This window comes from Aphidius gifuensis, linkage group LG5, assembly GCF_014905175.1.
Source record: "Aphidius gifuensis isolate YNYX2018 linkage group LG5, ASM1490517v1, whole genome shotgun sequence".
Lineage (NCBI taxonomy): Eukaryota > Metazoa > Arthropoda > Insecta > Hymenoptera > Braconidae > Aphidius > Aphidius gifuensis.
In genome coordinates, this window is record NC_057792.1 from 686,077 (window position 1) to 756,880 (window position 70,804).

The following is a 70,804-nucleotide window of genomic DNA, read 5'->3' on the forward strand; positions in this document are numbered from 1 at the left end:
ACAGCAAGCCGAGTTGTTGGTCCATAAGCCAAAACCAAATTTTTTTTTTTTCCATTTTTTTTTCTTCTCTCTTTTATATATCTTTTTTTTTTTTTCAAGTCAAATATTTTTTCTTAACCAATAGCTGTATTTAAATATAGTCTTTTGAGAGTTAAAAAATAAATACTTCCTATGTATATACATATATATTTGACAAGTTTTATCATGAATTGACCTATTTAATGAAAAAAATAAAAGCCATTCAATTTCATTAAATGTAAATTCTTTTGTTCAACTGATAACACAAAATTAAATTAAATTAAATATAAATAATATATTATATAGTTTAACAAAGATATATAAATGTGAAAAAAAAATAAATTAAATAAATATAAAGGTCGTATATATTGTTTTTGAACTCTATAAAATTGTCATGCTTTGTTAGCCACAAAAATTCCCTCCTTGATCCAAATTCCAGGCCCCCCTTAGGGGTTGAAAGTTGAGCTTTAATCTGATTTTTTTTTTTTTTTTAAATTTTAATAATACATTACATACATTATTAATATATCGTTTTAAAATTATTATTTTTATTGTTGGTCTATGAGAGCTGTGCGTGTTGTTGATATACCTTATCCGTAAAATATAATTTTTTTTTTTTTGTTTCACTTTTTGTTTGCACGGATTGCCTTCTTCAAACTGAGTCAAATATGATTTTTTTTTTTTTAGCTATAATCGCATATGTACTGTTGCAGGGGACCATAGATTTCCGATAACGCCTTTTTTTTTTTTTTTTTATTTGCAAAAGAAGAAAAAAAACTTGACACCATTTATGTGTAATTTTTTTTTCAATTTTATCTAGCAATAATAAAGTGCACAGTCGATTCATTGTTTTGTAAATTTTTAAAATAAACTCCATAAAAATTATAATAATTATTAAAATTCAATAGGCTTTTTAAATATTATTTTTTGATAAGTGTGTGTGAGTGTGTTAAAGGTCTTTGTTTCACTTGAAACTCGACCGCAGGCAAAAAAAGAAAAAAAAAAAAAAAAGATTGATGCGAAGGGAAAGTGCCGGGTAAATTATACACTTGGTAATATATATATATAGTTTTTTTTTTTTTTTTATTACATATTGTATATTTTTTAAAATAACCCGTTGTAATAACGACATTAAATTTCGGAGAAATTAAATTAAAAAATATTTAAGGAGAGTATCATTTGAAACTATAGTTTATTTTTTTTTTTTAATTTTTTCCTGAAGAAGTGAACAAAGAGGAACAAGGGTGCTCAAGTGAAACACTTTCTTAATATTTAACACGTTAATTTGCTCAAAATTATCATTATGTTTGCCATGTATTTAATAAAATAAAAAAAAAAATAGACAACAAGATGATTAGTTTGTTTTTAAAAAATTTACATTTAATTTTTTGTAATTAAAATATTATAACAATAGAAAATTTAAATTGATAAATAATTAATTAACATTTAATTATCAAAAATTATAAAAATAAATTCAAATTTATTTCTGGATAAAAATTAATTATAAATTCTAAATTTAAAAATTTTTGTTTTAATCAAATTTCTGATTACATCTATTTTTTTTAAATTTACTATTTATACAACTTTTTATAAATTTAAAATTAATTTATTTAAAAATTCATCAAATAGTCATTGTATTATAATGACTTGAAATTAATATTCCCAAAAATATTTAATCAATCAGTAGAAATTAGAAAAATAAATATTTTTCATGAAATTATTGTAAACAATAAATGAAAATAAAGAAATGAAAAATTTATATTATTTAATTAAAATTACAAATCGTAAATAAAATAATATTTTCTCTGATGAAAATAAAAAATGATAAAAAACAATGATTTATATACATTCAACAAATAATTAAGAAATTAGAACGAAACAATTTGGAGTAATACTGTCAACATTAATACTGAAAATAATTCATTTTTTTTTTTTATTCAATTTTTTTAATTTACCCACGCATTTGCGTTATTTACTGTCCATCCGAGACGCCCAAAGGCTACCTGTTATTCCATCATCGTCATCCTATTTTTATCGGCCTAGATTCCACATTAACATTGTGTCCATGTGCATGTGTGTATGGACGATGTTGCGTTGACTTGAACTACTGCATTTCAGGTGTACACTTACATCTTGAATCTCTTAAATACATAAACATTTAAACTATCTATAAGTACATATATATACAAAAAGAAAAAAAAAAAAATTAAAATAAAATAACTTTGTGGTTTGAAAACACCGCAAATTCTCACGATATAAAATTGAATTAAATTTATACATATGATGGTATTACTCTTTTTTCATATTAATATATTTTTTTTAATTTATAAAAATGTGTGGTGGTAATTTTCAAGTCAAAAGATTCATCAAAGAGATCAAAATATTTTTCGGCACAAAAGAAAACAAATATGAAAATATTAATACAGGGAGGAAAAATAAATGAAAAATGAAAATAAATATTAAAGAAGATAAAAAATATAGTTGTGTATATATATTTTTTAATTTTTTTCTTTTTTTTTTTTGCGAATGAGTCTTGGGACAGTCCAACCAAGTGCAGCAACATTCAGCCAGGCGTGCGGTAGAGGCTTTCGTGCGTGGAATAGGCTCAAGGCTACAGACTGCCAAGCAACACTACGTTGCTTACTTGCTTTTTAATATCAATTTATATACAACTGTATTTTATATATATATATTTGCAAAATAATATTATATACATATATTAAAGTAACGCATTCTCTCAATAACTCATTGTATCACACACATTCTTATGTTTTATGTATTAAAAATAAATATATCTCATGTTCCATCTCAATTCTCAACACATTAATACTTGTAGATATACTTGTATTATGTTGCTTTCAATTATTCCAATCACCGTGATATTTTTAATTATATTTATATTCAAAATATTTGATTAATTTAATGAACATTATTAAATTTCCATTTTTTTTTTTTTTTAAATTAAAATTCAATAAAAGCTGAGCTATTTAAAGCTACTTTTAATTTAATTATTACAATTTTTTTTTTCTGAATTAATTGATTTAATTATTTAATTTTAAATATATTGAATGCATAATTGTATTTATATATAATTATTTATAATGAATTTTGTTTGAAAATTATTTTTAAAATTAAAAAAAAAAAGTATTGTTATTATATAAAGAATTTTTAAATTCCATGACTGTTTATTATTATTATTAAACATACACAATTTGACAATTGAAAAATAAAATTTAAAAGCAGCTAAAAATATATTTAAATGTGCATACAGTTGCAGTTTTTTACGGGGCCGGAACTGCAGTCTAGTAACTGTAGGATCATCAGGGGTCTACATGTACCCACAAATTCACCAACAAAAATATACAAAATAAAATATCAAAAATATCAAAAATATAAATACAATAATATTACGAAATTAAATTGTCAAATTTTGTTATATTAAATAAAGCAAAAATAAAAAATAAAATAAACAAAGTGGCTCGTGTCAAGATGCATTAGTGTATACAGTTTCGGTCAAGGGTAGTTGTATACATACAAACTAGGTTAGTCGGTCAAAAATGTCGTAAAACCATAAAATCAAAATTTAGCAGTACATTCAAAAAAAAAATAAAAAACAAAATTTTAAGTATAACAAAATATCTGCAATGACAAACAAAAAATAAAATAAAAAAAGAATTCTCTTTTTTTTAAATTACAAGTCTATAGTTAATGTGTGTATTATTTTTTAAGGGTTGATATATAGTGTGTAAAGTGTACTTTTATGTTTAACTGAAGGGATGAAATTATTATCGTCATCGTAGTTGTTGAGGTGCGGTATAAACGGTCAAGTGTAGCGGGTAACTAGGTCAATGAGAATTGTCTGACTAGTCTCGCGCAAGCGTAGACTCACCCCTTGAAATATACCACATGCACTTTTGCCTCTTTAAATTTTAATTTTTTATTTTTGTGTACATGTATTTATTATATATACACATATATATACCGACAATTGCAAAAAAAAATTGCTCTTTAAATTATTTATTTACAACAAAGTAGATAAAAAAAAAATTTGTTTTTTAAATATTTCCTATAACTGTTATTAAAAATATATACTATTCAAATATTTTTTCAAATATTTAATAATTTTAATAATTTTGTGAAATAGCAGCAATTATGATACAATTTTTTATTCATTTTTTGACATGTTAATAATTATAATACTTTTTTAGCCATAATAATTACAAAAAGCTTCAATTTTTTATTTGATTAAATTTTTAATTGATTTTAAGCTAAATGGTATTATAAAAATAATTAATAATAAATATATTATATTCAATTCAATTTTTAAAATAAAAAAATTCATCAAAATTATATTATTGAATCGTTTTGTGTCCCATCAACAAACCGGAAGTGCCACTGTAAATTCAAATTGCATTTATAAATAAATAAAAAATAATCAAGCACAGTAACAATTGCTCCAGGAAATTATTATTATTTTAATTTCAAGTTAGGGTGAGGCGCATTGATAGAATATAATATACATAGTTGCACAGTTAAAGGCTCGATTAAATCGATGCAAATGTGATGCAATTGCATCGATCAAATCGCGACACCTTTTATAAAGACCAGCTTGACCTTTTCATCAATATAATTTTATTTTTTTTTCTATATTTCTTTGTAAAAATCTACTCAATTTATTTCATTTATATAAATTTTTTTTTCTCTCTTCTATTTCGTGTGATCTATATCTCAAGATGACGAAAAAAAAAATGAAATAAAAAGGCTCGAATAACCAATCACTATATGTGTTCCCAAGATGAAACCATTTATTTAACCCCACGCTTTCTCTCCTCTCTCTCTCTCTCTCTTGAACACTTAAAATTTATTTCGTTATATAAATAGGTCACCCTTTTCTCATCTCTATATATTCACAGCCCTTTTTTTTTACTTATTTTATTTTCTCTTTTTATTATTTTTTTTATATATATACCTACCTGGTATTTTTATTCTCCTTTGTCTTTCGTTAAAATTTGATCCTACATAATAATATATATAACATATGCATATTTATTTTTTTTTTTTTTCATTTAACCAAACGTATTATATATATGATTGACAGGTATACATATATAAACTTTTATTTATTTTTATATATATTTATTGTTATATATTTAATTTGCAAATAAAAAGAAAAATAAACATCTCGTCTAAATAATCAGGTCACTTGTATCAAACTGACCCACATAACTTATCACTCAACACGTTATCATTATTGATAATACATTTATTTATATATACATAATTATTATTATTATTAATTATTTATTATTAATCGTAATATAATTTTTACAAAATTTTTATTTTCCAACAAAACGTACAACAATTATTATAATTAAAAAAAGTATAATGCTTTTTAACATTCGATCAAGATGACGATGATGATGATGATGATGATGGGGCTCGCATATCTTTTTTTTTTTTTTATATATATGTCTTTCTAAAAATATAAATAGAGTGCACACATGGCACATGAATCGTGTAAATCGCGTCATTGTCAAGCCCTCCTCGTGTGGCCTCGTCACTCTCTCTCTCTCTTTATAACTCTACTATATATATTTTTTTTTTTTTAATGTTTATATTTATATATAGTCTGCAACTATTGCAATGTTGTCATTATAATTTTATACATATATATAAAAATAATAATAATAATAGTTGTGAGGGTATCCCTCTCTTATAAAAAATCCTGTCCTTCATTGGCTCTCTTTTATTTATTTATTTATTTATTTATTTTTTAATCGTATGTACATGACGATCTCTTCAACTTGACCTGAATATTTAAACTATACGTTGCTATGCACAAAAATCTATTTATTACCATCAGGAACTCAACACACACACACATCCACAATTTATATATTTATATACTGATTTTATTTTCATTAATTATAAAGAATTAAATTAACTAAAATATTTATAAATTATGAATGAAAAATTATATAATTTGGATTATTATTTTTTTAAAAGTTTCTAAAAATTAATTAGACTTGTGTTATTTAATTTAAATAATTTTCTAAATATATATATCTACCTGATGAAAAAAAAAAAAATATATGATATTTATTTTTATTTAACAACTTTCAAACTACTGTACAAATATAAATTAAAAATTCAGCAATATTGACCAAGAGACGTATGACAAAATCACTTAATATTTCGTGATATTTTATTGATTACATATTCAATATTGTGTTGCTAGACGATTTCTAATAGTCAAATAAATATACAAGTAGTATTTGTGTATAGGTGCAGAGTGTGAGTGTGGCATTGCCAATGAAAGTAGTCATCAAACATAATTTGTTACAGCAGCTAGTAGTTATATTACTTTTCTCACCAAAGAAAGTCACTTTTTTTTATATATATTTTTTTTGCATCGCGATGATAAACCTGCTTCTGCTACACAACACCAATTACTTTCACCGATTCTCTTTCATTCAGGAATCTCGTCGTGTTTCTTATCTAATTTCCCTTTTTTTTTTTCCTTTCATTTGATTCTCTAACGGCTTACATAACTGCCCACACTTAATTTATATTTAAAATATAAATTAGTTTTTTTTCAAATATTTATTTTAACATGGAAATGTAAATTGAGTTATTGGGAAAATTTAAAATGTTTTTTTTTTTCTTTTTTTTAAGTTGTATGGCTATTACGAGAGCAAGATGATAATTGTGTAATATATATTTTTATGTCACGTGTTTTTTTTTTATTTAAAATTTAAAGCTCAAATTTTTTTTTACAAATATATAATCACAAGAGAAAAGAGGAATTGTTGTATCACGATGCTCCGGATTGCAAATTATTATTTCAGTGTGAAATTATACGGGTCATTATAGAATCTAGCCTTGAGACGAGTAAATATATCATACATCCGTCAAAAATATTAACAAAATTATTATGATTTTTTTGTTAACCATCGTCTTTCATCAGTGATGACCTGAAATTTATATTTTTTATTTATTTCTTATATTCTTGTGAAGCGAATTCCCCTTATTTTCCTTTATATATATTTTTATATTGTTGAAATTTTATTTATTTATTTTCAAATAAAACGTGTCGAATTTTTGTTGGTCCCAAATTAAATAGCATATCATCAAAAAGTAGCGAAAGTTGGGTAAATTCAAAAATCAAATAAAACCGTGTCAATTTTTTTTATATATTTATCTTGATTTTTTTTTCTTTTCTTTGACGATGTAATACGGATGAAAATTTTGTTAAAATGTGTATCTACGGGGCAGTGGGTCAGTGGGAAAATTTGTATTGTAATATATATATATTTTTTTTTTTTTTGAACGAGAATTGCATGGAATAATTTGTTGAATCCCTTTTACCTGGGAGTTGTTTTTTGCCTTTCTTGTACATTTTTTTTTTTTCTCTTCTTTTCATACGATGGGTGGTCTTGACAAAATTAAACGATGACTTACTCAAAATATTTACCCTTAGTAAATGAAATTATATGAGAAAAAAAAAAGCGTGACGATTGGACCGCCTGGACCGACAACAGAACCAGGTAGCTGGACAATTTTCACAGCTTAATTTTCGTACCCCAATAATTTCTCTTATTCTTGGAATGGAAAATTCAACAAGAACAATTTCTTGAAATTTTTATTTATATTTTTTCATAGAAAAAAAATTGAAATTAAAAGTGTAATTATATATTATATTTGAAAATGCGTGTTAAATTAATAATTGTAGCCTAGTTCGCACGTCCTTGGCATGCTTACCTACATGGGGCACCCAAGACTCGTGTTGTCATCATCATCATCATCAACAACATCAACATTATATACAAATTTTTAAAAATATCTTAAACACACACCTACACTTGTTGTATAAACTGTAACACTTTTATTTACATATGCCTAATGTGTGTGTGTGTTGTACAATAACATGTCACCTGAAATAAAAAAAAAAATAATAATTTTGATGATACAATTATGTTTCACAACCCAAGTAAATATTAAATAACAAATAATAATAGTAATGCAATATATAAAAAGCATTTATAGCATAAATTCTAATAAAATATAATCAATTTTAATTTGATTACGATATTGTCATTACCATATATATTCATAAATAAATAAAAATATATATTTATATTTAAATCTGATGAGTGTTTGTGACAGATTTTACTTTTAGTTTCGAAAATGGGGAACGTTTAATTGTAGTGGGGCACGATACAGGCCTTGGCACACTTCTCACACAAACATAAAACTCACGAGACACGATCAAATAAATAAATAATAAATAAAATTATTATATTATTTAAATAATTATTGTGATAATTATTATAGCTAGAAACTGTTTGTTTTATTCGAAAAAAAAAAAACTTAACTGTTTTAAAATTTCGAATTTAATTATTTCGAATTCGAAATATTTCGAAATTTTTAAAAATATATTTCTATGATAAATAAACAATTTAAAAATGAAAAAAAAATAGCTTTAATTAAAGACCATTCAACAGAACAATATGAAAATTATTAAATTTGAAAAAAAAAAATTTATAAATAAATATATTGGCCCAGAAAAAAAAAAAAAAAAAATTAGTCTGATAATTCAAAATGAATATATACGGGTAAAGGACTTGCCAGCCTTGCAATTGTCGTAAGGGTGGGAGGAAAATGTTTATCAGTGACCCTGAATGAGAAAATAAATTAAATAAAAAATATAAATAAATACTGTATATATATTTTTTTGAAATTTATTTTTATATAAATTACAAAAAAAAAAAACTATATTTACGAGATAAGAATAAAAATAAATAAACCCTCGTGTCAGTCATGAACGAATATATATTTAATCTAAAAAAAGAAAATTTTACCATAAATATTATTACACACACACAAACATTCGTTATATATATTTTTTGATTTAGAAAATTGGGTTAGGGTAAGTGGAGTACACATGCAATATATATTAACAAAAAGGAAATGCACATTATGTAAAAATACCAAGTATAATATTGTTTAAAAAATAATAATAATAATAATAAAAGATGATGATGATGATGGTGATGATGATGAAGGTGCTTGGTGAGTTTTTGTTAATATTTATTTCGGCAGGTTCGGGTTTCTAGGTCACTGCTTTCACTCTTATTTGTGCCACATCCTATGGAGTTGTTCTCTCGCGTTTCTCGTTGAGAACAAGTTTCCCTTTCGTTCAAATTTACCAGTACAAATATTCAAAAATTATATTTTTAAATAAATAAATGAAACACAAATACATATGTTAAAAAATATACATATATATATTTCAAAATCAATGTGTATACATCTATATAGATATACTTTCACTTTTTCATTCTTTCCTTTTTTTCAATTTTTAATTATTATCATCATTATTGTTGGTGTATCCGGTTCCTTTTGTTGGTATTCATCAACAATTTTTGATTATATTGACAATACCATTCAATTGACAAAATAATAGTAATAATATAATTTCAAAGATTTCAATGTAAAAATTTAAATAAGGATCTTTACAAGTGCAGGGGTTAAAATTTTAAGATTAATATGCATAAAAGTTTATAATACAGACAATAAAACAGGTACAAAAAATTTATTCAGGTGGATATATATTATTTTTATTATTTTTTTTTTCATTTATAAATATACAAGTCTTCAGGGCGTAAAACAGGATTTCCTTCGCGTCGATATATTTCATCGATATGCATGCATGACTATCAAACTTGATGTACAATTTTTTTCTTTTTTAAATATATTTTTATATACGCCCATTTTTTTAAGGGTTGTAAAGTCGATGAATAAAATTCAATGATAAAAAATTAATTGTAAATTTTCATATACAACTATGATAAAATAATTTTTAATTTTTAAATATTATTAATTATAGGTAAATATAAATAATTAAAATAAATTTTTAAATATATATTTAAAAAAAAAACACAAGTTGTAAAATAAATATATATAATATAAAAAAAATGTGCGCCTGAACGAGTTGCGGGACTGCGTCATGTTTTCATAAAACTGGGTCAGTGGGTCCCCCCACTTGGTATGAAATCGCGAGTGTACATAGAATGACGCCAAGAGTACAACAGAGAAAAATTATTAAATAAAGACAGTATGATAAAATTGTCTGGAGTGTAGTGATAAGAGGGGCAAGGGGTATAAGAAGAACAACGTAAAAGAGGAGGAGGTAGTATTGGAGGAGGAGGAGACCAAGAAATAAAATAAAATTATAAAAAAAAAAAAAAAAGGCAATGAGTGTGTTGGGGAGTGCCAACAGCGTTGCTGTTGACCCAGCCACAGCCCGTGCAAGCCCCTTGTACATATACAATAATACTCTTAATAATAATTCCACACAGTATTATAAAAATGATTAAAAAAAAAAATACATAAAGAAAAAATAGACACACATACACTGTACAGTTTGTTGATCACATCATACTATTACCCATCATCATCATCATCATCGTCATCTTGACAGTACGACCCCCTTGCAATTCTAGATTAGTCTCTTATTTATTTATTTATTTGTATAAATAATATTACTAGATTTTTTTTTCAATTACCGTCATCATTTTTTTAAATGCTAGGAGATATTTTAATTGTTACGATTTTTTAAAATTAATTTCGATTTGTAATTTGGAATAATTATTATATTCTTAATAAATATCGATGGGTTACGTAATCTTGTGTAATACACACACAATTTAATAATGTTAAAATTTTTTTGGAGAAATGATGCTTGTGGGCGTGTATAATATACCTTCCTAAACTCATTCAAATTCACTTTCACCTGATGATGATAATCATGATAATGATGATTAAGTTTCTTATACTTTTTTTTTTTTTTTTTATTCAAGTTTCATATATATACTAATTTAATTTGCAAAAATATACAGAAAATACTTGTGATTATTTATAGATTAAATTATAAACAAATAAATAAATATATTATTATTATTATTATCACGTTTAGCACGTGTGTTGAGTTAAATAAATTCAGACCAAAAATAATGAACGAAATAGAGAGAGGTAGATAATATACAATGTGTGTGAGTTTAGTAGTGAATTTTTAGAGTAAGAGAGAGAGAGAGAGAGGGATAATATGACTTTCGTCTTTTTATCGTAATATCGTATAAAAACACGAAAGCCTCGAACGTCGCGCAAACGCGGACAATATTTATCCGGCCGACATAGACCTGGTTCTGTAAGTAGGTCATCCCCTCTTGATATTTAACAATCCCGCACAGCCTCACTGTATTAAGTTTTTTTTTCTCCTCTTTTTTTTGCTTCACCATAAATACTCTCCTCTTTCACCTCTCTTCATCTACTCCTTCTTAACAATTTTTTTTTTTTTTTTTTTACCTCTTTACCTCTTTTTTTTTTTTAAATTTCATCACCCCACCAAAAGCCGCAACCACCATAGAGGCACCTGGCCGCGCGCGTTCTGGCATGCGCTGCTGGATCACTTTCACTTATTCCTCATCGTCTTTTCTTCATCGAGAATTCGCTAAAATATACATTTTTTATTATAAATTACATCGACAAAAGTGTTTGATTATATTTTGAAAAAGTTATTTTTCCTTTTTTCATTTTGGAGTAAAAAATTTGTTTTTTTTTGTCGAATTTTCAGAGTAAAATTAAATTTACGCGGGTAAAATTTGAATATTAAGGCCCATAGTGAAAACTATGAGACTTCACAAGAAGGCAAGGGTCATCATAGGACTGTCGTAGGGTTGAAAGTGGGTGGTAATATTAAAAAAAAAGAAGGGGTCGATTGTAAGAACTTGCGAGGGGGGTTTATTGAAAATAATAGTAATAATAAAAAGACTTGAGTGTATGTATGTATTACGCGTTTTGTGTGTGATGTGATAGAGTAGTGTGAGACCGGCAATAATGAGAGGAGAGGGAGGCCAACACATAGAGGGCGGGCCCTTCAGGAGAGCAACGAGGCGAGAAGACAACTAGTCGCACGAAGATAGTCGAGCTGTCAGGTCGTACAACGTCCGGGCTCGTCAATAATTTATATATTCATTTTCATATAAATTATTAATAATTTTTTGTTATTTATAAAATTATTATTATCGTGTGTTTATAATTGTGAATTGATTTTTTTTTTTTTTTTTTTCTTCTTTTCATTTTTGACATTTGTTTTTTACTCCAAAATTTGAAAAATAAATTGAAAAAAAAATAAATATATACCAGTTAATTAACAAGTTTGACCTAGTTGTTGAAAAAAAATAAATAAATAAATAATTTGTGATAAATACATTGGCATATTAATAAACAAAAAAAAAGAAAAAAAAATTTCAAGTGATTGTACTCAAAGGTGTTCTCGGATTACAGTGAGGAAAAATAAATAAATAAATTGGATTATAATAATTATAATAAAAATAATAATTAAAAGGATAATTAATAATGATTCGGACGAAAAAATTGATTAATGTGAAAATGACAAGGTCTATTTTGTGCTATGGTTGATTTTCATTGTAAACATTTATTGCCCTCAAGTGAGAGTGTTTCATAAGTAATTGAAAAAAAACAAAAAAAAAAACAAAACAAAGAACATATAATAATAATAATAATAATAATAACCGAATAGAACTATCAATAAATAAAAACTTGATGATAATTATTTGTAATCAAAGAGCGTGTGTGTGTTTTGTGTTGAATATCATAAAAAAATAAAAATAAATAAATTGTCGCAAATTTTAAGTATATGTGCCGGGTTAATAAAACTTGGCCCAAGGTGATATGTTATTGGACATGGAGCAACATTCGGGTCTAATGTCCCTAAACATGTCACCATTTCATTTGAGCCCACAGGGTAGTCCCCATGGGCCAAGTGGTGCCCAACAAAATCAACAACAAAATCCTCAACAATCACAATACAATACAAATTATGTTAGTTGTGCACAAAGTCCCCCAACGACAATGTGCCAACAACAACAACAACAACAACAACAACAACAATCCCAACAACAACAACAACAACATCAACAAATACAATCAAATCACAGTCAAAGTTCTCAATCAAGTCATTCAAATTCAGTTGGTGCTAGTGGTAATGGTGTAGGTAGTGGTGTTGTTAGTCAAGGTTCAAATGTACTTGGTTTTGAATCAGCATTTTTTGATTCAATTGCACTTGAAGAACGTTGTCCAATGTGTGGTGATAAAATGTCTGGTTATCAATATGGTTTATTAACTTGTGAATCATGTAAAGGATTTTTTAAACGTAATAATTCACCGTGTAGTAATAAAAAAGTATACACGTGTTTATTTTCACCAACAGGCAGTGGTGGTTGTGGTACATCATCGTCTAGTGGTGGCGGTGGTAGCAATAGTAATAATAATAATAATAATAATAATAACAGTGGTGTTGTTGTTAATAGTGGTGGTCATGATGCAAGTGTAAATTATTCTGGTGGTAATAATAATAATCATAATCATAATAGTAATAATAATAGTAATAGTAATAATAATAGTAATATCATCAACAACAACAATACAACTGGTACAACTGGTACAGCAACAACAACAACAACAAATGGTAGTAGTGTTATTGGTGGTAGTAATAATAGTAATAGTAGTAGTGGTGGTGTTGTTGTTGTTACTGGTGGTGTTGGTGGTGGTGTTGGTAATAGTAATAATAGTATAATAAATAGTAATAATATAAATAATAATAGTGGTAATACTAATGGCGCTGGCGTCAATAGTAATCCAAATCAAAATGTCGGTAGTTCTGGACAATTATCAGGAAATATGTGTCATCCAGGAATTGGACAAATTGGTGTTGTAACTGGATCTATATCTGGACCATCTGATTTTCCAGATACCAAGGATGTCATTGAGGAATTATGTCCAGTATGTGGTGATAAAGTATCTGGCTATCATTATGGACTACTAACATGTGAATCATGCAAGGGTTTCTTCAAACGTACTGTACAAAATAAAAAAGTTTATACATGTGTTGCTGAAAGATCTTGTCATATTGATAAAACACAAAGAAAAAGATGTCCATTCTGCAGATTCCAAAAATGTCTTGAGGTCGGCATGAAACTTGAAGGTAAGAAATTATTCAAAATTATTTTTGTTGATTATAATTATTCATTATATCTGTATTATATCTTGTTTCTTATATTTTTCATTTTTCAAAAATTTTTTTTTCCATTTTTTTCTTGTTGCTTAAACACGACGCAAATTAAAATCAACATTACCATTGTTAAATTCATGATGATCATTTTGATGATGATATAAACGTGTCTTGAATATCAACGCATTTTTATTTTTTTTTTTTATAGTTTTTATATATTCATATATATATATATTATCACGTGGTCCTAGGTTACCAAGTTGATCATACAAGTCTGACGTCATTCAGTACTTCCGCTCCTTTTTTTTTTTTTATTTTTTTTTTTTTATCATAACTGATCTGCTGTTGTTGTCCAATCTCATTATGTTTAATTTTTATTCCAAAAATTTAATTATTTTAATTTGTTTGCTTATAAAGACTGATTTGTTTAAATTATATTTTAAATATATATATATTTAATCATTATATTACTTTCTATTTCAACATCACACTACTCAAAGTTTAAAAAATAAAAAAAATACTTTGACGAAATATCAAATGAGGAATGTGTCATAGAGATTTATTTATTTTTTTTTCGTTTCGTTTTCGAAACACTAGTTTAAGTAGAGAGAGATTTTAGGATAAAAAAAAAAAGCAGCATATAGTTTTTTTTCATTTAAATGTTTTTTGTTTTAAAATGGGTCTTGTGAGAATATATTATAAAGGCCGCATTTGTTGAATTGTATATGAGGGGATTGCGTTGTCACAATTATATTTTAGAGCGCGCAGAATATAAAAAAAAAAAAAAATATATAAATATATATATATATAAAGTCGTGTATATAGCAAATACATATGCCGCAAACGACAGGGTGATTGTGAAATACTCTGTTTGTGATCGTGTATATACGCTAACTTTCCAAAGTACACTGTTAACAAAGAAGACAACAAGGAGAACGAGCAAGAGAAACTGAAAAAATAACGTATTATTTTTTACCAAAATTTAAATTATTTTCCCGAACGAGTTACAAGTAATTTTGGTTAATTTAATGGATCAATTATCGATGAAAATATTTAAAAAATAAAGCGCGAAAATTGCATCAATAATTATCGAAAGTGAAACGATGACGTGCTCGCACGAGGCACGCCTCAATCGTCACACAAGTATATTTTTTTATCCATGTATATTACAAGCTACCTATTTTTTTTTTTATTCTATTTTTTCTTCTAGCTTATAGCTTACACGTGGGCTCGATCACGCAGTTGTATATCATAACTAGTCTTCTCAGCTTAAAATTACAAACAAGTTAAAAAAAAATCCCTGGAAAACATTTAAGATTTACAATGGTAATTTTATTTTTTCATTTTATTTTTATTTTTATTTTTTTTTTTCATTATTACCACATTTATATATACGAATGGAAAAAGAAAAAACATAAAATAATGACAAATTCATTAACAAATATATTATGACTACAAAAACACAACGAAAAAAAAAAATAAAAATTAAATAAAATAATAAGCCCAAGAGGGAGTTGAATTTGGGTCAAGGTGGAAAATACTGACTAATGAAAAAACGTGTTAAAAAAAAAAAATAGGGATATTATTTTTCATTGTGAGTTGTTTTTATAAATTTTTATTTTTTATTTTATATACTTGTATTTCTTTTTTGTATGAGAAAAGTGTGTCGAGGATCGATGCACATCGATCGTTGTAAAAAAAAAAAAAGAAAAAAAAAAAAATTATTGCATAATTAGGGTTAACAGATACGGTTTTATAACATGTGTAATTAAACCGGTGTAACTGGTCAACCAACAACTCCAACTTGTTGCCAAAAAAAAAGTAAAAAATTATTAATTAAAAATTCATTTTCATTGGTTGCGAATATGATTATTTAAAATGTCATGTTGCTTGTGTTTATTGTTGTTGTTTTTCTTATAAATAATTTTAATTTGAGTTGATTTTAAAAGACAAGGGCGAGTCTTGAATGTATCCCTGTGTGACATTGACTTACTGACCATCGTATGTGCATACGTGTTGAACGATAGTGTGTATAAACGTTTGGCGATTAATCAGTCTTAGCTGACACTGTGTGATGCCACCCACCTGGCCTTGACATAGACCAACAAATGCATGCAAAGCTCCTTAGGACCTTTGTCAAACTTTCTCTACCCCTTTTCTTTTTTTTTTTTTTTTTCATTTAATTTTAAAACAAACTGACAATTGCATGATCCATCACAGAATAATACAAAAACCAAAAAAAAATGCTACAATATTATCGCAACTGGGTTGCTAGATAAATTTCCAATGAAAAAAAAAAAAGAACCATTATATTTAAAATGCATACATATCAAGATGTCACCACGTGTGGTGGTTCAGTGTTTAACAAGTCAAAGGTACATTCTTCACAACAATAGATCAATATAACGGTTCTTGACATCTTTCAGTTAATAAGCGTGTCGAGATTCAAATGAACAATTGACATTTAAAAAAGAAAATTCAAACAAAAAAAAAAAAAAAAAGAATATACTCTAGGGGTAGTTTAACATTGTCGAAATAGACTAAAGAAAAAAAAGAAAAAAGAAAAATACAACATGAAGCCAGGGTGATTTCGCCAAAGTCATCAATTTCATTATACATTTTTCAAAAAGAAATACAAGCTGTATATATTTAAAGAAAAAAATTAGAGAGACCAGTATAATATAATTGAGAACAAAAAAGAAAAAAAAAAAAAAAAGAATCTAATGTTTTAGAAACTTAACAAATTTCATAATTATTGTATAATGTCGCAAGATCCCTTGTATGCCTGTGGCCTGTTGGACCTGTGTTTTTTATTTATTTATTTATTTTTTTTAAACTGACGAGAATTGGGTCGTTGTAGAAAAAAAAAAAAATAGAAAAAGAGATAGAAATATTACACGGTCTTCTGCACCTATGTATAGTAAACTTGTGTTGAGTGATTTGAATTAAGGTGCTAGATGTGCGCGTGTGTATATAGATTCAATGTGAATAACAAAAAAAAAGGTGGTGGAAAATTAATATTAAAAAAGTCGCAAAGAGAGAATGATGCTGACTTTAAACTGATGGGCTCGACTGTTAATAAATAGCAGTCGAAGAGGGGAAAAAGGTTAGCTCGAGGCGGACAAATATTGTGTAACACCCACGCCGTTCCAACGTCCGAACATATCTTCATTTTTTATTACTATCCGAAAGTAACAACTATTAAAAAAATATATTTTAATTTTTTTTTTATCATTAATTATTAATTGGAAAATTTAAATCTACAGAGTAACACACAATCACCCATCAATTCAACGAAAATGTAACTTTTCCGGTAGGCGGTTGCGCTTGTTAACAATGTTGCATAATAATTCTACACCAACGGTTGAATCTTCATACAATATATTATTTGCCTTTTACATATTGAAAAAAATTATTTTTAAACAAATACTTAATTTATTATAAATAAAATATATTATTATTTCGATGACGATTTTTTATATTTGTAAACACAGCTTTTTTTTTTTTTCATTTTTCTTTATTATAAAATAACATGATAGGAATCGTGAATGAATACTATACATTTATTCAGGCGTTTAAAATAACTCGGTCAGATTCTATAAGTATCAGGCAATAATATTAACTTTTACCTCGATAAATAAATAAGACTTTTACGCAAACTCGAGTGGACCCATACACCAGCCAGTCAGCCCACTTGAATAAAAAAAATAATAAATATCAAGTCCCACGATCACTTGAAATTCAATCCAACATACAGGTACCAGATTCAATTGATGATTAGTTGATTAATTTTAAATTATTTATAAATTTGTTGTTAATTGTCTTGGTATTTATTTTAATATTTTTTTTTGGGGGGAAAGAACAATTCAATATTATAAAAAATGAAAATATTTGACTCGTTTGTTGATGATGATGATGATGATGATGACGACAACGACAGCATCAAAAAGCCAACGAGAATAAATAAAATATTGTATATTTAACTGACAAAAGAGTGAATACGAAGGAATGAAACGATTCAACCTCCTTTCACTTTCAACAAACGCGACTGAATATATATAAAGAAAAAAAAAAAAAATCAACCAACTTTTTTGCCTTTAACCATCGTTGAAAAATAATACTAAACGCCTTTAACATATTAAAATAGACAACACTATTTAAATTATTATGACATATATAATTTATGTTGTATTAAAAAAACCAAAAAAAAAAAAAATTATCATCAAATTACATTATTACATTTTGATTTATATTTATTTCCCAATAATTATATTATTTGTAAATCCAATTGAATGATATTTAAAAATTTTTGTTTTAATATAATTAATTGTATTTTTAAAAAATTGTACAAGGTCGGTTGTTTTAAATAATAATAGTTTATATATACACAATTGTATAGAGAAGTCAGAGTGTGATTATACTTGTTGTAAGACCTCGATGGGAAACAGGAAGAGTCTATGGCGTGGCCTCGACATACTTACATTTTATGGAGGCCCCTCTAGGGATACATATACATATATATATTTATCGACTTTATAAACATTATTATTTTTATTATTATTATAAAACAAGATACATAAACCAAGGGCATTATATTATTAAATATACAACACACACATGCAAATGCCACCAAAATAGAAAAATAATTTACTCAATTGTTTCTTTTTTTAAACAATCAAAAAATTAAATTAAATTAACTTCCTTATGATGATGATAATTATATTTTCTAATTTATAATTTAAAATTATGATTACAGCTGTACGAGCAGATAGGATGCGTGGTGGTAGAAATAAATTTGGTCCAATGTATAAAAGAGATAGAGCGAGAAAATTACAAATGTTACGACAACGACAATTGGCATTACAAACAATACGTGGTAATTTGGGTGATCCAATAAATTATACATCAACAGTACCATCATTTTTACATATTAAACAAGAAATACAAATACCTCAAGTATCAAGTTTAACATCATCACCAGATTCAAGTCCATCACCAGCAGCTGTTGCTGCTGGTCTTGTTACAACACAATCTGGTACAAATAATAATAATAATAATAACAATAACAATAATAATAATAGTAGTAGTAATAATAATAACAACAACACCAACAACAACAACAATAATAATAATAATAATGGAAGTGGTAATGCTGGACAACATCAATTAATAGCACCATCATCGCAACCAGCGTTAATTGGTGGTAATCATCTTTATAATCAAAATCAAAATTTAGATGTTAAATTATGGGCAGCAAATTCAACAACATCAAGTCCAAAACCATTTAATTTTGGTGAACAATCAAATCAATCACATCAAAATAATCCAGGACCAACATCATCAACTGGTACAATACTTAAAACTAGTCCAATGATACGTGATTTTGTACAAAGTGTTGATGATCGTGAATGGCAATCATCATTATTTGGTTTATTACAAAGTCAAACTTATAATCAATGTGAAGTTGATTTATTTGAGCTAATGTGTAAAGTACTTGATCAAAATTTATTTTCACAAGTTGATTGGGCGAGAAATTCTGTATTTTTCAAAGATCTCAAGGTTTGTATTTTAAATTATTTTCATTATTAATTAAATTATATTAGATTTAAATATAATTTGAAACAGTGAGTTTATTATTCACACTGTGAGTTTTTTATTTTTTTTTTTTTTTATATTTTTTTATTATAAAATTGAAGAGAGAGAGAGAGGGAGAGATAGAAAGAGAAAGATAGATAGATAGTTACTCTAGCTTGAATGTGAGGTAACCAACTAGCTCGTTGCACAATCGCTGAATGATTTCAAGCATCGCCTCATATCTGGGTCACAACAAGAAACGTTTCTAGGTTATTCTAGCCTAAAGCTTTGATTACTCACGTTGTATAGACTAGAACAATTACCCATTATTTCACATTATAATTTATAATAAATTTGTTTACTTAATTTATTTTTATTTTGATGATTATTTATTCTAGTTAACACACATCATGTTGTAGTATTATTATTTTATTTTTTTTATACATTATTATCATTGCATGATTGCGTTATCATTCCACGGTCAATTCATTTTATCATAATTATTCTATAACATGTAAATTTTTTAAAATAGGTATACGATGATAAAAGAAAGTAAAGAGAAAAAAAAAATACAATAAAATAAAATAAAAGGAAAGGGAAATAAATAAAAGCGAAAGTTTTTAAATATACTAATGATGGATGTGTGTATGTGTTTGGTTTTTTTTTTCGCTCTTAGGTTGATGACCAAATGAAATTACTTCAACACTCTTGGTCGGACATGCTGGTGCTTGATCATCTACATCAAAGGTTACACAACAATTTGCCAGACGAGACAACACTTCATAATGGCCAAAAATTTGATCTTCTATGTCTTGGTTTACTTGGTGTACCTTCTCTAGCTGATTTATTTAATGATTTATCATTAAAACTACAAGAACTTAAATTTGATCTGTCTGATTATATTTGTGTTAAATTTTTGATGCTACTAAATCACGGTAAATTCTATTGTTTATTAATTCATAAGAACAGATTGTATAAGGTTTTTTTTAAAAAAAATTGTGGAACTTTTTTTTTTTTTTTTTCATTTGATCATCTAGATGTACGTGGATTGGTCAATAAAAAACATGTACAAGAAGGACATGAACAAGTACAACAGGCGCTTCTTGATTATTGCATCACGTGTTATCCATCAATACCAGTAAATATTATTGTTTTTTTTATTGTTAATAATGGATGTTGTTTGTTGATTGTTTATTTATTTGTTGAATGATTTTTATTCTAGGATAAATTCAACAAATTGCTGGCAGTATTACCGGAAATTCATGTTGTTGCAAGCAGGGGTGAGGATCATCTCTATCAAAAGCATTGCAATGGTGGTGCACCAACTCAAACGTTACTCATGGAAATGCTTCATGCTAAAAGAAAATGAAAATTTAATTTAATCTATCTCGTAAGTCCCGGTTATAAACCTCACACTAATTACAAGATGTACCTAAAGGGAATAACAACAAGAGCACCAATAATTTATATATTTAATTTTTTTTTTTTTTCTCTCCAGTCAATGGACCAAGTTTACAAACAAAACACAAAAAAATTAAATTAATTAAATTGACTCTTAAATTCCCTGAATTTTTTCTCTACAAAAATAATTGAAATAATTTTAAAGCTAAAATTACGACAATTTTTTTTAGAGAAAAATCTAAACGAAAACGACAAAAAAAAAGATTAATCTATTATTGTAAAAACAAACAAATGTTTTGATAATTTGAATTTTACTTTAAATAAAAGTGAAAAAAAAATGTAACGAATTCTTTTCAAATAAGAAGCAAGATTGTTCTCGCTTTTAAGAGAAAAAAAAAAGGAAAAAAATTATATATAAAAATCAAGTTTAGTTTGTATGTAACATAGAAAAGAAAAGAAAGAAAAAAAAATTATTATTAAAAAAAAAAAAAAAGATAATTACATCTATTTAAATATATAAGATATATTTTCTATATTTGATGTTCAAGTTTTAGAGGTGTAACTGCAAGGTGTAATAAAGCAAAAATACAAAATAACATAATTTAAATAATAAATTTAAATTGTAAAAGAAAAAATAGCAAGTTGGGGTTGTCCCTCCTTCATCGAGCATGACGTCTCACGAGGTTGGTGGGCACGGGGGGTTTGATGATAAACAAAAAAAATAAAGAATAAACAACAACAACAACAACAACAGGGAGATAAATGTTAGAAAAATATAATTAAAAAAAAATAAAATATAAAAACAGTAAGCGAGATGCCTTGGAAACAGTACAAAGGGTGGTTAGATGAATGTAAAATGTTTTTAAAAAAATTGAATTGAATAATATTTAATAATTGGTCAAAGGGGGCAGGCAACTTTTGTCTAGATAAGTAAATTGATATTTTTCTAATAATCTAGAGACGATTATTTTTTAAGAATATACCACTGAAGCCTTGCTCTCAATAAAAATTTAAAATGAAAAAATCAAGCATCAAATATATATATATTTAAATAAATAAAAAATCAAACATATTTTTTGAATTGTTATTAATTAATTAATGGAAAAAATTATAAATAATTATTTAGTATTCAAAATTTGCAGATTGTATTGTTCTTTTTACACATAAATATTCATATACATATAAATTTTTTTTTTTTTTGACTTGGAAATAAAATCAACCAGAATTAACTTTATCGAAATAAATATTTTCGAAATAAATGATTTCGAAATAAATTCATTAAAAATAGATAAATAGTATAACGACAATTGTGATGCGTTTTATAAAACGCCCGGCAATATTTATAATAATTAATTGATTTTAATTAAAAAAATTAATCCCATGCAAAATTAAATATTTTTTTAAAATCTGCATTTTTTAGTTTTTTTTTTTTTTTTTGTTTGCACAAAAAGCAGGGCTACTATAATGTTGTAAATATTAGTTAACACATTCCAACTCTGTTGTACAGAATTAAAAAAAAAAAAAGATAAAACAAGAAAAACTAAATAAAACGAAAGAAAAAAATAAAAATAAAAATTAATCATGAAGAAAATTTTAAATTTAAAAACTCTGTTACAAACGTAATTAACATATTATATTTTGTGTATAGTTTAATGACATAAATAAATTTTAAAAACAACACACACACACAAACACACACAAACACAAAAATGTTGCTTACGAAGGAGAAAATAATGAGATAAATAAAAAGAGGGATATAAATTTTTAAAAAATAATTAAATTAGCTACTTAATGTCTTCACTAATTTTAGAAAATTTGATTTAAAAAAAAATGCTAAACTTCCGTTACTTTATTATTATCATTATTATTATTATTATTATTATATTATTAAATATATATATAATATTGTTTGTTTGTTTTTTAATAATTTTTTTTTGTTTATTTTAATTATTTTTTTTTCTTTGTACTTCTCAACACACTGGTGGTGGAATACGAGAATATTAATCCTTTTATTTTAAAATAAAAAAACATTAACACTTACACATTCAACACAAAATTAATACTAAATAAATAAATAAATAAAAAAAACAACAATAAAATATATATAAATAAATATCGCGACTATTTTAATACTTGTATATTGTAAAATAAATAAAGAGTTTTATGTTTTAAGTAATAATGAATATATTATATATATTTAGTAGAGAGAGAATGTGAATTAATAATAATAATAAAAATAGTTATCAACAATGAATCATTGGAGCAAGGTTTATGTGGTCTCAATATTATTATTATTATTATTATTATTATTATAAATATTATAAAGAAAAAAAAAGCAAAAAAAAAAAAAAAAATTATACATAGTTTAATTAAATATATTAAGTAATTTTAGATTAATAAGTGATTAATATTATGATGCAGTTGTTAATTAAAAATAATAATGCAAAAATTAAAAATTTTAATGTTTTTAAAAAAAGAAAATTTAATAGCTGAGATGATGGTTTAAAAAAAATATATATATTAAATGAAGAAAACTTTAAAATTTTATTTTTCATTTTAAATAGTTTTGTCAGTTGAATAACAATTAATATATTATCTCAGTGCTGTGAGTTTTTTTTTAATTAAAATAATGTTTAAAGAAAAGAAAAAAATAAAATCATTTTTTTTTTTTTTTGCTCCAACGAATTATTTTAAATTTAAAAATCACGATGTTTTTTTAAATGCGCGCAACGGGGATGTACCTGAGAGTATTCTGCAATTTGATAATATGAAAATTAAAATTTTTTTAAAATCAAAAATTAAATTTCCAATCAAGAAGAGTATCTTGTATCCTAGTTAATAAAATTGGGCTTATCAAAATTAAAAATATAAAAAAAGAGAAGATATATATTTTTTTGGCAATGTTTTATCAAGTTTAACTGGAAGATTATTCACATTTACCAGGCTGGACCTAACACATTAAAAATTAGCTTAAAAAAAAATTAAGGGAGCAAGGATTTCAACAAAAAAAAAAAACAAAAAGACGTATTATCAATATTTTGGCTTTATTTTTATAAACAAAAAAAGATAATTTATAATTTGATTTATGATGCTGACTACCTCCTTAAGTTTTATACTTTTACAGCTATAAAACCACATACCTCAGTGAAGAAAAAAATAATAATTAAAATGCCCCCTTGTAGATGCAATAATAATATTATTTAAACAAAAAAAAAAAAGCAACTTACAAAACTAGCTTTTATTTTTTTATTTAATTTGAATTATAAATTGTGTTTCTTTATTTTTCAATTAATAAATATTCTTTGTCTTATCTTTGTTGTCCAAGAGTCTCTCTCTCTCTCTGTCTCTCTGTGCTGATTTATTAATAATAATAAATAATTGTTAATTATTGTAAAAGTGAATTTTTAAAAGAGCCTCGTGTGTCGCATCATTTTATTTAAATTGTGCTTGTTATTATCTTGGAGAAATTATTAAAAAACTTGAAGTCTTATTATTGTTTAAAAGGCCAATGCATTGAATCTTAATAATTATATATTAATATATATATTTTTGAATGCAGCTTTACTAGGCATTAACATCAAGCTTAATAATTAAAAATAAACGTCCATTTCAAATTAATCGTTTGTTCGATTTAATTATAATCGAAATTCATTGTAAATTTTAATAATTAAATTAAAAATATAATTATCGTGTTGTATGAAATAATAAATGTACAGTTTTTAACACAATTAAATTCATGGATTTAAAATTATAACTATTGTAAAAAAAAAAATGAAAATTATTTTAAAAATTGCTTAATTGATGGATTAATTATAATAAATATATTTTAAAAATAAAAACAGCAAGTGGAGAAATTAATTTACAATGTAATTTTGTTTTTTTTTTCAACAACAGTTTTACTAGCAAATTTGTAAATTATGTAGAAAAAAAAATAATACAATTAGCAAAAAAAAATGCAGAAATTATTTCTTGTAAATATATATATTATATTTCTTTGATAATAAAAAAAAAAAAAACAAGTGTATTAGTTTAATGATTAAACATTCAAAATAAAAAAAAAAAAAAAAAACGAAATAGATGAATAATTATCTTGTTTAATGATAATTTAATTCACAAGTATCTCGCAATAGTTGAGGTCATAAATTGAGTTGAGTTTCATCATCATCATCATCACAATTAATCTCTGAAAATATTGTGACATGTTTTATCTCTAAATGACCACAAAAAGAAAGAATAAATTCACAAATAAATATCGTTTATTTGAATTAATTAAAACTAATAATATTTTATAAAATCAATGATCAGTTTTTAGATATTCTTGGTATGTTTTTTCATCCATTAAATTGCTAACTTCATCATGACTTGATAGTTCAACTTTATAAAGCCATCCTTGATCATAACAAGATGTATTGACGAGTCCTGGTTTATTTTCAACATCACTATTCTTTTCAATTACTTTACCACTTACTGGACTTATTAGTTCAGATGCTGCTTTAACTGATTCCAATGCTCCAACTTCATCTGCAATTGAATCATCAATATTAAGCTCAAAAATTATTTAAACATCTTTTCCTTAAAAACATTTACCTTCTTTTTTTATTATTTTTCCAACATCTGGTAATTCAACATAAACAACATCACCAAGTGCCTCTTGTGCATAGCTTGAAATACCAACAGTACCAATATTTTCTTTAACTAAAATCCATTCATGTTTATCAGAATATAACCTGTCTAAAAAATATAAATTAAATTTCCAATTATCTATTTAATTTAAATAAATTAATAAGTAAAATATAATTATTTTATTATTTACCATTTTTAATTAATGTCGTTGATATATTTCTAACATTATAAAAATTGTTTGCTGACAATTTTACAAAAGAATTAACAATGTTTAATGAATTTGTTGATGATGATGATAATGATTTTAGACTGAGCCTTGTTAAACAATTGACAAATTGAGTCATCATGTCATTAACAATTTACCTGTTTTATTTATTTAACAATAATGATAATTTATATTTATTTATATTGATAAATCCTTGGATGTGTTATTGTATCCTTGGACAAGTGTGTTGTTAAATTATTAAAATCCCAAGAGATTTATGTAGTTCTCTGGATCAACGTCACGTTACTTTACAACTAACAGTCATTCAAATGAATGATGATTGATGATGTGTCTATAGTTATTATTTTTTTAATTGTAATCTTTTTTAATAATCACCACGACCTTTACTATCAATGTTAACACAAATGAATTACATATTATATTTATTGGCCAATTTGTTGTTGTTGTTGTTCTTCAGCAAGTGGTGCCCTCTTCGACAATTTAATATTCATTTAAAAAAAATAAAATAAAAACTAGCAGTCAGGTCAATGCTAGACTCTTATCAAGGAAATAATATGACCTATTTTTAAATGAAAAATAAAACACAACAAATCAACTAAAATTTGTATGAAAAAAAATGATGTGTATACTTTTATATATTTTTTTTCCTTTCTTAGACAACAATGTAATATAAATGACATTTGATTAATTTATTAATTTGCTGTAGAAAAAAAATATATATTGAACTATTTGTAGATTTAAAAAAAAAAAAAAAAAAATCATGTTAATTGAATTAATTAAAGGCCCATAGTGTATGAACGACCATTTGGATTGTGAATGGTAAGTGGTCTTGGTTTTGAAATTGACCATTCATACCAAACATTTTTTGGACTGCATCGACGCCAAAAATGTACTTCAATAGTATCACCCTGATTGACATGTACTGGTTCCTGTTAAATTATAAATATCATAAATTAATTACCAAAAATAATCAAGCAAATAAATGAAGAAATTAATATTATTACCTTGAGAGGAAAAAATATTGGGAACCAACTAAACATTCCATTGCTATGAGTTTGTGGTACAATACTGATAGTAACATCTTCAAATAATACAACATCAAAGTAGCCAGAAAAACCATGTAAAACAGCTTTTTGTTGAACGTTAAATGTTTTTTGTCCATATCTTGAATTATCAATGACTTCATCTAAACAAAAACATGATAAATTATTAATTATTGACAAAAATATAAATAAATAAATATTATTATTACCTCTATTTGGATGTTGGAATGTAAACAATGCTTGTGGTGAACCAATGTCATATTTATTTTGTAAATAAACAACATATGGAGTTTCAAAATGTGAAATTGGTGATTTATCTTTATCTTGACATGAACGTAATTCATTATAAAGTTTTGATGATTGTACTGGAGCAATATATGATGTATAAGATTGTGGTATACTAATACCATTTGGTTTTAAATAATTTTGTGCACCATCAAGACACTCTGGTGATAATTCATTATCACCAAATGAACCAAGTAATTCAGATACTAATATATCAGCATTTTCTGGTGCTTTCCAATCTCTCATATCACATGATACAATTGTAACACGTTCATCAAATACATCATTTTTTAATGCACGTAATGTTAATACAGCATTTGGATTTTTTTCAACAGCAAATACTTTAACTTTACAAGCAGCAATATCAGCAGCATTTAATGCTGCACGTACAAGTGGTCCTCTACCAGCACCAACAACTGTTATTACAATTGGATTTGTTGAAAATACACTATTAAATTCTTCACGTTTTTTAATAAGTGCTTTTAATATTGCTGTTTGATATTGTGTATATTTAACTGGATCTTTTTCAAATACTTCATATGTACCAGATTCAAGATTATCCATCAATGGTTGAAGTGGAAATTGTAAATAATCCTCATAGCCACGACCAAAACGTTCACGTGGTCCAAATTCTGATAATCCACGTTTCCATAATTGATCAAGATATGTATAATAATGTGCAATATGTTCAGAACCATCAACACCAGTTACAACCATTTGTATATTCATTGATAAAAATTTATTAACTAATTCTTGATGTGCCTTACTTAGCACTGGATAACCTTTTTTATTTGATAAAAATACGCTTGCTGGAAATACAAGTGTTTTAATTGGTTCACCAAGCCATCTCATTATTTCTTGATCATCTGGTATGTCTTTACTGACAACAAGTGATACACCAAGTTTTTTATCAAAATCACAAAAACTACGAAATTCATTCCACCATTCCCATGGACATTGAATTGATTGTTCATCAATGTCATTTGTACGATATGACATTGCTTGTTTTTTAGGATTTGTCATGTCTATTTGTATCCAAAATTGTAATGATGTTGGTGTTACAAGTTTATTAAATACAATACGTGCAAGATTACTTTTTTCACTTAAACCAGATGTCAATTTAAATGTCACTGCTGGAATATTAAGATGTGATGCCAATGATATTTCTTGTAACAATGCTTTTTCACTATTTGTTCTGACATATGGAATTTTTGAATCAACTTCTTCATAGTAAGAAAAACTACCAACAATCATTGTTGACCATTCTGAATTCATTAGTATCATATCAGGTCTTGTAAATGCTTCTGATTCACTTCTTGCTAATGCAGCACCAGATATAAATTCTTGTTTATAACTTGGATGAACCAATGGTACAATAATAAATCCATATCTATAATTATATTGATAAAAAAATTAATTAATTATTTATATTAAATACTAAACAAAGGAATTTTATTTTACAAACCTAGCTCTTCTAGCATTTTTCAAACATTCAGATAAATCCCATGCTGCAGAGGTGTACTCAAGACCACATGATAATGGTGCATCACTCGCCATTATATTTATTAATAATTTTTTAATTTTAATTAACAAAAAATTTAATAATATCTATTTGAAAAATATATAAATAATTTGTTTTCATTTGCCGGGTTTAAGGTTACAACACATTGTCCAACAGTACAAAAGACAAATGTATTTTTTTTTTTTTTCCACTTTTTTCCCCCCAAAGCTTTATAATAATAATAACAACGACAAAAGAAAAAAAAAAAAAATGGTGCAAATGAAAATCATGTATATTAGCCTTAAGGTTTTTTGAAAAAAGGGATTTTTTAATTAAAGTAAATAAATATAAATACAATTTTACATATTATTTTATTATTTAAATTTTACTGAGGCAACAGCTTAAAATACTTAAATTTATTTAAAAAAAAAAATTTTGTACGATGAAATTTATGGCTGAATACCATTATTATCACCAATGCTATCGTCGCTATCATCAACATCATCATCATCGTCGTCGTCTTCATCACCATCATCATCATCATCATCATCATCATAATCATCAGTATCATCTTCATCATTATTTTCTGAACCGAATACTTGCATAAAATTACTTAAATCAGATCCACTATCCCACTCATCCATATCATCATCATCATCATCATCGTCGTCGTCGTCATCATCATCATTATCTTCATCTTCATCATCATCATCATCACCTTCAGCATTATCTAACCCATCTTGATCTGTAACATCAAAATCTATGACCTCAACTCCACCACCTAAATTCATATTATCTTCATCTGTAAAAAATAAAAAAAAAAATAAGCAATTAATCAACTGAATAAATTGAATGATTTAGTGTATTATTTACCTTCAACAATATTATCATCTGATCCAGAGTTTGATCCATCATCATCACTAGCATCTAAATCATCCTCATCATCTTCATCAACTTCTTCATCATCATCATCACGTTTTCTTCCAACATCATATATTCTAACATGTGAATCCACTGGACCATCATGTGTACCATAATTTTCAACAATGGCAATTTGTGTATCAAATTTATTAATAGCCAATGATGGAATAACTCTTTTAACGTCATACGTTGCAATGCTACTGTAATCATTGGCATCTAATGTTTTAAATGATGTTAAATATGATGTTTCATCATCACCATCTTCATCACATGATATTGCATAGAGTATATTATTTATTGGTGAAAATAATACATTCATTTTTTCTAATGTTGGTACTGTGTTTAGTAAATGAAATGTACGTAAATCCCATACTTCGGTATTTGATACAACTTCAATACCATTTGGATGAAAAACACCATTTAATGTTTGATTTAATTTATCAAATTTATGTATTTCTTTGCCAGAATTAACATCCCATAATATACCATCACTCAATACAAGCTCATCATTCATACTAAATGTTGCTCTATTTTCAATATATTGATTTGATATTGATGGTATTAATTCTTTAATTAAGGCACCAGTTGTAACATCATATATTGTTGATTTATCTTGTTGTGTACCAATAATTTTATCTTGATGTTTACTAAATTCAACATGACTTTCATTTTCAAATGATACTCTCATTTCAAAAAATGAACCACATGACCATAATGCTGATAATGGTGCACGCCATTCAGTATTTGTTAATAATAATTCACCAGTTTGATTCATTTCCATATATTTAATATATGATTCATGACATTGATATGTTACTTCTTCAACACCAGAATGTATATTAAACATTTTAACATCACCTGGTTGTGTACCAAGCATTAAAAATTGTTGACAAGGTGTAAATATACAATATGTAAAACCTCCTTCAGCTTCAGTTGGTTTAAATGTTTTAACTGGACAAAAACGACTATAAATATGTTTTCTATCTAATCTTCTACTATCCATACCAAATTGTCGTCTACCAAGTCTAACAGACATATTTATTGGTGTTGAATTTTTAGTTCTTGGATCTGGACATTTATGTGGTTCAAGTAAATTAAATTGTGGACATGTTACCATTGGATTTTTACATAATGCATGTTGATTTGTTAAATATTCTTTAATTATTGAATTTAATGATATTGTTGTATTGTAATTTGTTGATGATAATGTTGTTAAATTACTACTAACACAACCACCACCACCACCAACAACACCACTAATAGCTGCTATTTCACGTGCTGTTGGTTTTTCTAATCTACTTGTTGGTGTTGATGATATCAACGAATTTAATGTACTATTATTATTATCAATATTTGATAATGGCGTTGTTGTTGATTTTTTTTCATTAATTATAATTTTTTTAGGATTTGTTGTTTGTAATTTAATTGATGATGATGATGACGATAATAATGATGTATTATTATTATTTATAATTGATGTTGATGCTTGTGGTGCAAGTGGTGGTGGTGTTTGACAACAACTATCTGATAATTTACTAATTCTCATGGGTGTTGATGTTGTTCCTGCTGCTGTTGTTCCTATTGCTGCTGCTGCTGTTGCTGTTGTTGGATTATTAATATATCTTGATGGTGTTGATAAAGGAGATTGTAATAAATTTGTACGTGATGATGATGATGCTGCTGAACAATCACCACGTGATACTTTTGGTGTATTATAATGCGATGATGATAATGATGATGACACTTGTGATGAATTAGCTCTAATATTTGGCACTAAACTTTTATATGGAATTGGCTGATACGGTAATAGTTTTTGTGGTACAAGTGTTGATTCAAGACAGGCTTCTTTTTGTAATGTCATTGCTGTATCAATTAAACCTTTTGACACTAAATGTTGATGTATTAATAAATTTAAATCATGATCATTATATTGTATACGTGTTTGTGCAACAACATTTGCACGATGTAGTGATGCAAGTGTCATTTCATATTCAGCACCAGATGGTTTAGCTTTACCAGAAACACGTTCCATTAATTCAAGTGCATATTTTTGAAATGTAACATGTTCTTGTCGTTTTTCTTGTAATATTGGATCTTTCATTAATGATTGTATATGTCCAGTAGTAAACATTGGTAATTTTGATATTATTTGACGTACTTTTTCACTTCTAGCTAAACCAGCTAATGCACGACATGCAAGTGCACGTATACTATCAGCATCTGTTATTGGTACTTTAACTGACATTAAACCAAGTAACATCATAATACCATTATTTGATCTAACACTTTCCCATATTTTTTGTATTAATTCTTCACTATTATGAATTGTTTTTTTTTTAGCTGAACCACTTATTGAATATCTACCAACATTACCACCAACACGATTTATTGGTGAACATACACAGTTGATTAATGCACGTAGAGCTGCTCTTTGTACATCTGGATCTTGTATTATTTCACCTTCAGCAGCAGCAAGTAATAAATTAATAGCAATTGTCATTGACATATCTGGTATATCAATACGATCACACAATAATAATAATACTTTTGGTACAACTGAACATATTGCAATAACATCAAAACAACATTTAACTGTTTCAGCACTAAATGTTGCACGTCCACTAAAATTCCATTCACGTGATATTGCTATTATACGTAACAATAAATTGATACCTTGTAAATTATATAATTGTTGTACTGGTTGCCATGGTGTTCTGACATTCATTAATTCTTGTAATAATTCAACTTTACTTTGTACTTCATCACTACGTAGCTTACATGGTTTATATGGTGGTATTAAATATTGATGACGATTATCCTGATCATTACGTGCATTTTCAAGACGTTGTAGCTGTTCTGATTTCCAGTATAAATGTGCTTCCATATATCTTTTTAATGCTGTTACAACATGACGAACAATTTGACGTGCAGCATTGTCTTCATCATCATTTATTGATTGTATATCTTGTTCTTCAAAATTTAATATTTTTAATGTTGATATGACATTTAATAATATACGTAAACCACCTTGTGAATCAAATTCATCAAGTATAACTTTAAATGGAAATGAAAAACCAAAAAACATTGTACCATGACATCTACCAGAATCATGACTTGTTTCTAATAACCATAATACATATGTCACTAATTCTTTGACAATTTGTTCTGGTAATAAACAAACACGTTCCATAGCATCTTCACAATATGTTAAATAATAAAGACATATACTAACACCAGTTGCAGCAACACTTGGTCTTGGTACATCTAATAATTTTTGTAAACCTGACATATTTAAAAATTCAAGTGAAAATTTTTTATGTACAAGTAATGATGCTAAATATTTTAATGCTTCAAATGCTAGCCTACTATCTTTTGTTTTTCTAACATTTATATATTTTAATATTAATTCTAATGCATTATGCTCAAAAACTGGACCAAGAAATTCTTGATATTCACCCATTGGTGCTAAATAACGTAATATTAACATTTGTCGTGTTGCTAATGTTGGTGGATATATTTGTACACTACCAATAACATAAGTTTCTAATTCAGCCCATGAAGAATTTGAATTACCTTCAAGTAACATTGACGGTGTTGATGATCTTTGTAATTGTCGATTTACAATTGTTGTTGTAGCTGATGGTGTTGTTGTTGTTGTTGTTGTTGGTGTTGATGTATTATTTAAATTTAATTTTGTTGGTGTTGGTGTTTGCCTTGGTGGTGTTGAACGTGTATTTTTTGTTGGTGTATTATTATCATGATGATTATTTAATAAATTATTATTGTTACTATTGTGATTATTACTATTTTGTATTTTTGGTATTGATAATGGTGGTGACATCATGTCTGATGATTCTGTATTATTTTTAACATTATTATCATTTGTTTTTTTAGTTTTTTTACTTGGTGGTGTATCATCAATATTATTAACAGCATTATCATCATGATTATCAATAATATTTACACTAGCACCATTACTACCACCACCACCACCACCACCATCTGTATCATCAATTGGAAATAATTCATTTGGATGTTTTTTAACATTATTATCAATTTTAACATCTGATATTTTACGTTTTATTGGTGTTGATAATTTATGTTCATTTGTATCATGATGAATTTGTGATGAACATGTACCATTACGATTTGATCCAACATGAGCAAATGGACGTGGATTTATTGAACATTGACGTTCTTCTTCAGCAGTTGATTGTAATACATGTAATCTTTGTAACATAAGTGGTATTAAATGTGCATTTTGTTCACGAAAACTTGTTGCAATATCTTGTACTTCCATTGCTGCTGCTAACAAACCAGTTGCATAACTTTGTAATGGTTCATGGGAATTTTCAGCCCAACTATATAAACGTAATATTAAACTTTCCATATCTGGTTGAAATACTGCTGATGTTTCAAGTCCAGGTAATATATCCAACACAAGACGACATGCTGCAATATTTAATAAACGTACATCACGATCAATTCCACTTCCTCTGTAAAATGTATCTCGAAGATAATCGTTGATCAACTAGTTAAATAAAAAATAAATTGTCAAACATTAACAACAACAACAACAACAAGAGGATTTAATTAAAAACTGTTTCAAAAATATTTTACCTTTGTTATAAAACTATCTTTACGAAATAGTACTTTTAATATATGACCAAAATTACAATCAGGATATGCACGTGATGGATGCCTTTCATCAAATGGATCTGGATCCATTTTATAATAATTTTCTTTTTCCAATTCAATTATTTCAGCAAGTCTTTCCAGTGTTGGAATTGGATCATATGTTGTTATACCATGTTCCTCTTCCCATTGTTTTAATATTTGAACAACATCAGTCACTTCAGACAATGACTCGGCTGTTGCCATTTTTATTATTTATAACTATAAACAACAACAAAAATTATATTACAACAAAATTTAAATAAAAAAATGATGTAATCATAAAAATAAACAAACACATTTACTCCAAAAAAAAAAATAAATAAATATATTATTCAAAATTATTCAACAAATAAATTATTTAAACAAATAATAGTTAATAATAATTGTGGCTAAATGATTATTATAATTTTAGTAAACAATTGAAAATAAGCAAATTAATCAACAAAATCATAACCTCGAAATAATAAATTAATACACTTTTTTATGGAAACAAAAAAAATGAATGTAAACATTTATTAATTAAATAATAATTAACAATACTGGACAAAGATTTAAAAAACCCAGACATGTCAATTATGTGCTAATAAATAATAAAAAAATTAGAAATTATAGTTAAAATATAACCAAATTAAAAAAGGAGAGAGAATTGTAAATTATGACAGATTATTATTAATTGGATGAAAAAAAAAAAAAGGACTTACCTATAAAATTAATTAAATTTTACAATGTATATTACAATTAATATAAACAAATTGTTTATCTAACACTTGGCTATTGTAAAAAAAAAATATATATTTAAAGTTTGTTAATGATTTATTAAATTCAGCACGAGGAAAATAAATCATGCACTAACATGAGACAACTTGCACAACTTGGCTACAAAATTTTTACTCAATTTTACTGGCCTTTTTCATTATAAATATATATACAATCAAATACATCTCTCAACGATGCCGGCAAGACCAGCTCTCTAAACTTATTTGTACGCACCTGTTCAATAACAAAAAAAAAATAAAAAATAATTTTTAACGTAAAAAAAAAAAAAGAGACATGTTTTGTTAATTTATTTAAAAATATAAATAATTTGATTATTTATTAATAATTGAGTGTAATAATTAGAAGAATATTTGAGGATATTATTGGGATTTAAAAACAATCAATTTATTAATTATAAATATTTTTATTTTAATAACAAATTGAGACAAAATTCAAATTTGCAATTTTTTTTTTTTATTTTTTTTTCTCGCGGTTAAATTTAAATTTGGTTCTTGTTTTTTTTTTTTTATAATTAAATTGAGTAAATGAAAAATAAAAATTATAAATACATAAATTATTGTTTTTATAATTAAAAAATTTAATTTTTAATTTTGCAAATAAAGTCAGCTGATGAGAGAGCAAGAAGACTAGAGGTGTAAGATGGAGCCACAGGTCTCAAGCCTTGGTTCAGTTGAGCTTTGACATTTTGACAACATTGGACAACATTGGACAACATAAACAAATAGATTTAAACAAATTAATTTAAATAAATAAAATATCTAAATAATGATAAAATGATTGAGGTAAATGATGAACCAGTTGCCACTCAGGAAGAATCTAAAAAAATAAATGTCATCAATAAAGAGACTGTCCACAAAATTTGTTCAGGCCAAGTAAGATTAATGATTCATCAATGTATTTATCACAAACGAGTATAACATTAACAATTAATAAAAATATAAATTATTCAGGTTGTTTTGGATCTTGCTGTTGCTATAAAAGAACTAGTTGAAAATAGTTTGGACAGTGGAGCAACATCTGTTGATGTCAAATTAATTGATCATGGAAAATCTTGTATAACTGTATCAGACAATGGAAGTGGTGTACTTGAATCAGACTTTGAGGGTCTAGGTAATTACAAATAAACAATAATAAACAATATAAAAATTAATAATAATAATAATTTTAATTTAATTACAGGTCTTAGACATCATACATCAAAATTACGTGATTTTTCTGATATATTTGAAGTATCAACATTTGGCTTTCGTGGTGAAGCATTGAGTTCATTATGCTCATTATCAGATGTAACAATAATAACAAATAATAGCAATAATAAACATGCATATAAATTAAAATTTGATAAAAATGGTAATCTTGAAAAAAAAGATATTTGTGCACGTGAAATTGGTACAACAGTTATTGTTAAAAATATATTTAAAAATTTACCAGTTAGAGCTAAAGAATTTCATAGAAATATTAAAAAAGAATTTTCACGTGCTGTACAAATATTATATGGTTATTGTTTAGTATCAACTGGTATTAAAATAACATGTACAAATACAATTGATGGTAAAACGACAAATAAAATTGTTGGAACAAATAGATCAAATAGTGTATTGGATATGCAATATCAATATTTGGTAGTAAAACATTAGTTGGCATTGATAATGTTGATATTTGTCAGCCAGATGATGATATTATTGAAGAATTTAATTTACCAAATGATATTGTTATTGATTTTAAATGGAATTTTTTAACAAGTAGCTGTGAACATGGAATGGGACGTGCATCACCTGATCGTCAATTTTTTTTTGTCAATGGTAGACCATGTAATATATTAAAAATTGCCAAATTAATTAATAATATTTATCATAAATTTAATAATAAACAATATCCATTTGTTTTTATTAATTTATTGCTGAATCAGTTGAATACTGATGTTAATGTTACACCAGATAAACGTACCATTTTTTTAACACAAGAAAAATTAATTTTAGCTGTTATTAAAATGAGTTTACTTAAAAAATGGCAAAAAATGCAAGGCAATTTTAAAAGTCAAACACTTGAACAGCTACAGTATACATTGAAAAGAAATTTAACATCACCATCTAGAGAAAATACTCCACCACAAAAAAAAAAGATGATTCAATTAAAACAACATGTTAATGATGCTGATAATGTTGATGATTCTGGCAATGCTGATGCTACTGATGTTGATAATAAAAATAAAATAGATGAAATTTATTATGAAAAATTACCTGATTCAGAAATGAAAATAAACATTGATATAATAAAATTATCAATGAAAAAAAAATGCGAATTAAATAACATTGATAATAATTGTAATAATAATATAAAATTTAGAGCAAAAATTGATCCAAGTAAAAGTTCAGATGCTGAAAAAGAATTAATGAAAGAATTATCAACAGAATCATTTATAAAAATGAAAATAATTGGACAATTTAATTTAGGTTTTATTATAGCTGAATTAGATGATGATTTATTTATAATTGATCAACATGCAACTGATGAAAAATATAGATTCGAAAAATTAAATAACGAAACAATATTAAAAACTCAAAAATTAATAATACCAAAATCATTAAATTTATCATCATTAAATGAAACAATATTAATTGATAATCGAAAATTTTTTGATGCAAATGGTTTTACATTTAATATTAATACAAATGATGATTATGGAAAAAGAGTTATGTTAACTGGTATTCCAGTAAGTGGAAATTGGCAGTTTGATCAACAAGATATTGAAGAATTAATATTTTTAATAAAAGAAGGTGGTACTGTTGATGATGTCATGATGAATCAAGATAATGGTAAAATATTAAGACCAAGTAGAGTACGCCAAATGTTAGCATCAAGAGCATGTCGTGGTGCTGTTATGATTGGAACCAACTTGAATCATTCAGAAATGAAACGTTTAATTAATCAAATGGGAGTCATGAAAAATCCATGGAATTGTCCACATGGAAGACCAACAATTAGACATTTAATATCATTAAAATTATTATAATGTCTAATTAATTAATTAAAATTGATTTAAAACTTGCTTTGTTGACAAAGGTATCTACTTTATCATCTGCAATTACAAATAACCTCAAATATATATAAATTTTGATTCAATTTTTAACAGAATTCAGTACAAAGATTACAATTATTACAATTATTACTTAAATGATAATTAGTTAATTTAAATAATCCTGACATTAGTTATAATTTATTTTTTTATGAAATCGTATTGGTGTAGTTTGTTAGATAAATAAATAATCAGCTGTGAACAATAATAATGGCTCTAAATTAATTGTACATTTGTGTGTGTATTTTTTATGTGATATATAAATTTCATTGATGACTTAAAAAATCAGTTGTGTCATCAAAGATAAGTCAATAACTGATAATTGCTTTTTAAATATATATCGTTTACTCGTTTGTAAATGTTTGTTTGTTTATTTAAATTAAAAAATATATCAAATTTTAAAATTACTTTCTATTTTTCTACTCACACAATTTTTTTATAAAATTGATATTATTATAAACAAAAAAACCATGTTGTCATTGATGAATATTGTTAAAGTTTCTTGTTGTTAAAAATATAATATGTGTATAGTAATTAGAAATACCTGTATTGAAATGATGACAAATGAATTATTAATGTCAAAATGTCAAAAAGATATGGTAATCGTTTTAATGGAGAAAAATCATCACCAGCTAAAAGACCAAAATTGGATATTACAAAAACAAGTGATCATGTTGCACCTCAAAGACAACAAACAAATAAACCAGATACTGTGATAGATCAAGATTTATGGGGTGATGATGATGATTTTTGTGATGATGCATTTGAAGTCATTGACAATATTGCATCACAAGCTTTTTCACAAGCAGTCAATACATCCCTTGAAGATATTAATAATCATGGATCACAAACAGATAATAATGATGATAGATCAAATGATGATGGTAATTCAAAAACATTGAAAAACAATGGGTCATCATCAACAAGTAAACCATCAACACCCAATAAACTTGTTGTACCATTTGTTAAACCAGTTTCACCAGTTAAAACAAATGGATTTACATCAAAACCATCGACAAGCTATGAATCAAGAACAAATGGATTTGCACCTAGACGTCAGAGTATTTATTCACAAAGATTAGCATCGTCTGTTGAACAACGTAATTTTCATGATGAAACAACAACATTATCACAATTCAATGCACATCTTATTGCTGGTAATCATTTAAATTCAACTGTTGTCTCAATTGATGATGATGATGATCCATCAATTAAAACAATCAAATTACAAAAAAAAAATGAAAAATTAATGAGAGATAATAGCTCAAGTGAAGGTGAAAAAATATATTTAAGACAGAAAATAGCTAAAGTCATGTCGGAAATGGATAAAATAAAAACTAACATGGAAAAGTATGTATAGAATTTTTATTCAAATGATATTTTAATTTGTAATTGTTGTTTATTTTCTTGCAGACAAAATCAAGCTATATTAACTCAACTAGAGGCTAAAATAAAAAATCTTTTAAATGAAAATGATTCATTAAAAAAAGAAAATAGTTTAAAAGATTATGATTTAAAAAATTCAATTGATCGTTTAAAATTAATTGAAAAATCATCAATTAAATTGACAAATCCACAAACAAATATGCCACCAAGTCCATTTAAACGTCCACCTGATGTGTCAATTAAAAAAATTGATTTTACAATGCAAACAGATATTATTAAAAAATTAAATCATCGTCATAAATTACCAGGATGTTATTATCCACTTAAAAATATACCACAACAAATATTTGAAACACCATTACCAGAAAAATCAGTTGTTGATATTCAAATAACAGATAAAATTGGTCAAAAAAGTATACCAATACTTCATGATATATTTTCATCAAGAATATTTGAAAATCCATTATTAGTCAAGCCAATTGTAACAGTTGTAAATTCAAAAAATCTAAATGTCGAATTTTATTTACCAGAATTATCATCGTTAATTAAAAAAACATCTGATGAAATAAATTCATCAGAATCAATATCAATGATAAACAAAATAATATTAACATCAATGGAATTATTATTAAACACAACAGTTGTATTAAAAACAATTGAAAGTGAAATGCAAAATGATGATCTCAAAGACATGGATGATTTGTATTTTTCAAATTTTTATAAACTCAAAATTGATCATAATAAATCATTGTGTGATGCTAAAGCTTGGTATGACAAAGAACGTGGTATTGAATCAAGAAGAACATTCTCAATACTATCACATATTGCAAGATCATCAAAATATTTAAGTGATTTTATAGCTGGTAAGATTAATCTTGCATTAAAAAATGATGAGCTATATAAAACTTATTCATCACAATTGTTACGTTACAATGACTGGCAATCAAAAGTTAAAAATCATCAAGTATTAAAATTGATTAATGAATTTATTATTGTAGTTAGTAAAATAAGAAGAAGTCATCAATTTACTGGTTTAATATGTTCACTTCTAGAGACACTGTACAGTGTTGATAAGCTGACTGGTTTTAATAGTGTCATAAGTATTCAATATGTTTGTGATATATTTAAAGAAATAATATTTTCAAGACCACTTATGTCATGCTTCCCAACAATAACTAGAATATTATCACACTTTAGTAGATCATATATCTTTGTTGATAATTTATGTGAAAATTTAAAAAAGACCAAGCTAATATATCACAATAATGAAAGAAAATTTCATTATGATTCGTGTTTACTACGTGTGTTCATGTTGCAGCTAGAAAAATTTGATTTTGATATATTAACAAATATTGATATTGCAAGTTCGATATTGACATTTGTTGATAATGTGTTTACACTGGAAAAAACGAAATGGCCATTTGGTGATGATCAACATGATGAGTGTGAATGTCGTGAGCATGTGTTGACACATGCTTTATTGATGATTTATGATATGCACATGTTGGACATTGAATCACTTGAAAGGGATTTTTATAATCAATGTAATGATGATGATATGAAAAATGAAAAGTGGAATAAATTTAAGGATAAACATCGTTCAATCATTAAAACATCAACAAGATTTTTGTGTTCATTGGCATGGCTTGATCATCGTTTTGTTTTACATGCACAGCAACCAGTTCTTGAACACAAAGTTCAACTGTCATGGGATAAACTTAGAACAGTTAATGATGATGCTGATGTTATTGATAGTAATTATTTACATATATCTTCCTCTTCATGCTCTTCTTTAATTGGTGATTATTAATTTTCTCATTTACTTTTTTGTGTTGTAGAATATGTTGCAGAATCTGTTGAATCAAAACTCATTCTTGATAGAGAAGATATTCAATTAAAAAATGTTTCTTTATCAGAAAAAATTTACAGCAAAAAACATGAATTTATTAATAAATTGACTGATGAATCATTGAAGAAAAAAAAATGGTCAAATGCTGAAGAATTATATCAAAAACTTTTTTAATAAAATTATTAACATTATCAATTTTTTTTTTTTTGTTTTTATCATTGAATGTTGGTAAATTTAATTAAGATGAATTAATTTATTATTTTTTTTTTTTTTTCTCTGTTACCAAGACATTTTGAACATAATGAAATAGACATGACATTTTTAATTATTAATTAACTATTTTTTTTTTAATATTAAATATTTTTATACAAATAAAAATAAAAAGTGTTTTTTGTAATTTAATAGTTTAATTTATTTTTTTTTTATATTTAAGTTTATAACAAAAATTATATTAATCACTCAATTCAACATCTTCATCACTTAAATAATTACTAACTTTTAGTCTTTTGCGATTTTGTAAATTAATTTTTTGACTATTTAAATCATCATATTGTCCATTAGCAACTTTATTTCTATACTCTTCTAGTTCATATTGCTCTTGTTCTAGTCTAATTGCAGCACTCAATGTTTCAGTGTCTTCTTCTTCATACTCTTCAGTATCATCTTGTTCAATAGCTGGTATTTTTCTTGGTTTTTTTAATCCATCATCACTGTCACTGTCATAATATTCAGTTGGACCATTTGCTGATGTTTGATTTTTTGATTTTTTACGTATTCTTATTTTTTTTGGTGGTGGTGTTCTTGGTCCAAGTGTATTTTGGCTACACTGATATGATAAATGTCCTTCTTGTCCACATTCCCAACACTGTGATTTATCTGGATATTCACGACGTCTTATAAAATCAGCACTACGTCCATTATCAACAGCAATTGAACTTTTAACTGTTCTACCACCAATTTCAGTATTATTTATATTTTTAGCACACTCTGATGCTTCTTCTTGTTTTAAAAATAATACAAAAGCAACACCTTTACTTTTTCGTGATTTTCTATCTTTTACAACAGTTACTCTGTAATATTACAAATTATTATTTATTAATATGACAATTATATAGCTTTATTTAATCAATACATACTTGACAATTTTTCCATGATGCTCCAGGAGTTTATGTATATCATTATTTGTCAATGAAAATGGCAAGTTTGAAATGTAAACTGTTGATTTACTTGGAGCAAGTCCACTGCTCATTTTTTTATGTTTGACACTTTGACAGTGATACAATAATAAATAATAATATTATCAAAACACGAGAGAAAGAAAGAGAGAGAGTAAAAAGAGAGAATAAATATTTAATAACATGTGTCGACGACAGACTGCGCTGCACAACGACAGTATGTATTTTTTTTTTATTTTTAAATTTAAATAATCAGTAATATTTTAAGTGTATATTTTTTTATTATAAATTTATTTATGAAATATTATTTCAATTATAAAAATAACTTGAGTAAAATAAACTTTACATTTATATTTTTTTTTTTCGATTAATTCAAAATTATATTATTAATTTTTTAAAATTTATTTTTAAATTTGATTTAAAAAAGATAACACAAAACTAATAACAAAACAAAAAAAATAAAACAACAAATAATATACGAACACAATTTAAAAAAAAAAAATAATTTGATTAATTGATAATTACAAAATAATTCGATTTCCTTTAAACACGATCATTTAAACAAAATAAAATTAGTTAGTCATATTGTTTTTTTTTTTTTTTAAATTAAAAATTAGAAATTAAGAATAACGATTGACTTACAAATAATACAGTAATGTTTCAAGCTGTGAATTTGGTGTAGCATGAATAGATTGTGAAACTAAAAATGCAAGTTTTTGTGCAAACTGTACTGGTGCAGGAACTTTGACAGTGCCAGACCAATTAAAATACATATGCATAAGTCTGTATGTTAAAATTTGCATTTTATCTGGATCAAGTCCAACATTATCATGAACAACACTAAATGAAGTTGGAGCAACTGATCCTTGTCTGATTGATTGTGAAACAACATAAAAATCATATTTTGTTGGATTGGTAATGACATCATCAACAATTGTACCAGGTTCTGGATTACAAATATGCCCACGATTATCAGCAAATAAACGTGTATTTAAACATTTTGTTACAATGACATATGCCATTGGTACAGCATCAGGTGAACATTCATAAATTTCAGCAAGACTATTTTTAATATCAACAACTTCATGCTGAAAAATATGTGCAACTTGTCCATCACCAACTCCATCTCTGTAAATAATTATTTTTTCTGGTAATGCACGATTTATTTCTTGATATTTTTGTATTGCCTTTTTGATATTTATTATTAGTTCCCTTGTTAATTGATCAGATGATTGATGAGATGATACAGCTGAATAATAACGACCCAAACGTTTATCCAATGATGCAACCATTGCACCAAAATCTTTACCACGTTGATTTGTATCATGACAAACATCATAGCCAATAACCATTAATCCATCTAATGGTATCAAACAACTCCATGGAAAACCACCAATTTTACAATTCATTTGTATTGCAACTTTTGTTGCAATTGAAATTTTATTTGAATTATAAAAACATTTTGATGTTACTATTTGACATGGTACTGGTCTATCAATACAACATTTTTTTTTAATTGCTGAATAAATATCACCACGTTGTTTAAATAATACACATAATATTAGTTGAGGATTTTTATGGCTCAATATATTTTCAAGCTCACTTGTAAATGATTGAGCAGAATCATTACGTATTTTAACATAATTTGGATCACGTATTTGTAAATTTTTCAATGAACGTTGCATTATACGAATAAAATTTCTGCATTGATCCATTAATTTATCAGGTACAATAACAACCCAATCAGTTAATGATACAGGCTCAATTAATCCATTATTTCTAAATGCATTTGTCCAATCAGCATTTTGACCAGCTCCAATAGAAATTTTATTAGCAAAAAATACTTGGGTTTCACGTAAAACACGAGCTGGAATACTGACCAATTGTTTTTCAAGCTCAAGCTGCCATTCACGAAAATCAGTAACAACTTTTGGTTCACCATGAAGACGTTGATTAAAAACATTTAATTTTTTAACTCTAGTCTCAGCTGATATACGTGTATGTTTTGCCATTGCATCCATAATCTTGTAGTCATTTCTCATTGCATCAGTAATACCTGTTGCTCGACAAAGTTCAGGAACTAAATATAACATTGTATCAGTAGAATCTTGACGATTTTTATCAGATGATCTTGTAATCAGCATTGGCTGTGTAACGTGTTTAATTTTTATGTTATATTTATTTCTATAATAATCAGCATATGATACATCACGATTTTCTTTTTTTAAATTAAACGTTGATAATGGAGTTGCTTGAAAATCAATATCTTCAACTCTGTATGTCTTGTTATTGTAATCAGTTAATACTGTAATTCCAATAACTTCAGCTTTACAAGCAGCCTGAAAATTAGCACCATGATCACTTCTAATTCGAGTCATGATGTTAAGTAATTTTTCTTGTCTCATAACTTTGTGTGTTATTTCACAGCACATCATAAGATCACGTTCATGCTGACGAATTGAAGTTATATAACCAGGCCATAATTCAAAATTATGTTCATATATTGCAACCTAATTTAAAATTTAAATAAAATAAATTTAAAAACAAAAAAATTAAATTAAATAAACAGCTGATATTAATTAAAATACTTACTTTAGCAATTGGATCAAAATAATTTCTTCCAACAAGTTGTAATTTCAAGTGTGCCAAGCATTTTTTCATTAAAATATTATAAAATTGAAGATATTGTTCATCACCTCGTTCCAAAGTACCAGCCAATTTGATAATTATACGAATATGTACTCCATCAGATTGACGTAGACTTGATAGCTGAGTGATGTCTTTTGGTAAACGTGATGCTAAGATGAGTGATTTACCATTAAACATGTAGCCACCCAATACTGTTTTATGAAGATTTAATAATCCTTTTCGTACAAATATACGATCTTCTTCTGGTTGAAAATCAACATGATACTGATAAAGACACCAGGTTGGAGCTGCTGCTATTTTAAAATAATTTGCTCTGAGTGTTACTTGTTTGCCACTTGTGCCTTTTTTTGATTCAATCCATTGAGCTGGACGAGTATTTATTTCAGGAGCTTTGTTATCACGTCTTGCACTACGTACTGGTTTTGTAGCTGCAACATCAGATGATGGTCTTGGAGCAACTCTATCAGATACTGCAGCTGAAGACAATTCTCGTGGTACACTTGTTGTTGCAAGTGTTGCAAAATATGGCTCTCTACACTCAACTAAAAATAAAACAGCAAAAAATAATATAAAAAATTTTATTAATAAATAAATATATATACTGCAAAAATTAAATTATTTATTCAATTATTTTACCATTTGTTGCTGGTCTTGGAACACCTCTACTGCCTTGTCTTTGAGGCAATTCTTGTAGCAAATTTGTTGTGACTACAGATGGAACTCCAACAGGTGGTGCAGTTGTCTATAAAAATATTAATTTTAAATTAATAAATAATTTTATCAAGCAAAATATATAAATATATATTTTTTTGTCATTAAAAAAATTATACATAATATAATATACAACTTACTGCAATTTGTGAAGACACTGCTTGTCCAGTTGATTCAGCTGGTGGTCCTGGTCGTCGAGCATATGGAGCTGCCCATAATCTTGGAAGTGATGAAGTTGAACCATGAATTGGACCAAGTGATGATTGCTGTTGTTGCTCTGGTGGACCAGGTGTTACAAGTATTTGTTGGAGACGAATGCCACGAGCACGTCCTCTGCTTCGTCCTCTTCCAGATTCCATTTTTTATTATTATCCTAAATAATTAAATTAGGTTAGTATTCAAATCTTTAATATCAGATAATAAAATTATCACAAAAAAAAAAAAAAACTAACAATTAAAATTATCACAAAAAAATTGAGTACTCCAAAATGAAAAACAAAAAAAATTGTCCTTGATTTTATTAAACAAAAGATTGTAGAATATTCTTTTAAACAAGATGGCCGATAGCAATAAAATTTTTTTTTTTAATAATTTTTTTTTTTATCACCTGGATATTTTAATTTTAGGCTAGTAAAATTTTTTCGCGGATTATAAATTGATATATAAAATTAGTTTGATTAACTTACTTTTTAATTTGATGATGAGCAGTTTAATATAAGAGTTTAATGCAGCAAATATTGATGAATATTAATTATTTTTTTATATTAAAATTAATGGTAATGCGAGAGTAACGAAGATGATTTTAAAATAAACGAACAAAGACTCATGAGATATTTAGATTAAAAAAATTATTAATTTAAATTTATTTGTAGAAAAAACAGTTTAATAATTGGTTCGTTTTTAATTACAGCTTATTTATTAATAATTAAAATAATTAAATTATATATCTCATATGTTACTTTGAATCAATATATATATTTTTTTTATAAAAAAAAACAAAGAGATGATTTAGAAAAAGTATATCCATCAATTTGTGTTAAACTTCCCAATTATTTTGCAGTGTAAATAAATGTTATCAAAATAAGAAAAAAGAAAAAAAAAAAGACTATTTATTTGCTAAATTAATCATCATTAGTTTTTTTGTTTTTTTTGTTCTTCTTGTTTTTTTTGTTTTTTTTGTTCTTCTTGTTTTTTTTGTTTTTTTGATTTTTTGATTTTCTTTTCAAGTTTTTCTTCAAGTTTTTCTTGTTGTTGAGATGGTTCTTCTTGGTTTGATTTATCTAATTTTTCTTTTTCATTGACTTCAGATGGTTCTTCTTGGTTTGATTTATCTAATTTTTCTTTTTCATTGACTTCAGATGGTTCTTCTTGGTTTGATTTATCTAATTTTTCTTTTTCATTGACTTCAGATGGTTCTTCTTGGTTTGATTTATCTAATTTTTCTTTTTCATTGACTTCAGATGGTTCTTCTTGGTTTGATTTATCTAATTTTTCTTTTTCATTGACTTCAGATGGTTCTTCTTGGTTTGATTTATCTAATTTTTCTTTTTCATTGACTTCAGATGGTTCTTCTTGGCTTGGTATATCTAATTTTTCTTTTTCATTGACTTCAGATGGTTCTTCCTGGCTTGGTATATCTAATTTTTTCACTTCAGTGGGTTTAGATGATTCTTCTTGGTTTGATTTATCTAATTTTTTATCTCTTTTAGGATAGTGGCCAAGACACCATAACTGAAGACCTCGTATAGCCAACACAATGCAATTTTGAATCTGAAATAAATAAATAAATGAATAAATAGAATACAAATACAATTTATTTATTTGTATTATTATTATTGTTATAAAAAACTTACAATCATAATACCATCATTATGAATAATTCCATAAAATAGCCATAGAAATGAAGCAGGTGCTCCTATTAGTATTATTGGAAATGGAAGTATACCTGAAGTTTTTGTGCGATATATATATCTCTAAAATAATAATAATAATAATTTAATTGACAAAGTCAAAGTTAATATAGTTTATATCAAAGTTTATATGTTACTTACAAGATTAAAGAATGGAGAAACAACTAACAAAAAGTAGGCAATATTGACTATTACTCCCCATCTAAATTCAAGTGTGAATGGGTCTTCAAGACGTGCATAAATCAAAAGTGCAATTACAATTGCTAACATTTTGGCAACTGTATAGAGTAATGCCTCCTAAAAAATTAAATAATCATCATCATTATTAGTTTGCAAAAAAAATTAAATCATCAAACGAAAAATAAAAGAATAAAATTAATTGAAAATTACCTTATTTGGTGTATATATATAAAAAAAAACAACGTAACTAATGTCCATGATGATACCAAAAATTATGAGATATTCAATGGATTCGTCCTTTAAGATTGAAGCAAGCTCTAGCAGAAGTAGTCCACTGAAATATATATATTTTTTATAAGTATTAAGTAAGCTTTTTATATTTTTTTTTGATACTCACAATCCAATACTTCCAACAAATGGAATTGGATCTGCTCCTTCAGCAGTGCCTTGCTTGTAAATATCTAGACAGATGAGACTGCAAAAAAAAAAAACAAAAATTTAAATAAATGCATTGAAATATAAAATCAAACAAGGACATTATAGCCGAATAGATCACTAGGTATGTGATCTCAATGAAGCCTTAATATAATAAGAAAAAAACAAGGTCATTTTCGTACACATTGATCATAACCTTAAAACTTTTAAATAATTTAAAATTAAAGTTATAAAATTGCTTACATTCCCGAAAACATGTTTAATACGCTGAACAACATTGCTGTTATAACAATTGAATCCTCGTGATCAGCAAGAACCATTTTTATGTAGAATTAATTGTTTTAAGTAATGTAGAATTGCCACATTCAATGGTCACGTTTACTGCTACGATAAGTGTGTTCACCGTGTTCACTGTTCACCGTGTTCACTAACCCGGCAGTCCGGCACCCGGCTGTGCACGATTATGGGATCTCTAGCGGTGAATTATGGGATTTCAGGCGCCATTATGGGTTTTAGTCGGTAACTTAAATTTAAAAAATGAATTTTACAAAAAGTTCCTAAAAAAAATGAAAAAAGAGAATATGATTGGAACAAGATTTGAATACCAAATTGATGATATATTGATATCATCTATCAGTTGGAAGAAAATTATAAAAAGAAAATAATGAAAAAAAAATAATTATAATAACAATTATTAAAACACAAAAAATTATATATATAAAAGAAAAAAAAGAAAAAAGAGTTGCCTTCAGTATGACTCCTCGGTTGATCCTGCAAGACTCTTATTACAGATTAATTAATTAAAATTAATTAAAAATAACGCCTACATAAATTTTAGTCGTGTGAACTACTCGTGAGATTCAATAATTAAATAAATAAACAATTTAAAGAGTAGTGTTTATATATATAAATATATTTTATGGGATTTAAAAAAAATAAAAACTATTATTATTTTCTCTGATGAAACAAAATAAATAATTTGTAAAACATTTAAAAAAAAAAAAAAGAAAACAATATGAGTTTAGAAATTTTTTTTAAATTAGAAAAAGAATCAAAGTACATTATTATTTACTTATTTTTTATTAAAAATTAATGATGGATTTATCCGAGTGTTAATTAAATTATGATAAAAATTAAAAATAATAATTACACAAAGAAAATTTAAAGAAAATAAATTTGTTTTAAATGTTATTTGAATAAAAAAGGGAATAATTATTTAAATATATTTTTGTAATGATTATAAAAAAAAAAAAAAAAATAATTTCATTATTGTTTTATTGCTGTTATAATTGTTTAATTTTTTTTTTTTCTTCTCCCAATTTAATAAATCAATAACATAATGAACTACTGCTGTGTGTGTATATGATATGTTTTTTCATAAGACGTGAGTGTCATTATTTTTAATTGGACAATTGATTTCAATATTATAAATAAAAAAAAAAATTTAAGAAAAATAAAAAAGAAAATCTGTAAAGTGTATCTATTTACATTGGACTTTATTTTGTCCCAATGAATTGTAATAATAAAATAATAAAAATTTTAAAAAAAAGTAAAAATAAAAATATTAATAATAAACCCAATAAGAAGTAATATTTAATTATTTATTTTGGTGTTTTATTTACTTGAAATTATTCAATTATTCCCTGATAGAAATATTTCTCTTATTGTTCTTCAAAAAATTTGTAAATTCTGCGCTGTGCGTGAGCCCACAGTGATGGTTCCAACCGATCGATAATATCGTCAATTTCATCTTGAGAATATGTTCCAATCATTTTTTTACGTTGCAATCCTTCTAATAATTCAACATAACATTTTTTTTTTGTATCTGTTTCTGGCAAATACTTGAGACGACTTATCAATGCGTCAAGCAACATAGAAGCAGTTCATTTAGTCCTCACTGAATACTCTTTGATGTCATTATCGAGATACTTTATGGCATTAATTATGTTCTCATACGTATAATTTATACAGAAAGTACTTAATATTCTCCAGAAAGCTTCTGCATCTTTTTCAAATTCGGCAAAATCACTCATTTCTGCTCGAAATGTTTCTAAATACTCGAGTCTATATGATGTAGTATATACTGGAGCTACTTCAATGGCAGTTTCTGAAATTAAAAATTTAAAAAATTATAAAATATATAATATATATACTATTATTTCTAGTCTACTTTATTTCTCGTCTTCTTGCCTTCAATAATCCATGTTGATGGACCTTCAATTCTATCAGCATAAAGTTGTTCCAACCGATTGATGATATCTTCAACTTCGTCTTCAGAGTGGACTGGACCAAGTGCTTTTTGTTTCTGCATTTCCTTTAATAGTTTTATAGGAAATTCATTTTTTACATCTTCTTCAAGTTCTTTCAAATGAAGAATTATCATAGCCATAAAGAATGTTTCATCTGATTTTTTCAAACTATTAACGATAAATTTTTCTACAGCATTTACTCGGTGATGCTTATAATTCATATAAAAATTGTTCAACATCTTCCAAAAGTTTTCATTCCTTCCTTCATCGAGCAGTGCTCTGTCATAATCTATTGAATTTTTTTCTCTTGTTGAAGAAGAAAAAAAACGAAATTTTATTTTTGACCCCGATTGATGACAGTCCCATACTATATACACAAAAAAAAAAAAAAAAATAACGTGATTTATTAAATAAATAAATAAATAGTAAAAATTAAATAGTAAAAAATTTATACAGAGATTTTTTTTTCAATATAACATTTAAAATAATTAATCACACAACTTAATTAATTTTTGTCACAGCTTAAGTGAATAAACAATTAAAAATAAAAATCATAAATCTTTTAAATAAACAATAAAAAAAAATATGTAAATAAAAAATTAATAATTTTATAATTGAAAAATAATTTCACAATACCTCTAAAAAGAATATGTGCAGTGCAGATGATTATTACAAAAATTAATTTCTTAACCATCTTATAAAATTGTTCAAACAAAAAAAAAAAAAAAAACAATTAATAATTTATATATTCAACTGGAATTTATAATGATAAAATTTTAATTTATACGAGACGAGAAAGTGTGGTTTTTTACGATAAAAAATCGAGACGAGAAGCAATATTTTTTTGGTAAATCGAGACGAGACAAGAGAAGGCCTATTCTCGCCTCGTCTTGTCTCGCGGCATCACTATTCTCAACTACATAAATGTGAATTTGCAATTTTATTGTATTTAGAAAATGTCAATTTTAATAATGAATTATAAATATTCTTTACAATTCGTTCATATAAAAAAAATGAATGAGAATATAAATCAACATTAAAAAAGACATTTTACGATTACAAATGTTTCAGTTGCTTTAAATAAATGATAATTTAATAATATTTTATTACAGTGTATAGTCAATGAGAGTCGTTTTAGTAAATAATTTAACGATCCTAAGGTAATAAACTACTTTTATTGAACAGTAATAATAAAGTGAACACTATAAAATTTTATCATTATTTTTTGTTAATCTTATTTCCCTCATCAGCAACACCAAGTAATTTATACCCTCAACATATTACAGTAATTTAACAAGGTTATCAAACATCTGGAACGATATATTTTAGGGGTTGAATTTATCCTCGATACATTATCACCAAAATTCGTTACAGTTGAATCTTACAGCTAATCAATAATTCTCACAATATTTTCACTCAAACTCGATTAAAATAAAAAAAAAAAAAAATCACAATATGTTGTTTATAATTAGATGATAATATTTGATTGATAGCTTATCGTTAATAGGCAATAAATTTAATGCAATTTATAGCCAAAATATAATTTAAATATTTAATTTTGATAATCTTAAATTGAGCTTTTTTATGTTTTTATTTTTTCAATGCAAAATATGAAAAAAAAAGAAAAAAACCAGAAAAGTATTTTATAAAGTCTTGAAAATTTAACTATTATTTATTTTGGCTTTATGTGATTTAAAGTTTTTTTTATTTTTCGTCTTTGTGAGGAAAGAAGTAGGTGAAATTAAATGTTGGCAATTCGTGATGCTCGACTAATTTCGATCGAAGAGCTTTATAGTGCTTTAAAAAATTTAACAGCCTGAGGATAACCAAATTGGTTTTGTCAATTGATCGACTGTTCAATTAAATAACTTGTTAAAAAAAAATTAACTAATATATATCGTTTATGGAAATAAATATAAAAATAATGCGACAAATTTTTGTTTTTTTTTTTATACAATATCTGCAGATATATTTTTTTCCATGAAATATAAAAATTTTCTTGGCATCATAAATTATATTCAGTATTTTTTAGTCGTAACTTTCACTCTGATGAATTTTATATTCAAGTTATAATATTTTACGACTTGATATCCTTTATGAAAATTCTACGTCAACTGAAAATTGCAGATGTAATACAAAGACCATTTTTAATGATGAAAATTTAAATGTTAAAAAAATAAAATATATTACTTTACGGATTTTGAATACTCTAATATAATGGGCCTGAGGATAACCAAATTGGTTTTGTCAATTGATCGACTGTTCAATTAAATAACTTGTTAAAAAAAAATTAACTAATATATATCGTTTATGGAAATAAATATAAAAATAATGCGACAAATTTTTGTTTTTTTTTTTATACAATATCTGCAGATATATTTTTTTCCATGAAATATAAAAATTTTCTTGGCATCATAAATTATATTCAGTATTTTTTAGTCGTAACTTTCACTCTGATGAATTTTATATTCAAGTTATAATATTTTACGACTTGATATCCTTTATGAAAATTCTACGTCAACTGAAAATTGCAGATGTAATACAAAGACCATTTTTAATGATGAAAATTTAAATGTTAAAAAAATAAAATATATTACTTTACGGATTTTGAATACTCTAATATAATGGGCAATGTTTTAGGATTTTTTTTTCATACATTATCATTCATGTAGATATTAAAAATGAGTATTAAAAAAAAATTGTCCGACGAAATATTGACTTATATCACTTGATTTTTTTATTGCACATTCTTTATGGTAAAAAATTGATCGATCAGTTTTTCAGGACTACTTTTAAATAAATCTTAGTAATTTTAAATATATTCAAAGGATTGTAAAATTTATTTAGTCTTTTTTTTATTTTTTTCTTAACGCAGGAAATTAATTTGTGATTTATGTTTTTTTTTTTTCTTTGTTTTAATTATTTTTCTTATTTTTAAGCCACTTAGTTTCTGGTGTCTTAAGTACTTCTCAACTCCAGTATAGTATATATTTTGAAATAAAAATATCAAGGTATATATTGTAAACTGAATCCTGTCATGAATGTCGAAGCTTTAGACATTAGTTTTGTTTATTTTAGAATATATCCAAAAGATATATGACTTAGTTCATTACCACTATTTTATAAACATGACATTCAATAAAATAAAAAAATATTTTTAAAATTTGAGTTGTTACATCTGATGATAATACATATATGCGTAAATGCACTAAATATATTTTAAGAATTTATAGAAATAATTTTTTTTTTTTTAAATTTAAATTTAAATTATTTATTTAATTTATTTTTGAAAATAAACAACTCTACTTTTTTGGTTTATATAATGTGTTTAATTTAGTAAAATATTTAAAATTATTTTCTCGAGATAAACTTTGTATTTTAACAAACTAATTTGACCTGAAATTTGGTTTTACGCTCTGTGGTTTTAATACTTTTTGGTATGAATACTTGTACAGTTGATAAAGTGATAAGAATTTTATATGTCTATTTTAAATTAACAAATACACTTATACAAATACACATATTTAACAATTGTAGCTAGACAAAAAAACTCCCAAGAGCTTCATTTAAATCTTGATACATGAGTTTATCTTTATAAGCAATAGATTTTGCTGGGAATTTTTTTTTTTATTATACATTTATTTTATTTATTTTATTTCAAACCTATTTTATAAAAATTTATCATTGATAACAATCTATAGTTTAAACTATTTGTTTTCATCTTTATATAGTCTTCATACCCGGACACTATCCCTTTTATTTTTTCTTCAGCCCTCCCCAGTGAAAATGATTTCTCCGATTATTTCTCTGATTTGACAGTTAACTAAATTCGTTGTATTTACAAATTTTTTTGTAAACAAATAAATAAATAAATATGGATAGGGAGATAACTGAACACCCTAGATAGAAAAAGCAGATATACGGAGAGTATCATTGCAGAACTAAGTCTACCCTGGTGAAATTGATTTTTCCGATTTTTCTCCGATATTCTTCCGATTTTCTCTGCATTACTCCGATTTTCTCTATATTGCTCCGATTCTCTCTGCGTCTTGTTAAATAAAACTTTCGAAGAAAAATCAGAGTAAAACAAAAAATCATTTTTTCCGATTTTCGCCCGCATTTTCTCCGATTTTTAAAAATCATAGAAAATCGGAGAAATCATTTTGGCAAGATTACGATATCTGAGACAACCCATTTTTTTGTTGGTTTCTTGTAGGAAATTTGCTCGGAAATTAATGTATTTCATCTATAATAAATAATTAATTTTAAAAAAATGCATGAACAAAGTGAAAAAAATGCTGGTTGTTGTCCAGCTTGAGGAAAGATAAATGAAACATAATTTTATAATAATTTTATAATGAATATAACATTAAATATATTATTACTTTAATTTATTATTTTTAATATATTTATATTTATCATTAGAACCTATTAAATTATGTTGTACTTGTTAATTTGATCATTAAAACCAGATTACAGAATGTATAAATAATCAATTGATTCATTTTTTAAGCCATTAAAAATTAACTATTGAATATAATTTATACACTACCCAGGCAGAAAATAATGTCAATTTGACGTCAATTTGACTTCAGAGAGGTCAAATTGACATTATTTTCTACCTGGGTATATAGTAGGATGGAAAATGGAAAATGGAAAATCTACGTCCAAATCCATACATATTCTATATATATTCCATATATATTTTATACAAATTTTTTCCACTTGGGATACCGTATAGTCCGTATATTCTTATTATTTCATCATGGTGTTTATATAAGTTTTTAACCAACCAACGAATTGATAAAAATATTTCTTTAGATATACTTTTAATTTGGCTAATTATATAATGTACCTGTTTTTCAATTATCATTTTATAAGTTGGATGTGAAATTTTGGCATTATTTTTAATTTCCTCGACAATCATAGAATAAAATTTTTGATGATGGCCTTGAAGTATTTGTCTTTCCAAACGGAGTCGGATTGTTCTCGTGCGCCTATCGTCATTTTCTGAAGGCAAGTGCTCGATGATAGATTGTACAAACACTCTATTATTGTTTACTTTATCATCCAAAGCATGTTTTTTGAAAATGTGAAACCATGTATCGAGATATTCGTGCCGATCTTTTTGTACTTTTTCCATGATATCTTTGAATTTTTGGCGTTCCTTTCGTGTTTCTAGATCAGTTCCTTCCGCGATGAAATAACTAAAAAATTCATAAACAATATATATTATTATTTAATAATTTTTTTTTCATCAAATATACCTAATAATAATTTTTTTTTTTTTACTTACCCTGGTGGAAATATTACTCCGGCATTTCTCCGTTTTTGGCCCATTTCCGGAGAAATTACTCCGGCATGAGGTTGATGGCGGAGAAATTATTCCGGCATGAGATTGATGGCGGAGAAAATGTTCCAGCATAAAAGTAGCGCCAGATTTTTTTTTTTCGACATTAATCTCATGGCGGAGTAATTTTTCCGCACCCGTATTCACAGGGCATTACAATTTAGGGCTTTTTTCCTCCACTGGCGGCGCTTGTGAGCCTTTGTATGTGAATTCTATATAAAAAAAATTTAACAAGCGCCATCAGTGGCAAAAAGAAGCCCTAAATTGTATAAAATTTGCCCTGTGAATACGGGTGCCGGAAATGGGCCAAAAACGGACTAATGCCGAAGAAAGCCGAAGTAATGGCGGAGAAATATTTCTACCAGGGTACTTATCACAAATAGTGTGTAAGCACATAAATAAAATTTTCGATTCATTTTGTCGAAAATTGATCACCTGAAAAAAAAAAAATTATCATACAAAATATATTAATAATTAATTATATAACGAGAAAATATTAATTAATAATATAACGAGATATATTAATAATTAATTAAACGAGAAAACAACAAACATGTCAAGAGAAAGCAGGGGTATAAATAAAATTTTAGTAAACAATTGAAAATAAAAAATTAATAAACAAATACCCATTATCTAGAATCAACAAACAACTTTTTTATGGAAAAAAAAAAGAACAGAAACATTTATTAATCAAATAATAATCAACAATACTGGACAAAGATTTAAAAAATCCAGACATGTGCTAATAAATAATGATAATATTAATAATTATACCTAAAATAGAACCAAATTAAAAGAGAAGAGAAAAAATTGTAAATTATGACAGATTATTATTAATTGGATAAAAAAAAAAAAAAGATTTACCTCTCAAATTAATTAAATTTTACAATAGGTATATATTACAATAAATATAAACAAATTGTTTATCTATCTAACACTTTGCTATTGTGAAAAAAAAAACATAAAAAATATAAAAAAATAGCTCTTTAAACTTATTTGGACGCACTACTGAAATCAACTGATGGTTGTACTCCAAAAGCAGACTGCAGGCCTGCAGCATCAGCATGTGAGACATGAGGTCCCACTTCCACCCTATGCTGATAAATATTTTTTGTACCATCTTACTTTAAAAATGGGTACTACGTATAAGATTAAATGTAGATCTTTATTCTTTATAAAAAAAAAATATATATTATTTAAATGGAGGGGGAATGAGGTGGATAAAAAAAATTTTAGTAAACAATTGAAAATAAAAAATTGATCAACAAAATCGTAATCATAACTAGAAATAAAAAATTGATAAAGTACACTTGAAGCATCATCAAATTATTTTAGTCGTCAACAAGATGTGTACCACTAATCACGTTGTATTGAATTTAAACAAACAATTAATATGGGACAATATTTATAGCGTGAAAATAATGAAAAAAACACCTAAATATAATTATAAATTAATGTCAATTGTAACACATGGGACCATCTCTTAATTGTGGTCATTATATTGCTGTAGCACAAGTAACAGCTAGACAATATTATACATTTGATGATCTATCAGTACGTTCAATTAATTTTTCAAATATGAACACAAATCTATAAAATATATTATGATATTTGAAATAGAAAAATCATCACATGATTAATTATCAAATAATCAGAACCAATAATGATCAATTACAACAACACCAACAGTTGAAGATATTAATACAACTTTTATCAATTTATTTAATAATTGTTGATGATACTTTAAAAAAAAAATAAATGAATATAAACACCAAGAAAGAGTTTAAAATTTAGTTGTTTTTTTATTATTAAATTATTCATTTTCTTCAGAACGAAGACGAGCGTTTGCATTAGTTACACGAATTGATAATTGTTGTGCACGTTCAACGATTGTCTTGCGTTTCATGCTGCTAACACCATGGGCAATTTCAGCACAGAATTTACGATTTTGCATCATGAGAACTTCAAGTTCCTGTAACAGACAATTTAAAAAATTTAAATATTAGTAAATTGTTATAAAAAAGTTTGTATTAATAAAACACGTATGTAGATATAGCTTTTAGCATTATATTTTACCTTGACATTGTGGACAAGGACCTTGCGGAAACCAGTTGGAAGCATGTGTCTTGTTTTTTTGTTGCTACCATAACCAATATTGGGCATCAAAAATTGTCCCTTGAAACGTCTTCTGACTCTGTTGTCAATACCTTTTGGTTTACGCCAGTTTCTCTGTTAATTAAATAAAAATTATAATTAATAAAATGCCAGCTAATAATAAGCATTTTGGAGCTAAATTGTCAACTTTGACTCAAATAAATTTGAGGTTAATCATACCTTGAGTTTATCATAACGATCAGATTGATGTCTAACAAACTTCTTTGTTCTCTTCTTGACAATAGTTGGCCGATATACTGGGCGAATCGACATGATGATGATTCAGTTGGAACCTTTAATATTAAAAACACAATATTAAATTAGTAATTAATCAACAATCAATAACCATAGCTATCATGTGGTTATACACAATTCACAGTTCACAATTTATCAAATAATAAAAATATTTTCGTCAACAATTGCCTTAAATATCAATTAATTATTTGTTTAATTGATTTTTTATATAAATTATATGATTACAATTAAATTAATAGATAATTGTTATAACAAACGTACCGACTCCAACAAATCACGATGTAAAAAGAAGCACGATGAGATGAAAAAGAAGAGACTAAATTCTAAAACCAAAAATAATCAAATTACCAAGATGTGCGTGTGCCAGAGAAAAATAAATATTCAAGTATATAATGACCTCTAGTGGCAAAAATTACAAGCAATCACAAGCACATGTTAATTTTTAATTGTTGTTTATTACACAACAATGTAATTATAATTTAAATAAATAAAACAATTGACGGCTAAAAAAATACGACAAATTTTTTTATCAGTTAGAGAAAGCAACACAAGTCTCCCTCTGATAAATCATTTATAGCAATTTATAGCTGATGTCGTGGGGGGAGTGGTAGAGGGAAATAATATATAAATAAAAAGAGATAAAAAAAGAGAGATAAAAGCGCATGCGTAAAAAAGTTAAACAGTTTACAGTTGGAGCCTTGGTAGAAAATGGCGTCAGCTAAGTTTCTCGAGGAAGCTCTGAGTACAGACGTTGATGAATCTGCTGTTAATGAAATTGTTGGTTCATTGGAGACACAATTAGTAACATCAACAACAAATCAAATGACAAATAATCAACAAAATAAAAATAATAGTGATACAATTGTTGGTTCATCAAAGACACAATTAGTAACATCAACAACAAATCAAATAACAACAAATAATCAACAAATTAAAAATAATGATACAGTTAAATTAGTATATCCAACAACTGGACAAGTTTTATCAACAAGTGGTATTGTTAATGTTAATAATAAACAATTACAATTCACAACAAATAAAAATACTGGACAATTAGGTAATGGTATAGTATCATTAAGTGGTTCTGGTGGTGGTGGTGGTGGTGGTGGTAGTGTTGTTACAACTCAAACATCAAATGTATCAACAAATTCTGCTACTGCTGTTGGTGCTAGTACAGTAACATCAAATATTAATAAAACAAGTGGTACACAATCAATTGTATTACAACCATTAAATGTATCAACAAATTCTGTTGTTGTTAGTGGTGGACAAACAATAACAACAAATATTAATAAAACACAACAACAACAACAACCAAGTGCAACACAAACAATTGTATTAAATAAAAGTAATATACAAGCTGGTATGGTTTCAGTACCAATGTCAGTGCCAGTATCTGTTGCTGGCAATACTGCCAATGCAACGTTACAAGGTAGACCAATTGGTGTTGCCACCAGTAGTGGTGGTGGAGGTGGAGGAGGTGGTGGTGGTGGACAAACAATTGTACCAGGTAATTTACAAATAGTTAATGTCAATCAAGTGAGACCATCAACACCAGTTGGTAATCATCAAACTGGTAGACAAGTACCATCAAGAGTTATTCTCAGTCCACAAATATTAACAAGACCTGGTGGTCCAGGGGTAGGTTTATTTATTCTTTATTTATTTAATATTATTATTTATTAATAATTTAATTTATCAATAGATAACACTGCATGGTTTACAATCTGGTGCACAAGGACATCTTATTGTTAAAACTGAAAATGGACAATTTCAATTATTACGAGTTGGACCACCACAAACACCTGGAACACCTGGTAATAATGCTGTAACACCAAATTCAATAAGTGGTAATGCTGTTGTTGGACAAAATCCTGGTACAACAACAACTTTTCGTCTTGCTTCGGTACCAGCAGCAGCAGTAAGTAGGATGAATACACAGTTCACTGGTCCACCACTCACCACCATAAGAAAACCCATTCAGGTGACGCACTCGAAAATAACAATTTGTTTCGTTTGAAGACAATTTTTATTTTATTTTTTTTTTTTGTAGATTTTTGAGTAATTTATATTTGTTCGTTTGAAAAATTTGCATGAATTAGATTATTTTTAATTTTGCATGAAAATAATTTTAATTATTTTAATAAAATTTAAAATAATTTTAAGATTTTGATAAATGATAGATAATTATTTATTTGAGTGCCCCTGGATAGAAATTATTTCGTTTTTTTGTTTTTTTTTTTTTTTTAATTTTGTTTTTCGAATTTTTTTCAAAAAAAGCAGGCAGTGGCACCAATTGTTGCAACAACAACTGTTACACCAGCAACTGCAACAGCACCAGCTCCAATGACTGTAACACCACCGACACCTACTACTCAAGCAACAGCACCACAACCACCACCGCCATCACAAACACCAGCACAAAATCAATCACCTGCTCAGGTTGTTATTTAACATTTTCTATTTTTTCCTTCCTATCATGAAACTAATTTTTTTTAAAAATTATTACAGCGTCAAACAACAACTGAAAATACCAAAGAAAAGTGTCGAAAATTTTTAGCAAATTTATTAGAGTTGTCTAGTCGTGAGCCTAGATCTGTTGAACGTAACGTTAGAACATTAATACAAGAATTAATTGATACTCAAGTTGAGCCAGAAGAATTTTGTGATAGACTTGAAAAATTATTAAATGCATCACCACAACCATGTCTTATTGGTTTTCTTAAAAAAAGTTTACCATTATTACGACAATCACTTGTAACAGGAGAATTAGTTATTGACGGAATTAAACCACCACCACCAAATGTTGTATTTTCAATAGCAACAACACCATCAACAGTTCAACAGGTAAATAAATCAACAAATAACTTGATAATTTAAATTTATTTTATTTTAATAATTATTTTATTAATTTAAATTTTTTAGAATCAAGTTAGAACGACAATGGCTGTACCACAAGCAAGTCCATATGTTGTAGCAAGTGCACAAGTACCAACTCGTGTTATGCCACCACCACCAACAGTACCATCAACAGTAACAGCTGTACCAACAATTCAAACAACTCCAAGACCACAACAAGTACATCAAAGACTCATAAGACCAACAAATGTTAGATCAGCACCTTTTGCTGTTAGAGCAACAAATTCAACGACAATTACACGTCCACCAGCACAACCAATTGCACAAAAAATAACAACAATAACAGCAACACCAACAACAACATCAACACCTGTTATTAAAACAATAACAACAACAACAGCTATTCAAGGAAAAATTGTTAATACACCAACAACAATACATAAAACCATTGTGCCTTCTACAATATTACCAAAACCAACAGCTAAAGAAAAAGAAAAAAAAACTTTTTCATCTGCTGGTTATACGTTAGTGTACATATATTTTATTTATTATATTTATTTTAATTTATATTGTTATTTATATTGTTATTTATTTATTTTTTCTTTGGTTTTTTTCACAGTGGTGATGATGACATTAATGATGTTGCTGCAATGGGTGGTGTTAATCTTGCAGAAGAATCACAAAGAATTTTAGGATCAACTGAATTTGTTGGTACACAAATACGTTCTTGCAAAGATGAAATATTTCTTCATGTATCACCTCTTCAACAAAAAATTAAACAAATTGGTAAATATTATTTTTTTGTTTTTAATTATAAAAATATAAATATAATATAATTTTAATTTGAATTATTTAACAGTTAGCAGTCATGGTCTTGAAGAGCCAAATCAAGAAGTAGCTGCATTAATATCACATGCCACTCAAGAAAGATTAAAAAATTTAGTTGAAAAATTAGCAGTTATTGCTGGACATAGAATGGAAATAATAAGAGTAATTAAATTTTTTTATTTTATCTCAATTTAATTTGTTAACACATGAAGAAATTAATGATTTATATTTTGTTTAATTTTAGAATGATAGTATGTATGAGATAACACAAGATGTCAAAGGGCAATTAAGATTTTTAGAAGATATTGATAAAGTGGAACGTAAAAGACATGAAGAACAAGAACGTGAAATTCTTATGAAAGCAGCTAAGAGTAGATCTAAAAATGAAGATCCAGAACAACTTAAATTAAAACAAATGGCCAAAGAAGTTAGTATAACATTTAATTTGAATAAATAAAAATATTAAAAAATACTTGATTATTAATTGATTTTTTGAATTATCAATTATTACAGAGACAAAGAGTAGAACAAGAAGAAGCGAGACAAAAAGATGCAAATTCTACAGCATTACAAGCAATTGGAACAAGAAAAAAACAAAAATTAGATGATGGTAATGGTTCAAGTACAGGTACAGGTACTAATTTTCAATCAAATGCAAATGTCAATCGTAAAATTACAAGACCGCGTGTTAAACGTGTTAATTTTCGTGATTTATTATTTTTATTGGAACAAGAAAAAGATACCAGTCGAAGTACAATGTTGTACAAAGCATTTTTAAAGTGATCCTCTTTATTGGGCAATTACTATTGTCATTTGCCCAATTATTTCGAATCAATCAGTGGTAAAATAAAAATTAATAACACTGAATTATTATTTTTTTTTTATATTGTAAAATATTGATAAAACTTATATTATTTTATAACTATTGTTTATTTTTTTTTTCTATCATCATGAAAATAATAAGAAATAAATAAAAACAATTAGCTAGTATCAGATTAATAAATAAGTTGAGTGGAAAAATAAATAAAAAATAATGAAACAAAATAAATTAAGCACTTCCTATATGATATATTATGTAAATGACTGAAAAACAAAAAAACAAAAAAAATATAAAATAGATAACTGTTTATTTTCGTGAGAGGAGAAGAAAAAAAATGATAAAAAAAAGAGAAATGTCTTCACAGTGTAGCAGTTGATCATGGGGTTGGTAAATTTAGTTATTGATAAAAAAAAATATATATATATAAATAGCAAATTAAATTCGGAATTAGATAGCTTTTTTTTTTTCGAAATTTGTGTATGTCAACTAATTGATTATTTAATAATAATAATTGTGACAATTTGTATTTGTATGAGTAATTTTTTTTCCATTTGTTAATTTAAATGTTAATAATGTTCATATTTTTTTATTGTAAAATACAAAAAAAAAAAAGAAAATAATCAAGCATTTATGTATTGTTCAAATTAAACGAAATAATAATAATAATGACTATTATTTATTGTTATTATTATTTTTATATTTAATTTGTCTGGATAATAGTCGAATCAGTCAGGTTACCATATGTGACTCGGAGAAATTTTACCGCGCATTTCTTCAACTGAGTCTTTCGAAACAATTTTTTCTCGTCAGCGATTTCGGAGAAATTTTCCCGATACTTCTCCGCATGTGCTAGTTTGGGAGAAACTCGAAGTTACTGAGTTACGAAGTAAAATACAAAAAAAAAAAAAAAAAAAGCATTTATGTATTGTTCAAATTAAACAAAATAATAATAACAATAACTATTATATATTGTTATTTTTATATTTAATTTGCCTGGATAATAATCAAATCAGTGGAATTTTTTTTTTGCATAATAAGAAATTGAATCGTGTACCTGATTTGAACACATTTTTTTAAATAAAAAAAAAAAAAAAAAATGAAAAATATAAATGTCTAATTTGTCTGGTATTCGTATTTGTGTTTTTTGTTTTTTTTTTTTTCGTCATTTTTTGTGAAATTGCAAGAAAAATAAAATTTCAAGGCTTTTATTTTGTAAGTTAGATGTTTGGGGAAAGTTTTTTTAATCATGAACAAGATCATGTACACTGTGAAGACAAAAAATAAAATTTAATAATAAAAAAATTAAATAAATAAATAAATAGTAATTGATAATTACTATTTATAGATTTCCAACTATATGAACATCGATTATTAAAAGTTTCGTTAAATGAAACATCTTGTTTGTACAGTTAATAATAATAATAGTAATAATATTATTAATAATAATAAATAAATAAATAAGCAGATTAATTACTGCCGAGTGAAAAAGAAAAAAAAAACAAACCAAGGATTAATTTTTATATTCGTATATTGGAAAATAAAAATAAAATAAATCCTTGTTAATTAAATTTCATTATTGAAATTTTTTTTTTCCAACTGAGCAATTGAACATAACGAAAAAAAATCCAATTTTACGTACATTCTGTAAACAATTAACAAAAATAAAAGAAAAAAAAAAACATGAATTTATTATAAAAATTTAATTTATTTATATATACTTCATCACCAAACGTTTTGTAACTAAAAAAATTTGTTTATACATAATATTGATAAATCAAAAAACATAAATAATAATTTAATAAATTTAATAATCTTTTGATATATTATTTATAGTTATTATTATTTAGATATCATTGCAAAAACGTTGTTATTTTTTATTTTTTTTTATTTTTTATGATCACAGGACTCAATGGAAATTTAAAAATTAAAAATTCAACTGTAAATGGTGCTGAAAATTCTACATGTTATTTAATTTAAAATTAATAATGTTTAAGAAAAATTAATTGTTGACTAGAGAGATTTTCTTTTACTTATATAAATATGCATCTCAATCGAATGTCTATATTATCTGAAATCTTGTGCCCTATAAAAAAAAGAAAAGCAACTATTTATTATCCCTACCAAACAGGTTTTTTTACCTTAAATAAATATCAAGGTATACTGTTCACCCTTGGCCCAATATTCTATTAGAAAAAAATTTTTTTTGAATTTCTAGGAAATCATAAACCTGATGAACCAGGAAAAAGAAAAACCTGAATCTCCTGAGCAGTCAGTATAAAGTTGTTACTACTCGAATAGAGTCATTTTTATAAATTTACACTATATAATTTTTTTTTATATATTAAATTAAATTAAAAATTTGTTGTCAATAAATTCTAATAAGTTAATAATTGTTTTTTTTTTATATTGGCCAATATTTTAAGATGGTTTTTAATAAATTAATTTTGTTGCTTGTCATCGTTGCTTCAAGTGCAGTTCATTCAGAAGGTATGGTAGAATTTTTAAATTATAAAATTATTCATTTTTCAATAGTATCTAAATTTAACGATTGAAAAATTTATTTCTCGTATTTTTCAGTATATTCTGGTTTTGACAAACTAGATGCGATGCTTGATGAAATAACGAATAGAACCTTTTTAAAAATGTTACGCAATGTCTATATAAATTATGAGGAACACCGAGTAAATGCCGTAGAAAAATTTATTGTTAATTGTTTGAAAAAAGAAAATGATACAATGTGGATTGATCAAATAATGTATGATATGACAAAACTTGAAGAAGCAGATTTAAAAAATGAATTTTATATAAAACTATTAAAAGAAATGCGAAAACAAAAAGCAATTGGTTCATTGGTTCTGAAAGCAAAGTTAAAGATATCATTTATCGGTTGGAACAAATTTATGCTAATAGAATTCAGGGCCCACCATCAAGGATTATTGAAGGTAAGAAGACTAAAAATCAAGTAGACTACAAATATTACTGTAGTAGAAAAATTTTCTCCGGATTTTCTCCGGCAAGAAGACTAGAAATCCTAGTATACATGTATTTTATAACTTTTTTAATTTTTGATTTCAGAAAGCGTTAATGGAACAGCTCCAGTACATACTACATCATATAAATTAGAATTTTTAGAAAGATTTCGAGCAAATATGACGGAGTTTGCTAAATTTGAAAAATACGTAGGAGCTCTCTGGAGAGACTTAGGTGTTTTTAGTATAAATTATGATTCTAAAAACACAATTAACGCAACATTTGTCTTCTCTGCATACCTCAATTATTATACATTGAAGAACCATGGAACTTGTTCAAATTCCATGTTGTTCGACGCATTAATAAGTCGTTTTGAGTATTTGACAGAAGCAGATTTAAAAAATGAATTTTATATAGAATTTTTAAAAAAATTGCAGATGGTAAAACTGATTAGAACATACTCTAAATGCGAAATTAACAAAATAATCTATCGTCTAGAAGAAATGTACACAGATAAAATTCAGGGTATATCGGTATGGACTCGAGTAAAGCGTTCTGTTTATAAAATTTTTAAAAAATATGCCGATAAGTTAGAATCAATAATTTGTGAGTTGAGTGATTAATTAATTAAAAATCACATTGAATAATAACTAAAAAAAAATTGAGTATTTGTAATTAAATAAATCATGTATGCAAATAAATGAAAAAAGAAAAAAAATCAGAGAAAGTTGGAAAAAATTGAGATGAATAAAATTAATTTGCTCTGAATTTTCTTCGAAATTCTACTTTGTTCTATAATTAAAAATTAATAGTTTTATTATAATAAAAAATTGGTTACTTTTAGTATTGAAAAAAAAAAAAAAAATACTTTTGACATGATATACATATCGATATTTGGAAAGATATATAGTAAAAGAGAAACGACGACGAGTAATTTTATCTCATATTGCCTGTGGTCATATACACAGTGATGCAGCATGTTAAATTTTATTGAGACTAGTAAAAGTAAATAAATCGGCCTATACGTGTATGCCAACTGTCACATCTGGGATTTAGCCAAATCCTTTTCCCATGGGAAATGAAATCCTGGATGTATAAAAGAGACAAGAATCAACTGAAAACAAAATAACAGCTTATCGACACATTCGTCACAATTCACTCATACATTTTATCTCAATAAATATTAACAACTATTTTTCCAATAATAAACAAAAATATTTATTTAATAAATTATTTAATTGACAGAAAAATTAAAACAATCAATCTAAATATAATTTATATTATATATTTCTATTTTATTTGATATTTATTTTTTTATTCAAAACAAACGAATAAATTGATGGAAATTTTATTTTTTATTTTTATAATAAACTATGTATGAAAATCAATCAGAACATATGGATATGGTAAATCATTCAATCTTGTGGAAATATGGATTCTCCCCTTTTAGGCCCCTAGCATAAAATAATTTTATTTATTCTTTTTTTTTTTTTTTTCAATTTTAGTATATCGAGTTGTTCTGGATACTGTCTGATAAAAAATAAAAAATATATATTGAATTTATAAATATAATAATAAATTGTAAAATATTATATTGCAATAAATTATATTTCAAATTTAATTATATTTTTTTTTGTGGTTGAATTTAATTTTTATTAATTGAATTTTTAGTATTTGAGAAAGGATAGTTTGAAGTGCACATACTGCGTCGGGTAATGCGATGAAAGGTACAACTAAAAATTCAACCTGGCACCTTTTGGATTCCGTTGATTGCCAGTCACGTGTTATGTACTCAATATCGTGCCAGAGAAGGCTATTGAGCGAGAAGCTTCGTTAGCGTGACGAGCTTAATATATATGGTTGAAATTCATGTATTTTCAAGTCGTGCAATTTTTCATATTTAAAATAATACACATATTTTATTTGTCTTATTTTTATAAATATATAATTTTTGTTTTTTAATTTTAAATTAAAAATATTTTTATTTTTTTATTTTATCAATTTGATAGCTTTTTAAATATTATTTTTACATTCTTAAATTGATTTATAGAAAAAAAGATTTTTTTTATATTTATTTTCATACTTTTTTAATATTAAAATAAATAAATTAAATAAATAAATAAATATTATTTTTTAATATATTCTATTTATTGTATTTTTATTTCATTTATTAAACTGATTTTTACATTTTTATTTCATCAAAAGACTCTTGCTTTTTTTTGCACTATAACTGTTTGAATTTCAATGGCAAAAATAGTAATTAAATTTTGTTTTTTAGTAGCCAATAAATCAAACTGTTCTATATTTGAAAATTTATATATTTTATTTTTTATATTTTTATTATTAACTTTTTAAAATGATTGAATTTCACCAAGTTCATGAAAGAAAGCAGCCATTGTGATCGCGTATTTGCGCAGAAGCTGTTAAAGCACGTGAGCACTGAGCACCCAATGGACCAAGAGAAAAAAAACACGTCCACGTGTCTCCTCAGTACAAAGCTTTTACTATTCGGGTGTAGTCGCGTGTTTCTGAAACTACATTATTTGATTGTTTTTTTAAATATTAAATTAAATTAAAAATTTGTCGTTATAAATTAATAATTGTTTTTTTTTTTGTATTGACCAATTTTATAAGATGAGTAAGAAATTAATTTTCGTAATAATCATCTGCACTGCAGCACATATTATTTTTAGAGGTATTGTGAAATCATTTTTTAATTATAAAATTATATATATTTTAATTACATATCAAATTTTTTCTCTGTAATTTTATCCATGAAAATTTAAACTTTTTTATATTCTATATTTATCTATAGGTAAATAGGTTCGATCCCAGTCGAGGGGACACAATAAAATAAACATTAAACTAAAAATCTTGCAACAAAAAAAAAAAAGTATTAATTTTTTTTATTATTTATTATTTATTATTTTTAATTGTTTATCAACTTAAGCTGTGACAAAAATTCTTTAAGTTGTGTGATTAATTATTTTAATGTTATATTGAAAAAAAATCTTCTCTGTACTAATTTCTTACAATTTATTTATTATTTAATACATCACGTTTTTTTTTTTATTGTACATATTATTAGACTATCATTATTCGGTGTCAAAAAAAAATTTTTTATTTTTTGACTTTTTTTCAATTTTTGCTTTCAGCCAAGCTCATTACAAAATATAAACCAGATTCAGTATATACTGACATACATGACGCACTGCGTGATGAAATGGAGAATAGAACCTTCTTGAAAATATTGAATAATATCTATGTCAATTATGAGCATCATAAAGTAAATGCTATAGAAAAATTTATCGTGAAATGGGTGAGAGGTGATTTTTGGATTAATAGTATGATTCTTTATATGATGAAATTTGAAAATTTAAAAAATGAATTTCCTATAAAACTTTTGAAAGAAATGCGAAATCAAAAAGCAATTGGATCATTATTATCTGAAGACGAAGTTGAAGATATCCTTTATCGGTTGGAACAACTTTATGCTGATAGAATTAAAGGTCCATCATCGGGGATTATTGAAGGTAAGAAGACTAGAAATCAAGTAGACTAGAAATACTAGTATATATATCTTATAACTTTTAAATTTTTGATTTCAGAAACCGCTATTGAAGTAGCTCCAGTATATTCTACATCATATAGACTTGGGCTTTTAGAATTCTTACAAGAAGCTTTGAGTGATTTTGTCGAATTCGAAAAAGACGCAGAAGCTTACTGGACAATATTAGGTACTTTTTGTATAAATTATACATCTGAGAACATAAGTAATGCGATAAAGTTCCTCGATGAAGAAATAAAGGAGTATTCAATAAGGACTCATCGAAATGCTTCTATGTTGCTTAACGCATTAATAAGTCGCCTCGAGTATTTGTCAGAAGCAGATTCAAAAAAAAAATGTTATGTAGAATTATTAAAAGGATTGCAACGTAAAAAAATGATTGGAACATATTTTAATTACGAAATTGACGAAATTATTGATCGGCTGGAACCATCACTGTGGGCTCACGCACAGCGCAGAATTTACAAATTTTTTGAAGAACAATAAGAGAAATATTTCCATCAGGAAATAATTGAACAATTTCAAGTAAATAAAACACCAAAATAAATAATTAAATATTACTTCTTATTGGATTTATTATTAATATTTTTATTTTTACTTTTTTTTATTAATCAATTTATTTTCCAACATGATAATTATTAATAATCCATTACTAACTATTTATTTAACAATAATTTTCAAGTGAATTGTTTACTTTACAACTGTTACTATATCACTGGTTAGATGTTCATCTACTTCTTATTAATTTTCTATCACTGGCTAAATTTTTTTATGAATGTATTAATGAATTAATCAAGTAGTTGATTAAATAAAATTAATTTTTTCCGAGGGGGAAGTCGCTTGTGTAATCTGGTGTACATTGGTAGTTTAAATAAAAAACATAGATAATTATTGAACATAACTGTTGATTAAAAATTATATTTTAAAACATTTGTACGCAACAAGGATAAGTGATTATTAAATTATTATTTAATTAATATCTCTAATTTATCAGGTAGGAAGATTAAGTTTTTTTAACAACTCAAACAAGTTCAATGATTTTTTATATTAAGTATTAATCATCATATATGAATAATTACAACAAAAATAAAAAACAATAATAATAATAAATAAATAAAAAAATATTAACAAAATAAATTAAGTACATTTCTATAAAAAGTATTATTCAAATTATTATTAAAAAAAATATAAAATAGTAAAAAAAAAAATATAAAATAGTATTCGATTATGAACTATGAA

The 70,804-nt window shown here is 25.7% G+C and overlaps 11 protein-coding genes across 18 annotated transcripts; 4 read left to right on the forward strand and 7 right to left on the reverse strand.

Moving 5' to 3' along the window:
* Positions 1-11,071: 11,071 nt before the first annotated feature.
* On the forward strand, positions 11,072-22,445 carry LOC122856637 (nuclear hormone receptor FTZ-F1). Of its 4 annotated transcripts, none has more exons than XM_044158366.1 (6): positions 11,072-14,086; positions 18,870-19,672; positions 20,364-20,622; positions 20,725-20,825; positions 20,910-21,077; positions 21,186-22,445. In XM_044158366.1, exons 1-5 carry the CDS (start codon positions 12,775-12,777, stop codon positions 21,054-21,056), a joined length of 2,622 nt encoding a protein of 873 aa, XP_044014301.1. In that variant the 5' UTR covers positions 11,072-12,774; the 3' UTR covers positions 21,057-21,077; positions 21,186-22,445. The 4 variants fall into 4 exon arrangements, with proteins under 4 accessions (XP_044014301.1, XP_044014302.1, XP_044014304.1 ...); XM_044158367.1 differs by having other exon boundaries at positions 11,072-13,447; positions 13,796-14,086; positions 20,910-22,445; XM_044158369.1 differs by having other exon boundaries at positions 11,072-13,447; positions 13,853-14,086; positions 20,910-22,445.
* Positions 22,446-25,326: 2,881 nt separating this feature from the next.
* Positions 25,327-26,572, reverse strand: LOC122856646 (glycine cleavage system H protein, mitochondrial-like). Its single transcript, XM_044158384.1, has 3 exons — positions 25,902-26,572; positions 25,676-25,819; positions 25,327-25,609 (listed from the first exon to the last, which is right to left on the reverse strand). The coding sequence occupies exons 1-3, from the start codon at positions 26,056-26,058 to the stop codon at positions 25,383-25,385; spliced, it is 528 nt and encodes a 175-aa protein (XP_044014319.1). The 5' UTR covers positions 26,059-26,572; the 3' UTR covers positions 25,327-25,382.
* A 102-nt stretch (positions 26,573-26,674) lies between these two features.
* LOC122856645 (protein arginine N-methyltransferase 5-like) lies at positions 26,675-28,949 on the reverse strand. Its single transcript, XM_044158383.1, has 4 exons — positions 28,731-28,949; positions 27,190-28,655; positions 26,942-27,123; positions 26,675-26,866 (listed from the first exon to the last, which is right to left on the reverse strand). The coding sequence occupies exons 1-4, from the start codon at positions 28,820-28,822 to the stop codon at positions 26,714-26,716; spliced, it is 1,893 nt and encodes a 630-aa protein (XP_044014318.1). The 5' UTR covers positions 28,823-28,949; the 3' UTR covers positions 26,675-26,713.
* Positions 28,950-29,118: 169 nt separating this feature from the next.
* On the reverse strand, positions 29,119-35,278 carry LOC122856644 (protein mahjong-like). The gene is made up of 4 exons (XM_044158382.1): positions 35,066-35,278; positions 34,308-34,583; positions 29,640-34,218; positions 29,119-29,568 (listed from the first exon to the last, which is right to left on the reverse strand). Exons 2-4 carry the CDS (start codon positions 34,566-34,568, stop codon positions 29,216-29,218), a joined length of 5,193 nt encoding a protein of 1,730 aa, XP_044014317.1. The 5' UTR covers positions 34,569-34,583; positions 35,066-35,278; the 3' UTR covers positions 29,119-29,215.
* Positions 35,279-35,914: 636 nt separating this feature from the next.
* Positions 35,915-38,154, forward strand: LOC122856157 (mismatch repair endonuclease PMS2-like). The gene is given in 4 exon segments (XM_044157850.1): positions 35,915-36,013; positions 36,092-36,251; positions 36,321-36,743; positions 36,746-38,154. Coding segments are annotated over 4 exon segments (2,091 nt in total).
* A 176-nt stretch (positions 38,155-38,330) lies between these two features.
* LOC122856647 lies at positions 38,331-41,849 on the forward strand. Its single transcript, XM_044158385.1, has 3 exons — positions 38,331-39,567; positions 39,631-41,357; positions 41,442-41,849. The coding sequence occupies exons 1-3, from the start codon at positions 38,801-38,803 to the stop codon at positions 41,624-41,626; spliced, it is 2,679 nt and encodes an 892-aa protein (XP_044014320.1). The 5' UTR covers positions 38,331-38,800; the 3' UTR covers positions 41,627-41,849.
* LOC122856648 (zinc finger CCHC-type and RNA-binding motif-containing protein 1-like) lies at positions 41,526-42,753 on the reverse strand. Its single transcript, XM_044158386.1, has 2 exons — positions 42,589-42,753; positions 41,526-42,522 (listed from the first exon to the last, which is right to left on the reverse strand). The coding sequence occupies exons 1-2, from the start codon at positions 42,699-42,701 to the stop codon at positions 41,904-41,906; spliced, it is 732 nt and encodes a 243-aa protein (XP_044014321.1). The 5' UTR covers positions 42,702-42,753; the 3' UTR covers positions 41,526-41,903.
* A 135-nt stretch (positions 42,754-42,888) lies between these two features.
* Positions 42,889-46,443, reverse strand: LOC122856158 (piwi-like protein Siwi). The gene is made up of 4 exons (XM_044157852.1): positions 46,128-46,443; positions 45,913-46,018; positions 45,220-45,818; positions 42,889-45,137 (listed from the first exon to the last, which is right to left on the reverse strand). The coding sequence occupies exons 1-4, from the start codon at positions 46,344-46,346 to the stop codon at positions 43,266-43,268; spliced, it is 2,796 nt and encodes a 931-aa protein (XP_044013787.1). The 5' UTR covers positions 46,347-46,443; the 3' UTR covers positions 42,889-43,265.
* A 448-nt stretch (positions 46,444-46,891) lies between these two features.
* Positions 46,892-48,971, reverse strand: LOC122856159 (sugar transporter SWEET1-like). Its single transcript, XM_044157853.1, has 7 exons — positions 48,756-48,971; positions 48,475-48,552; positions 48,288-48,411; positions 48,039-48,194; positions 47,841-47,960; positions 47,290-47,757; positions 46,892-46,897 (listed from the first exon to the last, which is right to left on the reverse strand). Exons 1-7 carry the CDS (start codon positions 48,830-48,832, stop codon positions 46,892-46,894), a joined length of 1,029 nt encoding a protein of 342 aa, XP_044013788.1. The 5' UTR covers positions 48,833-48,971.
* Positions 48,972-57,893: 8,922 nt separating this feature from the next.
* On the reverse strand, positions 57,894-58,861 carry LOC122856649 (60S ribosomal protein L32). The gene is made up of 4 exons (XM_044158387.1): positions 58,782-58,861; positions 58,446-58,558; positions 58,188-58,340; positions 57,894-58,083 (listed from the first exon to the last, which is right to left on the reverse strand). The coding sequence occupies exons 2-4, from the start codon at positions 58,536-58,538 to the stop codon at positions 57,925-57,927; spliced, it is 405 nt and encodes a 134-aa protein (XP_044014322.1). The 5' UTR covers positions 58,539-58,558; positions 58,782-58,861; the 3' UTR covers positions 57,894-57,924.
* A 340-nt stretch (positions 58,862-59,201) lies between these two features.
* On the forward strand, positions 59,202-63,899 carry LOC122856650 (transcription initiation factor TFIID subunit 4). Of its 5 annotated transcripts, none has more exons than XM_044158388.1 (9): positions 59,202-60,161; positions 60,226-60,504; positions 60,804-60,962; positions 61,032-61,367; positions 61,446-61,909; positions 61,999-62,165; positions 62,239-62,369; positions 62,452-62,634; positions 62,721-63,899. In XM_044158388.1, exons 1-9 carry the CDS (start codon positions 59,229-59,231, stop codon positions 62,988-62,990), a joined length of 2,922 nt encoding a protein of 973 aa, XP_044014323.1. In that variant the 5' UTR covers positions 59,202-59,228; the 3' UTR covers positions 62,991-63,899. The 5 variants fall into 5 exon arrangements, with proteins under 5 accessions (XP_044014323.1, XP_044014325.1, XP_044014324.1 ...); XM_044158390.1 differs by having other exon boundaries at positions 60,226-60,441; positions 60,801-60,962; XM_044158389.1 differs by having other exon boundaries at positions 59,217-60,161; positions 61,446-61,903.
* Positions 63,900-70,804: the final 6,905 nt, after the last annotated feature.

What these genes read in the sequence shown, in the direction of transcription:
- LOC122856646 (XM_044158384.1), bottom strand. Translation starts at nt 26,058, where the DNA reads ATGATGACTCAATTTGTCAATTGTTTAACAAGGCTCAGTCTAAAATCA. An exon ending in AACGACATTAATTAAAAATG is followed by an intron (nt 25,820 to 25,901) that starts GTAAATAATAAA and finishes TATATTTTTTAG; the next exon opens with ACAGGTTATATTCTGATAAA. An exon ending in AAAAATAATAAAAAAAGAAG is followed by an intron (nt 25,610 to 25,675) that starts GTAAATGTTTTT and finishes ATTCAATTGCAG; the next exon opens with ATGAAGTTGGAGCATTGGAA.
- LOC122856644 (XM_044158382.1), bottom strand. Translation starts at nt 34,568, where the DNA reads ATGGCAACAGCCGAGTCATTGTCTGAAGTGACTGATGTTGTTCAAATA. An exon ending in AAGATAGTTTTATAACAAAG is followed by an intron (nt 34,219 to 34,307) that starts GTAAAATATTTT and finishes TTATTTAACTAG; the next exon opens with TTGATCAACGATTATCTTCG. An exon ending in AGATGATAATATTGTTGAAG is followed by an intron (nt 29,569 to 29,639) that starts GTAAATAATACA and finishes TATTTTTTACAG; the next exon opens with ATGAAGATAATATGAATTTA.
- LOC122856647 (XM_044158385.1), top strand. Translation starts at nt 38,801, where the DNA reads ATGTCAAAAAGATATGGTAATCGTTTTAATGGAGAAAAATCATCACCA. An exon ending in ATAAAAACTAACATGGAAAA is followed by an intron (nt 39,568 to 39,630) that starts GTATGTATAGAA and finishes ATTTTCTTGCAG; the next exon opens with ACAAAATCAAGCTATATTAA. An exon ending in TGATGCTGATGTTATTGATA is followed by an intron (nt 41,358 to 41,441) that starts GTAATTATTTAC and finishes TTTGTGTTGTAG; the next exon opens with AATATGTTGCAGAATCTGTT.
- LOC122856649 (XM_044158387.1), bottom strand. Translation starts at nt 58,538, where the DNA reads ATGTCGATTCGCCCAGTATATCGGCCAACTATTGTCAAGAAGAGAACA. An exon ending in ATCGTTATGATAAACTCAAG is followed by an intron (nt 58,341 to 58,445) that starts GTATGATTAACC and finishes TTTAATTAACAG; the next exon opens with AGAAACTGGCGTAAACCAAA. An exon ending in TCCTTGTCCACAATGTCAAG is followed by an intron (nt 58,084 to 58,187) that starts GTAAAATATAAT and finishes TGTCTGTTACAG; the next exon opens with GAACTTGAAGTTCTCATGAT.
- LOC122856159 (XM_044157853.1), bottom strand. Translation starts at nt 48,832, where the DNA reads ATGGTTCTTGCTGATCACGAGGATTCAATTGTTATAACAGCAATGTTG. An exon ending in TTTGTTGGAAGTATTGGATT is followed by an intron (nt 48,412 to 48,474) that starts GTGAGTATCAAA and finishes TATATATTTCAG; the next exon opens with TGGACTACTTCTGCTAGAGC. An exon ending in TTTCTCCATTCTTTAATCTT is followed by an intron (nt 47,961 to 48,038) that starts GTAAGTAACATA and finishes TTATTATTTTAG; the next exon opens with AGATATATATATCGCACAAA.
- LOC122856650 (XM_044158388.1), top strand. Translation starts at nt 59,229, where the DNA reads ATGGCGTCAGCTAAGTTTCTCGAGGAAGCTCTGAGTACAGACGTTGAT. An exon ending in ACAAAAAATTAAACAAATTG is followed by an intron (nt 62,166 to 62,238) that starts GTAAATATTATT and finishes ATTATTTAACAG; the next exon opens with TTAGCAGTCATGGTCTTGAA. An exon ending in ATAGAATGGAAATAATAAGA is followed by an intron (nt 62,370 to 62,451) that starts GTAATTAAATTT and finishes GTTTAATTTTAG; the next exon opens with AATGATAGTATGTATGAGAT.
- LOC122856158 (XM_044157852.1), bottom strand. Translation starts at nt 46,346, where the DNA reads ATGGAATCTGGAAGAGGACGAAGCAGAGGACGTGCTCGTGGCATTCGT. An exon ending in CAGTGTCTTCACAAATTGCA is followed by an intron (nt 46,019 to 46,127) that starts GTAAGTTGTATA and finishes ATATTTTTATAG; the next exon opens with ACAACTGCACCACCTGTTGG. An exon ending in ATTTTGATCCAATTGCTAAA is followed by an intron (nt 45,138 to 45,219) that starts GTAAGTATTTTA and finishes ATTTTAAATTAG; the next exon opens with GTTGCAATATATGAACATAA.
- LOC122856637 (XM_044158365.1), top strand. Translation starts at nt 12,775, where the DNA reads ATGTTATTGGACATGGAGCAACATTCGGGTCTAATGTCCCTAAACATG. An exon ending in TTTGATGCTACTAAATCACG is followed by an intron (nt 20,623 to 20,724) that starts GTAAATTCTATT and finishes TTGATCATCTAG; the next exon opens with ATGTACGTGGATTGGTCAAT. An exon ending in CGTGTTATCCATCAATACCA is followed by an intron (nt 20,826 to 20,909) that starts GTAAATATTATT and finishes TTTTTATTCTAG; the next exon opens with GATAAATTCAACAAATTGCT.
- LOC122856645 (XM_044158383.1), bottom strand. Translation starts at nt 28,822, where the DNA reads ATGGCGAGTGATGCACCATTATCATGTGGTCTTGAGTACACCTCTGCA. An exon ending in ATTCCAACATCCAAATAGAG is followed by an intron (nt 27,124 to 27,189) that starts GTAATAATAATA and finishes GTTTTTGTTTAG; the next exon opens with ATGAAGTCATTGATAATTCA. An exon ending in CAATATTTTTTCCTCTCAAG is followed by an intron (nt 26,867 to 26,941) that starts GTAATAATATTA and finishes ATAATTTAACAG; the next exon opens with GAACCAGTACATGTCAATCA.
- LOC122856648 (XM_044158386.1), bottom strand. Translation starts at nt 42,701, where the DNA reads ATGAGCAGTGGACTTGCTCCAAGTAAATCAACAGTTTACATTTCAAAC. An exon ending in CATCATGGAAAAATTGTCAA is followed by an intron (nt 42,523 to 42,588) that starts GTATGTATTGAT and finishes GTAATATTACAG; the next exon opens with AGTAACTGTTGTAAAAGATA.